Here is a 72,089-nt window from a genome sequence, read left to right as displayed (position 1 = left end):
CAAGCATGTATCCAAACACCACATGGTATCCCATAAGTATGTATAATTTTATATATTTATGTATCACTTAAATTTTAAAAGATTAAAAACAGATGTATTTTTCTTACTTATTGGAATTGAATGCATCAGGAAAACTTAGAAGAGTTAGCAAGACTCTCCATATTCGTACTCTGGTCGCTCACTACAGTTCAATTGTTCTCTTGGCCCATTCTTTTTTTTTTTTTAATTTATCTTTTAATTTTTACAAACTGCATTTTGATTCATTATACACAAATGGTGTACATCATTTTGTTTCTATGGTTGTACATGATGTAGATTCATACCATTCATGCAATCATACATGTACATAGAGTAATGATGTCTGTCTCACTCCACCATTTTTCATACCACCCTCCCTCTCATTTCCCTCTACATAATCCAAAGTTCCCCCATTCTTCTCTCACTCCCCACCCCAATCCCATTATATATCATTTTCCACTTATCAGGGAAAACATTTGGCCTTTGGTTTTTTGGGCTTGGCTTATTTCACTTAGCATGATATTCTCCAATTCCACCCATTTATTTGCAAATGTCTTGGCCCATTCTTAAGTAACTATTGGAATCCAAGACTCACTAGACATTTGTGGTAAACTGGCAAAATAAAAGATAATAACCAGGGCACGTAAACAGTTGCCCTATCCCCTTACTTTCTCCTGCCTCTAGTAATGAACATTCTCCTACAAGAGACAGGGAGAGCCTTGCACTGTCTGAGAAATCCTCCACCCTTGGCTCATTGCTCTCTTACATTTCCCAACTTCCGCTGCAGCTCTGAGTCCTGGCAGAAGTGATAGATGCCTCTTCTACAGTTTAACCCTAAAATCTCCTGTGAGATTGCCCACTGCTCTTGAATGCAGTATAGAGGGTATAGAGTGTGCAGTAAAATGACTCTGATGCTCTAAGGGCCACTATCTGGAGGAACCTGGGTCCCTGAGTTACGGATTGGCACAGGACCTCTGCTCTCCTGTAGCCCACAGTTTGTCTCCTTTGTCAAGCACATCAGTAAGAGCTAATTCCTTGTTGTAGTACATTACTAAGTTTTTGGAGTTTTTTGTTAGAGCATTTAGCCTATGCTGCTAAAACAACTACTGACGATTGAGAGTTCCAGAAAGAGAGGGCAGATAAAGAGGAAGAGAAAACTGTTAGGGAAGTAATAGGAGAGAATTTCCCAGAGCCTTTAAATGGAGAGAGCCCACTAAGACATCAACAACGTAAAAGAAAATATAACCAATGCCCAGAAATACTACTATAAAATCTGAGAATAAGCTATGTGAGCTGAACTTGCCCCACCTCATCTCATATATTGAAGTTCTAACTCCTTGTATAGCAAAATGTGACTGTATTTGGATAAAGGGCCTTTAAAGAGGTAATCAAGTTAAAGGAAGCTCACTAGGGTGGGCCCTGATCCAACATAACTGATCTCCTTAAAGAAGAGAAAATTAGGACCCAGAGAACACAGATGGAGACAAATGTGAGGACAAAGTGAGAAGGTGACCATCTGCTAAGGAGAGAGACCTCGGAAGAAAGTGTGAACCTGCTCACACCTTGAGCTTGAACTTCTGGTATCCAGAATGGTGAAAAATAAATTTTTACTGTTTTAATTGCCCAGTCTGTGGTACTGTGTTATGGCCATCCTAACAAATTAACACGACCAAGAATGAAGAGAAGTTTATAAATGTTTTCAGAAAACAAAACCAAAACAAAACATCTACAGAAGAATGAGAATCAGCATGACTTTGGATTTTTCATTGCTAATACTGGATACTAGTATTACAAAAGGGTAATGTTTTCAAAGTTCTCAGGGAAAATAATTTTTAATCCAGAATTCTATACTCCAATTAATTACCAGTTAAACGTGATGGCAGAGTAAACATCCGGCGAAACATGTAAGGACTGGGAATGTTTTACCTACCATACTTCATTAGTTATGGAAGTTATTTGAAAATGTATTTTGTCAAGGAAAGATATTATTCCAAAAAAGAGGAATAGATAAGCTTCAGGAAAAATAGGCCAACACAGAAGAGAGATGAAGGAGGACACAGCAGAGGGCAGGCAGTGACACTCAGCAGATTGCCTGCAGATGTTCAAGGGCTGAATTTGCAGTATAGGAACTAAACTCAGGCCCCTAAGTCTAGGGTTGCCATTTAGGGCAAAGAAAGACATAACCCATGAATGAAATGAGACACACTTATGCTAAAATATTATTTATTATTTATCTGAAATTCAAATTTAATTGCATGTCCTACATTTGTATCTCACAACTGTATCAGTCTGAAGGAGCTAATTTTTGTTCCTTACTGCTTTGTACAATGTCTGTCACATAAATTAAATAGTCAATAAAATATCACCTAGAAAGCTTCTGCACTAGAGGGCAAGCATCCCTACACCAAAACCCCAAATCCAAAATGCTCCAAATGCTGAAACCTGGTGAAGACCTATATAACATCACAATGGGAAAGTACCCACCTGACCTCTGTACAGGACCAGGGCCCGAGCACAGGCACACTGAGAAGACTATTAAAATTAACCTTTAGGCTTTGTGTACGAGGTGTATACGAAACATAACTGAATTTCTTGCATTGGCTTGGGTCCCAATCCCATGGTATCTTGTTACATAGAAGCAAACATTCCAAAAATCCAAAAATATGAAAAGTCAAACATTTTTTATCCCAAGCATTTGAGTCAAGGGATACTCAGCCTGGGTAAGGATGATATAGAATTAAGAAAAATTCAAAAAAGAAACCATAAAGGACTTTTGGCAGACTTAGAATTTCTCGCTATTTAATGCTTCTCTGTAATTTCAAAGAGGGAACATCATCTGACAGACACACCTCATAAAGTCCACATTTGTTTATTCATGAACTTTTGTGTCATCAGCAGATTCTTAACACATTCCGAGTCCATATGTATTGCATTTGTTATTTGCTCTAAACCTAATGTTCATGTTTTGTAACTTTGCAACATTGACTTGTTTTCAGAATTTCAATTAAAAATAAAATTTTTATATCAATTAGTTCTTTCAAAATAATTTAAGAGCTTTTGTGCTCTTTTACATGGTTTTGGAAGTTATGTATGAAATTCTATTCTACTGAAAAAGGCACAGAAATAACATTTATTGATCAGTAGGGGCTTGGTGGATTGTTTGAAATACTTACAGTTTTACATTTCAAAGATATGTGTAATAATAGAAACCTTATTGTGTTTTTCCTTCAGAAATAAATTTCTTGGCTCTTTTCTTATTTTGAAGATGTGATAAAATGATAAATTAAAATTCACAGCTTATCAGTGTGACAGAAAATTAAAAATAAAGGAATTTTAAAACAAGCCTTTATATTTCTAAAAATATAAGTGCTTCTTTATGAATTTTTCACAGTTTGTTTTTTCTTTGGCAAAAACCATAGTTGATCTGCATTTGATTGACTGCAAGACAAAGTCAAGTAGGTCTAATTTAAAGTGACTTGCTCTTATCATCCAATGTCATCTCCTATTTTCAGCAGAGATAGAAGAAATTGAGTGAGAAAATTGAAAAATCATTTTAATGCTCCCCAAAGAAATTGTAACATGAGCTGGAACATATGGGTAATTTGTGAGGTAAAGTCAGCTATGGTGTCTAATCATTTTCAATATAATTTTTGTGACTGAAATGTTCTAAACCAAGAAAAGCTTTTTTTTTTTTTTCTTTTTTGAGACAAAACTCTGATTACATGTCCTCAAACTTTCTTTTCATTTGCAATTGGGGTATTGAACAGGCATGACTCATGAGATACGATAAAATGCAACTTTGCTTTTGTCCCCTATTGCTCCTTTAAAATTTATTTAGAGGAAAAATCTCTTCTTTCCCCCATGGATGGAGTGCTATTTCTATTACTCTTTGCTCATATTTAGATAATACACTGTACTTTAGTCACTTTAGGTCAAAACTAGCCTCTATTCAAACATTAAAATGTCCACTTCCCAACAATTATCAAAACATTAATGATGAATGTTTCTGTTCTTCCTCGGCAGGGCCCATCATATTAGGATGGGGAGGAACTTGTCCTCTCCCCGCTGCTGATCATTCTCCTTTCCCAGCTTGCTACTGCATTTCAACCCTCCAGTGTTAGGATCTCCCTGTCAGGGGGAGAAGGGATTAGTGGAAAGCGGTTTTCTGTGGTGGTACAGTCGGAATTGGCTACATAATATTTAGTACAAAATTAAAGGGATGGTCCCTTGTTCAAAAAGCAAGGGAAAGAGCCTTTAAAAGTACTATAATACAAAGCTTTTTCCTCTCAGTCTGTTTCTTAACTTGTCATGGTGTTTTTATTTTCTACTCAATGTCATTTCAAGGAAAAAAGTTAAATTAATATGATTTTATTGTTCATCTTTGTATTTTGCAATGCCAGTTTTCAAAGCACATGTAAAAGCATTAAACTTGCATATGCAGTTCCTGAAAGGGCACAGTTGGTATTTTGTTGCTGGGACATAATATACACAAAATAGTGGAAATGGTGTACAACACCAACTTGCCTGTTTTCTCTCGCTTCTTGATACATGCACGGTCTACTAACACTCCCTTGAGCTTAGTAACGAGTAAGGAAAGTTTGTAAGGAAAAGGAACTATGAGTTGCCTATCTTTCCCTTCCCTTCTGTGTTACCATTTTTAGTGTAGATGATTTACTAATTGAGAGAAATAAAAGGAGTAAAAATGAATTCGATGAGTTCTTTAGCTGTGTTTCTTAGAATGTCTTTTGTGTATGTCTATTTAAAGTGAGTCTGATTCAGAGGCAAAGCCTGGCCCCTGTGGGCTCTTGGTAACCTCTGCTTACTAGGTTATGATTTAACACATTTGCTTTGTACTCCCCTTGAGCCTCGCTGCACTTCCAGGCATCGTGGGTCCATTGCAATTCTGTCACAGTGTGTTACAAACGTGTGTGAGTGGAACATCAGGGAATGGCAGATACCCATTGTACATATCATCTCATTTGGATTTACAACAGGCAAGTTCAAATACAAAATTGTCCTATAGCTTGAATCTGGAATGTCACCCAAAGGCCCATATATATCAAAGACTTGGTCCTTAGCTTAGCACAATTGGGGTTGGAGGAAACTTTAAGAGATGGGGCCTCAAGGGAGGCGTGAGGTACTCTGTTGAGTGTGTGGCCTTGGGGATGTGCTCTTGAAGGGGACTGTGGGACCCCATCTCTTTCTCCCCCTTTTTATATTCCAGCCATAAGGTGAATGGTTTTGATCCTTTACATGCTCCTACCATGATGTGCTGGCCCACCACCAGAAACTTCAAAGCCAAAGGTCCAAACAGATCATGGACTGGAATCTCCCAAACTGTGAGCCAAAATAAACCTCTTTCTCTTTTAAAGTTGATTATCTCAGTAGTAGAAAACTGACTAACACACGAATTACTGAGAATTTTAATATACAGAACATTAAACCAAGCATTGGAGGTGGCTGGAGAAGGCTTCTGAAAAAAGGATCCTGTGCGTCTGCACAGGTTACAACTGTGAAGTTGATCCTGGGTACAGTTGTCCTTTTCACACAGTCTCTTGCTTTGAGTCTCATCCACCCATCCAGGTGACTGGATTAGGCAGATTTTCAGCTGGTTCTGTGAGGTCCACATCTGGTCCACAGTCAACTCTCATACCTGATTTGAATGCAAATGAAGTTACTGACCATATTCATGACAACACACCTTTGCTTCCACACCAAAGCACTTCCCTTGTTTCCTGGCTTTTTAGGTGGCCCAATGAAGCACTCATCCTCTTAGGCTGGAGGTGAAGGAGCAGAAACCTCTTAATACTTTTGTGAACTGAGGGGTTGAAGCTCACAGCACAGCATCTTCATCTTCTTGACAAATTCCTCTCCTCAACCATCCTCCTATCTTTTATACCTCCCTATGGGTACAAACTAATTTCAGACTTTGATCTGATCTTGAAAATCTGCATTTTTTTCTCAAAAATCACTTGGTATGTGATATCAATCCTATCTTAGTGCCTCGGCTGAAACTTCCAAATTAGACATTCTGTTTCATGTAAATTATCTGACTGAGTGCTAAGCATGCCACAGGGCACAGGGACTGAGTGTGTTAATTGTTTTTTTTTTTTAGTTCTTTGAGGTGACACAGAATTTGGATGCCTATGAGTCTGCTTCCTGAGAACAGTATGCTCATAGCTTTCAGTTATCTTGAAACACATAAAATAAGGGTACTGATTAAAAACACATTCATTTTATGTTTTCTGAGTTCAAGCATTTTCTAATGCTTCACCCAAGCCAAACTGTCTTCTATGGAGTAAATATTCTGTGGGGGGATGCATCTCAGTGGTACAGTATTTACCTGGCGTGCGTGAGGCCCCATGTACCACAAAAAGTAAGAAAATAAAAGACACTTCAAGATAATAATCTGTAAGGAGAAAAGCAGGGCTCTGGTATCAGGGATACCTGGATATCATTTCTTTGTTTTCTCTTCTTACCTTGTGGAACATATTTGACTTTCCCAAACAATGATTCCTCATCTTTAAAATGGGACAAAAGTACACTTTGTGGGGTTATTTGATGACACCATACATGTGAAAATTCCAGGGACTTAGTAAAAGCTGCTTGCCTTGATGAACAATTGTAATTTGGTAGAGGGTTTTAAGTTTATTGGAGAGAGGGGGAAATTGTTATTTAAACTGTAATTGATAGGACCCCCTTTTTATAGGAGTAGCATATATTGCCTTTAATGTAGTAAAAATCTTTATGAAGAGACTATTTGGAAATATAGGCCTCAGGGTATTGGCAAGAATCAGGAAAAATGAGAGGAGGAGAACTAAAGTAGCTGTATGATAAATTAAAGCATTTGGAGTTTAACCCAAACATGGTCACAGTGTTTTCTGTTCCTATCTTCCAGCAAAGGAAATGTATGTCACTAGAAAGCAGTGAGCAGTGCAGTTTTTACTGAAGATCATAAAGAAAAGTGTGGGGCTATGTTACACCTCAGGGAACAGCATTTCTTTCCAGAGAAGTCAACTGCAAAGCTGCTTTCCTCAGTCTCTAGGAAGCCTCCGACTCCCAACTCCCAATTTTTTCCATATCCCTTTCATTTCTCCTAAGTTTTAACAACTCCACATAACATTAAATTTACCATCTTAACAATTTTTAAGCACATAGTTCCATAGTGTTAAGTACATTCACATTGTTATGCAATAGATCTTTAGAACATTTTTTGTCTTTTAATACTGAATTTTTGTACCCACTGAACACTGCTAATTTGGCCTCTTCTCTTCCCCCTGCCTTTGGGAACTTTCTTTTTTCTCTTTTTGTGATTTTGATGACTTTAGATGCTTCATATGAGGGCAATCATACATTACTTGTTCTTTTATGATTGATTTAATTTCCTTAGCATAATGTTAGTGTTGCAACACCTGGCAGAATTTTCTTTTTTAAGGATGCATAATATTTCATTGCACACTACATTTCCTTATTTATTCATCTATTCATAGACATTTGGATTGCTTCTACCTCTTGGCTATTGTGAATAATTCATAAAGAGCTTAGGCATCTAGATACCTTTTAGATTTTTCTTTGAATTATATTGAATATGTACCCAGAGGTGGAATTGCTGGATAACATGTGATGGGTAATTTCTATTTTTAACTTGATTGGATTAAGAGATGTGTAGGATTAAGAGATTTCTGTGTGTTGATGAGGGTGTTTCCAAGGCTAATTGGCACTTGGAACAGCAAATTAAGGAGGGAGACTCGCCCTGAATGTGGGTGGCACTGCCTGATGGGCAGGGAGACCTAAATGAAAAAAAACGTGGAAGAAGCCCAATTCTTCTTGGATGGATGTGGCCATTACTGATGCCATTGCCCAAGGCATGGGACTCTAGCATCTTCACTCTTCCAACATGAACTCTTGCCAGAGATTCTCCAGGGAGTTCCCAGGCCCTCAGTCTTGAACGGGGGCTACATCATTGGTCCTTCTTGTTCTGAGGCTCCAACTTCTTGAACTGTGCAGTTACTGGTTCCTCTACCATGCAGATAGCCATTGTGAGAATACCCAGCCTCTGACTGTGAAAGTCAATCTAATAAATCCCCTGTATAATTACACATATACATAACCTATTTGTTCCGTTTCTCTAGAGATCCCTGTCTAATATAATATGGTAATTCTATTTTCAATTTTTTGAGGAATACTCTTTTCCATAATGACTGTTCCATTTTACATTCCCACCAACAGTATACAGGGTTCCAATTTCTCTACATTCTTATGAAAATTTATTTTGTGTTCTTTTTATTGTGGTCATCACTTTCATCTTTTTATTGTGGTCATCATCTTGATATAATTTCTGATTGTAGTTTTGATTGAATTTTCCTGATAATTAGTGATGTTGACCATCTTATGTTTTTTGGCTATTCATCTACCTTCTTGGGAGAATGCAAGTACTTTGTCTATTTATGAATTGGATTTTTAATTGTTGAGTTATAAATGTATTATGTTATAAATGTATTCTTATGTGTTCTGGATATTGACCCATTTGTCAGACATGTGATTTGCAAATATTTTCTCTTTTCTGAAGGTTGACTCTTGATTGTTGATTGTTTCCTTTGATGTTCAGAAGTTTTAAAATTTGACAAGATCTCATTTGTCTACTTTTGCTTTTGTTACCTTTACTTTGGTATCATATTCAAGAAGTCATTGCCAAATCTAATGTTCTGAAATTTTCTGCATAATATTTTATTCTAGGATATTTATCATTTAAGGTTTTAGCCTGAGGTACTTAGTATATTTTGAATAAATTTTTTTGTATATAATATATAGTAAATGTTCAACTTCATTATTTTGAATGTGGTTATGCAGTTTTTCTAAGACCTTTTGCTGAAGGGATTGTCTTTTTCCCATTGCATAATTGTGGCATTCTCACTAAAAATTATTTAAAGGTTTATTTGGGGGCTCATTTTCTGATCAATTGGTTTGTATGTCCATCTTTATGTCCATTCTGCACTGTCTTGAAGTACAAAGCCTCCAACCCTGTCATTTTTTAAGATTGTTCTGTCTATTTCAGGGTCTCCCGAGGACCATATGAATTTTAGCATAGCCTTTTCCATCTCTGAAAATTATGCTATTGGGATTTTGATAGGGATTACACTAAATTTGTGGATTGCTTTGGTTAGTATATGTAGTTCAATGGTATTGTTTTCCAATCCATGAACATAAGATTTCTTTCAATTTATATGTGTTTTCTTCAATTTCCTTTCTCATTTTTTTTATAGTTTTCAGTGCACAAGTCTTCTAGGTTACATTTGCTTCTAAATGTTTATTCTTTTTGATGCTAGAGTAAGTGGGAGTATTTTTCAATTTCCCTTTTAGATTGGTTATTAGTGTAAAGAAATTATTCTATAGCCTATAACTTTGCCAAAATCATGTCATTTTTGACATTTGTTTCTATGTTAGCCTTTTTGTAATCTTTAAAATTTGTAACATTTAAGATTATATCATTTGAAAACAGAGATTATGGTGTTTTTTTCATTCCCAATTTGGAATTTCCCCCACTTTTTTTTGTCAAATTGCTCTGGTTAGGACTTTCAGTACTATGTTGAATAGTTGTGGTGAAAATAGTCATCCTTGTTCTGTTCCTGATATTAGGTGAAAAGTTTAGTCTTTCACCATTAAGTATGATACTACCTGTGGAATTTTCATGTATCCCTATTTCCTTTATGTAGATTTCTTTTTTTTTTATTGTAAAACAAATGGGATACATGTTGTTTCTCTGTTTGTCTTTATGTAGATTTCAAAGAGATAAATCTCTACATTTAGTCCTTTAAATGAACCAAATTTCCTGGTTTCTTCAAGTGTCTTTTATCTTCTGTTGAGATTTCAGCATTTGAAAAATTAGCTACACTTCCCAGACTTTGTGGTTTAGTTTTGTACTTGAAGAACTTTCTCTATTCAAGGTGGCTAGATTCTGGAGACCTGGCAGGCCTTTTCTGAGGAAGCATCCTCTCTGGGCTTGTGTGTGTATCTAAATTAAATAGGATTGCCAGTTACTCAGGACCACCCCATTGGGACTGTCTGTTATACTGCAGTGGCCCTGGAGCTGAATTAAGGGAGGGTACTAGAACTCCACCCCAGTGTCTATTTCTGGTACTGTAATGACTCATGCATGTCAGGTTTCTTGTTAGAGGCTTTGAACCTGGTGCCCTGTTCCTATTCTTGTCAATACTCAAATTTAGGCAATACCCATCCCTTGGGCATACCTCAAAAGTCAGGATGTTGGACGTACATTCTATTCCTTCCTTCTCAGGGAGGAGACAAGGGTTGGGGACTTTGTAAGAACTCAGGATTTTTTTTTTTTTTTTTTTTTTGATGTTGCAAAAAGGCTGTTGGCCTGTGTATTGTTAATTTTCTGTCCTCATCAGGGGAGAAATGTATAGGGCTTCCTATCTGCTATCTCGATGATGTCACCTCCTCCAGATCCCTTTTCTTAAGCTAAGCAATGTAACTTTACCTGTTTTTCTAATTTTACAGCTTCATACTCCTCACTGAACTCTGTATTCAAGTATATGAAGGGTCGGTACATTAGAAATGAGATCCTCAAAAAACAATACGTTCTTTGACTTCTAGGACCTACTTTCTTTAGAATTTGTAAATTATGAATAATAATAGGGTTTTCTTCCTTTTATTTTTTTGTCATAGGAGTTTCTAGGAATAGCTTAGAAATGAGAGAGGGGTGCCTGGAAAGCAGTGTGAGAAACAAAGAAGTTTGACTACTGTGTATAGTGCCCTGTGCACCTTCAGGTAAATGCAGCCCTGCCCCAGGACGTGCACATGTCTCAGACTGTGGAGAAGAGCAACAACTGAATTTTAGCCCCTTGCTAATTGCTTTAGCCAAGCACCTTTGTGCAGCACACAACCTGCATGACTATATGGCAGCCTTGAAAAGAGAGGAATAAAGTCGTAAGTGGGGTCTTTGGGAAAGGCAACCCATGAGAAGTTGCTGACCCATGAGAAGTGGCTGATTCCTAGGGAGCTTGAATTTTTTTTTTTTTTTGATTCTTCAACTAAAACAGCAGAAGAGATGATTTATTGTACATACATTGCACTGACCACAGTTGAGAAAAGAACTAGTCCAGAATGCCAATGGTCCTGGGCAAAGGACCAACAGGGACTGTTATGAGCAAGGTAGTCTTCTCTTAGTGATGGTCTTGTTGATGGGATGGCAATATAAATTCTAAATCCACTGAAACAAAATCGGGACAGTAGCAGGCAGTCCAACAACTTGTATGAATGTCCCCAGCCTCTGGCATTCCTTATTTATGCTTGTTTGGCCTCCACAGTATATAAGCTATTTTACTTGGACCCCTGCCTCATCTTTCTTTTTTTGCTCTTCAATCTTCAAATTTGCTTCTTTCTTCACTTGGCTCTCACGGTGCAGAGGTTTCCAAGAAGATGGTACTAAAGCCAAAAGAGCCCAAATAATTTTAAAGACAGGAATGGCTAGTGTTCAATTAAAAAATTATCTGCTGAGAGATAATATAATAATTTCATTTATCCTGGAGCCATCTGAAAAGTTGTCTATGAATAAGGCCTTGAGTTGGTGGTATTTTGAAAGGTAGTGGGACTGTGTCTCAGTATAGCTGATTAAACAATGGCTTAAGGTGTAAATATGATTGGGCAGTAGAAGCAGCTGTAGCATGGGAGTGACTCTGATGATCTTAAAGCTAACTGTCCCAGATATCCTGAAGGGTGTGCTTTGATTTAGGGAAGACTGATGCTTGGGTCATATTTCTAAAAAGGGATCCGTGACTTAAGGGGGTATGTTCAAGGGTGGCATAAGAGTATAATGATGAAGGACGTTGACTCAAACCAGGGGATCATATCCAGTGTTCTATAGAGTATTAAATGATCCCCACTGCCTGGTATTCACACTTGCACATCGCCTCCTCTGATTGTGGGCTGGATTTAGTGACTGACTTCTAGGAAATAGAACATGGCATATTTGATGTAGTGTCACTTTGAGATTAGGTTACAGAAAGACTATGGCTTTCTTCTTGGACACTCCTCTTTGCTCTCACTCACTTACTCTAAGGGAAATCAGCTAGCTGCTGTGTTTTGGGCTGCTCTGTGGAGAGGCTCACCTGTCAAAGGAACTGAAGGAATTTTTTTTTTTTAAAAGGGTAAGACCCCCACCTTGTTCTGCAGCAGGTGGTCTGCTCTTTTTTTTTAATTTTTTTTTTTAGATGTTGACAGATCTTTATTTTATTCACTTATTTATATGTGGTGCTGAGAATCAAACCCAGTGCCTTGCACATGCTAGGTGAGTGCTCTATCACTGAGCCACAACCTCAGCCCGGAACTGAAGGAATTCTTTAACCAATAACCAGCAAAAAACTGAATCCTTTCAATAGGCATGTGAGTGAGCTGAGAAGCAAATCCTTTCTCAGATAAGCCTTGAGATGAAACGTCAGCCTTGGCCAACTTTTTGACTATAGTCTTGAGAGAACTTAAAGCCAAGGCACCCAGTTTTGCTGCTGTATCAGTTATATATTGTTGAGCAATAAACTATATCAAAACTCAGTGACTTGAACAAAACAACATTTATTATCTTACAGTTTCTGTGGGTTAGGAATCGGTAATAGCTTACCTGGATGATTCTGGCTTGGATCTATCATGAAGTCACTATAAAGATGCTAGTTGGGGCTGATGTCACATCAGGAATTGATTGGAGTTGGAGTATTCACTTCCAAAATGGTGCACTGACATTGCTGGCATGTGTATAGTAGCTGTTTAGAAGGTCTCAATTATTTGTCTTATGACCCTCTTCCTGTGACTATGAGTGTTCTCACAGTATGGCTCCTGGCTTCCTTCATAATAAGTGATCCAAGAGAAGCTGAAATGTTTACTACGATTAAGCACTAGAGTTCACAAACCATCCCTTTTTTTTATTGTAAACAAATGGGATACATGTTGTTTCTCTGTACATGGCATAAAGGCATACCATTTCTGTAATCATAAATTTACATAGGGTAATGTTTGATTCATTCTGTTATTTTTTCCCTTCCCCCCCACCCCTCCCACCCCTCTTTTCTCTCTATACAGTCCTTCCTTCCTCCATTCTTACCCCCCAACCCTAACTCTAACCCTAACACTAACTCCTCCCACCCCCCATTATGTGTCATCATCCACTTATCAGCGATATCATTCGTCCTTTGGTTTTTTGAGATTGGCTTATCTCACTTAGCATGATATTCTCCAATTTCATCCATTTGCCTGCAAATGCCATAATTTTATCATTCTTTATGGCTGAGTAATATTCCATTATATATATATATACCACAGTTTCTTTATTCATTCATCAATTGAAGGACATCTAGGTTGCACAAACCATCACTTTTACCATGAAAATTGACCCCATGGACTATCCCCACCCAGTATAATGCAAGAAGGGACTACCCAAGGGGGTGACTATGGGAAGCAAGCTACTGGACCTTGGACTAGTTGCCTAACGTTCCTACCTTCAGTTTCCTTGGTTTTGAAATGTGGATAATGATGGCAGCTGCCTTTTAGGGTTGTGATGATGAAAGTATTTCAGATATTAGCACTTATTAACCAACGTAAGCAAGTTCTCTTTTCTCAATGTTAGTTTTCTAAAAAGGTTATGTGAAGAGTAGAAGGTGATGAACAATTCTAGTGTAGCCATCTTGAGTTTTAAATGAACCTTCTGTGTACTCAATAAATATTAGCTATTTTCATCATTATTATTATTAGTTATGAGGATGTTATTACTTATATTGCTGCTGGCCTATTTTTCTTAAAACTGGATTCTATAAATGGTTTGTCATACAATCATCTTACATATGAAGTTCATTGGGAACTTATCTAATGGTACCTCTTGATTAAACCACATTTAACACATTATGACTTAATGAAATATTCTGGTGAGTGAGATTGCCTCATTATGTGTCACAGAAATTAAAAGCATAGCTTCTAATATAAACGTGCTATCCTTAATGTGCTGGAAGAGAGCCTTTGCTGATAGGATCAGCAGAACACAGAACATGCCTGCTGTACAGTATTTGCAGGTCAGCTGGGGAATTCTGACGTTTGATTAGGTTGCAGAGGAGTGCACATACTTGCTTTCAGTCTTATGAAGGTGGAGTACAGATTCTTCAAGGAGATGGGAGGTAGTTTTAGGAGTAATTTGGTTTTAAGGAGCAGAAATTCAATCAAGGTTGCTTGAGAGCAGATGCATTTATTTCAAGTGTTCAGAGAATTCTCACAGTTTCACAGAATGCAACTATTGTTAATGAGGTCTCATGAAACTGAAATTTCATCATGTGATCTTTCTGTCTTGCCACATGGTCTTTACCTGATCTTGAACTCTATGCAGAAGGCACCTTCTAAGATGGTCTGCAATGACCACCCTCTCCTGGTATTCATGACCTTGTATAATGTTTTCCCTTTGCACGTGGGCTGGACTTGACTTATTTCTAGAGATGGAAATAATTGGATGCCACTTTTGAGGTTAAGTGAAAACGGAAGGTGGCTTCAGTATTGACTGCTCTCTCTCTCTCTCTCTCTCTCTCTCTCTCTCTCACTCTCAGAACAATGTGCTGTGGGAAACAAAGTGCTTGGAACAAAATGGAGAGGTCCCCCTATGATGGGCGAGGAACCAAGGTCCTTAGGCCAACAGTTTCTAAGACGCTGAGGTCCTCAGTCTGAAAGTTCATGAGTAACTAAAGCCTACTATGTTATCTTGGAAGTGAATCCCTTATTCCCAGTTGAGCTCTTGAGTCTTGAGATGACTGAAACCCCAGTTGATATCCTGACTTCAACCTCCTGAGATACTCTGAGCCAAAATTACCCAGTCAAACTACTACCCCTTGCTCACTATAGAAACAGTGGCATAATACATGCTTCTTGATTTAAGCTGCTGATTTTTGTCACAGTTTGTCACATAGCAATATAAAGTAAATGCGGATTGTGATCCCTGGAAGTTAGATCACAAACCTAAAATGTGGCGGTGGCTTCAGAACTGCGTGTGGAGTTTTGATCAAAGTGTTAGTGAAATTCTAAGGGCCTTCAGGAAACTGTCAATGGAAGCCTCTTGGCCTTTTAAAAGGCTGAGGGCGAATGCTAGCAATAAATTAAAGGAAGGAGCAATCCTTGCTATGTAGTAGAGTACAACATGATTATATAAACTAGTGACATTATTGCTTCCAGGATTGTGGCAAGTAGAAAATGTGCCTAGTGAACTGGATGGTCTAGTTTAGGAAATTCCCAGCTAAGAGTTAAAGGTAGAGCTTTGTTTTTTCTTGCTGCTTGTAGTAAAACAGAGGAAGGAATTAAATTGAGGTAAGGACTTTTAAAAAAGAAACCAAGATTTAGCAGTTTTGAAATTTGTCAGTCTTTTCAGATGGCAAATGGTGTCAAAATTAAGAAATGGCTTTTGGTTAAAGATAAAATCCAGAACACTGTCAGGAGAATGGAAGTCTAAAGATGAAATAAAGAATGTGACTCTCAAAACTTCTGTTCATATTTCAGAAAGATCAAAGGTTATGTCCCGTGGTACTATTCAGCCGCATAGAGAGATGAATGGTGTGTCTTCCAGAGTTTCTGTATGAAGTAATACTGCTTCAAGAAAGCTTAGAGCATTGCCCTTCAGCTGTCTTAACCAAGGCTCATCGAAGAGGAGCTTATTTCTAGATTTGTGAGTGTAATTTTTGTCTAGCAGAGTGAACCCCAGTATGATTTATAAAAGATCTACAAAGTTCTTGAAGGAGTTATATATGCAAAAATATCACCATTGAAGAGCTATACTTAAGGAAATACACCTGAGACCTGAGAAGAATCATTGATGCTGGAACCTAATTTAGATGACAGGGTTTTGGACTTCGACATGATATTATAATGGAATGAAATCTTGGGGGGCTCTGGGATGGGATGAAGAAATTTTTCATATGAATTATTGGGGGCAGACTATGTTTGGCAACCTTTGAGATGATTCTCACCCATCCCTGCTCCTAAGATTCATGTTCCTAGATAATCTCCCTCCCCTGAGTGTGGGCTAGAGATGACTCCCTTCTAATGAGTTTAACATGGAAAAATGGGTGATCTTCTGAGTCTAGATTATAAAAGACTTTGGCTTCTACTGTAGTGTGTGCTCTCTCCCTTTCTTGGAAACTGGTACCAGGGGAAGCAGGTTGTCATTAGTGGGCATACTATGGGGAGGTGCATGCTGTGTCATGAGGGATTGGACCCTTAGGAGGTTCAGCCTATGAAGAACTGAAGCTTGCCAATGACACACGTGTGAACTTGGAAGAAGATCCTTCAGCCCCTGGCGAGTCTTGAGATGCCTGCAGTACCATTCAACAGTTTGACTACAAACTTTTGAAAGATCCTGAACAGGGATCACATGCTCTCAGATTCCTGATCCCAGGAACTATGAGATGATAAATGTTTATTGTTCTAAGTCACTGAGTTTTGGGGTAATTTCATATGTAGCAATAGATAACTTGGGCTGTTCAGTTTCTATTTTTGTGGATTGGCTTCTCTGCCAACTCATCTGCATTTACATGAGATTACTTCACTTGCTTACCATAATGGACTGACTCACTCCTTGGGTCTCAATCTTAAATTTTTGGAGAGAGAATTTAATGGCCCAACTTGGGTCAGGTGTCTATTTCCAACACCTGGAAATGGTGGGGTAAGAGGTATGCAGAGCTCTTTCCCTTTGATGGGGTATATTTCTTTAAAAACAATTGAGAGGAAACACTGGGCCTCTCCAGATTGCTGCTTTGAGAAAAGAAGCCCAAAACTGTCTTTGTATCTGGAGAAGTGAACTGGATTATTCATAACAGTGAATCTAGGGGCTGTATCATAGTCAAAAGATTCAGAAAAAGTGCCATAGCTGCTGTGGTATTAACAGTGATATTTTAAAACAACTTATGCATACAAAATGGAAATTAACCCTGGTTGTAACTTGGTAGTAATAAATAAAGCTATTTCCACAGTATTTTCACTAAAGGAGTAGAGGTGACCATACTTTTTTCAGGGTGTAACAACACAGGTAATAACTGGAGCTGTCAGGTGAATACACTGGGTGACCCCTCCAGGGAGATAGTCTCATTCATCAGGGCTGATTCAGGAGTCTGTTAGGAATGAATTGGCTCATGCCACTGTTATGGGGCAGGAGGACTGTTATGTGTGCCTAGGGGAACTGTGAATTACTGTTAACATTTTATGTTTCATTGGTGCTTTCTAGTGGCAAATTGCAGTGATGTTTTTTAGAGCAGGTTGAGTTCAGAATTGTATTACAGTAATAAAGGACTGTCTTGTTGAAGGTCTTTCCCCCTTCTTTTCTGTTATTTTTAAAAAACTACCCTATGTAGCACAGTAACTTGAATGTTCTAGAGGGAATTGTAAATTGTTCCCTGAAGATGAAAACAAAAAACAAAAACCCAAAACAAACCCCCCCCCTACATTTATGTTTTAGCTTCAGGAAAGTTAAGGTGTAAGACAACTTGGGCAAGATATTTAGAACAAACTATGTGCATCATAATATCAAAATGGTTTTAAATGTGTGTGTACAATAATATTCACCTATACTTGGCAAACTAATTTGTATAATTTTGACACTGAAGCTTATGTAGCGAGGTTAAGGTACCAGTGGGTTTGTGTCTCTTGTCTCTGGGATATTGGGTCAGGCACAAGGAGTCCGGGGTCCTTGAGAGCTCCTTTGAATCCAAAGAGGTGACTGAGAGGACTTGGAACCCAAATATTAGATTTATAACTTTTAAAGAGGAAAGAGAAAAAGAGACTGTTCAAAATATTGATGGAGGGTTCTGGGGAGCAAAGAAATTACTCTGAGATGGGAGAGAGTTGAAGGAATTAGTCTCTTTACAAGTACAGGAAGGCTGAGGGTGTGAATTTGAGAGCACCAATCCCTGGCCCAGCCTCCTGGGAGCTTGGTGTGTGTTCTGCACATGGAGGGTTTCATAAAACTCAAAGTGCGGGACTGTCTTTTAGGGACCAAAGGAACAATAATCATGTAGATCAAAGGCCATTTACAATTGGTTGAAAATAAAAGGTAATCATTTTTTGTCATCCTTGTGAAATAGAAGAGACAGACAGTAAGCCCCTACAAATCAGGTGCCGCTGGCAGCATTAGAAAGGGGTTTGCCAGACAGTACTGCCTGGACTTCCCAGCACCACAGGAAAGGCTGGAGGTGAGGGACTAACCAAGCAGATTCCTTCTTACTGACCATGGTGGTGTGCGTGATTTCATTCCTTTCCAAAAAGCATGTGTGTCAGTTCCACTGCAGAGTAGTGTGAAGGATGAATGGGTGAGTGGAATGAAAAATGAAACCAAACCAACAAACAAAAAATCAAAACTGGGACTAAATAGTCATCATCCAATCCTTTAAGTTTGTCCCTTTGAGAGCTACCACAGTCTGGGAAAAAATGCTTAGTCTCGGCCTATGGATACTTGCTATTTTTTTTGTAATGATAAACTACAGATTTTCATCCAGAGTACTGAGATCTTGTTTTCCTATGTAGTTTTAGTGGAATTTACCTGCTACTCTGAAGTTCATATTGGCAATGTGGGCACGAAGCACTAACAGGGGCAACCAAGGCTTGATCTGTGTGGAGCAGGCAGCTCTGGGCTGTGCTGAGCAGGCCATTTTTTTTTTTTTTGAATGGAAAAAGATTTAGTCAGATTTGCTTTCATTCTTGCCTTATTACCTCATATTACATTTTTTTTTTTTTTTTTTTTTTATTGTAAACAAATGGGAAACACGTTGTTTCTCTGTTTGTACATGGCGTAAAGGCATACCAGGCCATTTTTACAGGCTGGGGCAGGTTGGCCCTCTGCATCCAATCAGTTGGCTTCCTTGTGAGTTTCCTCCCATTGCAAGCCACTGGGGCTCTAACCGTTTTCTCCCAGCGGCAGTAAACCTCTCAGTTCTCATCTTGCCGTTGTTACAAAGGAATTCCACTTTGGGGAGAAGAGTAAGGGAGGATGGCTAGTTTGCACAGTCCTGCGCAGGGCCAGCTCAGTCTCTCCCCTTCTCCCTCTCCTTACTCTCTCAGGACTTCTGCCTGGTGTCAAACTGTCAGCATTTAAGGCTCCCCTTGGATTTTTTTTCGGACCAACTTGGAGTGAGATAGAGTTCTTTGTTTCTTAGTGTGTTTTAAAACAACTACCCACACTCTTGACACTTCTACTTTTATTGAATGTCTACAGTCTTTTTCACCAGCAAGGATCTGGGCATGATTCTTTTCAATCTTTATGCAGCCCCATATCAATTTCCATTACAGTTATCTATTATGATAATAATGCTGTGAAAACCATCCAAAGGTCAGTGATTAAAAACAATATGTTGGAATGGAAAGAGGAAACACTGGGGAATGACATTGGCCAAATTATTTTGGTATATTGTGCACATAAATGAATATGAACAATTAATTCCACCATTCTGTATAGTTACAGTGCACCAACAAAAATATAAAACAAAACCCAGAAAAACTCCCCCAATCAAAAAAAAAAAACAATATATTTATTTAGCTCATGAATTTTCAGGTGAGCTGGGTAGTTCTTTTGGTTTGACTGGGGCAGTTCATACATTCACTGACCATGATTGGGTTCTCTCAACTATTTGGGTGTTGGACCCCCTGTCGTCCTGTCTAGAAAGGCTATAGCAGGGACAATTGAGGTCTGTTGGCTAGTTCCACATCTTGTCCCCCAGTAAGTTAGCCTGGGCTTGTTCTCATGGCAAAGGTTGAAGTGGAAAGGTCAAGTGGAAATGTGCAAATGTTTTTTTCATGCTTTTGACTGCGACAAACCCAATGGCGACAGCAAGTTGCTTGGTTGAGCCCAGACACCAGGGTAGGGTAGAGTGCCTGGGGTGGGAGAGCACTGCAAAATAAAGGAGAACGGCAAGCAGAGGAGAAAGGGGTGAGGAATTAATGTGATACGTCCTTCACAGTCTCTTATTTCTTTAAGTGCGGGGCCCTCTTAAATGTGGGGATCACCTTCAGGGCTTGTTCACAACCAGTCCTCACAAAACAACCCCAGGGAAGATTCTATTAAATCAAGATTTGATTCCTACCTTGATTGTTGATCAGGGTGTTTTAGCCTAAATTTCTAATTGCTTAATAATGACATAGTAAATCTGACAATAGTAATGATAATTATTAAACTCTGTAAACAGATATCTTTCAGATTCCTTTACTAGCAGTATGGCTTTATGTAGTCCTTATCACTCTTTTAGGAATTGCTGTCCCTATGTAAGAGCTTGGGAACTAAAGATAAAGGAATATAACATTAAAAAAATGATATGTGGAAAATTAGTTTTATTGAGAATATCAACTTCATATGAATAATAACAGCCCGCATTAACAGACTACATTTATATATAGCCAAAAGTAATAAAATGCTCATAGATCTGCCCCAAACTGCAACCCTATCTAGTACCATAAAATTTGCCCATTATAGACTTGATGTTCATATTATTTTCTTATTTTGATAAAAATTTTAAATTTATTATGATATACAGAACTTATCAGGGTATAAAATCACATAGAAGGAGATAATTGCAATTAGAAAATTATGCGATTTGTTCCTATATCATCTTGTAAAAATGTTTACAAGTGAGTAAAAATAAGTCCAGCTTCAGAAACATATATTATACAATCACAAGAAAATGATCAGTAGTATCCTGAAATATTTCAACTCAGCATCTCTTAGAATTAGAAATAAGATAGGGATTCATGTAAAAATACTTTATTACCACAATTCTCCAGATTCTCTTCCTATGTGGGATTTTCTTCCTATGGGAGTCTTGATACAATTTAGTTCAAATGTCCGCTGTATACTAATGGAACTTCTCTGAGAACCAACCTGATAATGATGATAATCTCAAAAGGCTTATGTGCCACTTCAGTGAACGTTCCAGACTCTTAAATCTTATAATTTCTATTTTTATATTTTTAATTTTATTATTTAAAAGTTGAATTAATTACTTATATTTTAACCATTTTTAGAAGGAAACTGCACATAAATATACAACCTATTTTTCTATTTTGTTGAATAGACTCCGGTTAACATTATGAATATTTTTTGTTTTATATGTTAATAGAGTTTCCTTCAGGGGCAGTTGAGTTTTGTAGGACTGTGTGATTAATTACCTTGGATATTTAAATAAGTTCTGATGATTCTCTTCCTTGTATTGTCTCTTCCTAACTCTAGGCTGTTTTTAATATGACAATTCCCTTCCTTGATAATTTTAATCTATTTTTTTGTTCTATAACCTCTATTTCAACATATATCAGATAAACATTCAAAGTAAGTAGATTAAATTATATATTAAATTATAATTCAGTAGCTTTTTGTCCAAGAACCTGAGCTCCATACTTCTGTCAAAAATGCAATAAATGAAGTTTATTATTTATTCAAAATATTTTGAATGCCAATTACCATATTTCATTGAATCTCAAATGTCAATTAAAATACAGACCACTGTTTTATGGGATATACAGAAAGGAAAATATCACGTTACAAGATAATGCCCCAAATGAGAGTTATTAAAATGTATAAAATGTAAGTTTCGGAAGAGCTGATAAATGTGTGAGATAATATTTTGGGTGAAGGAGGTATCCCAGTGATCAAAGCAGATATACTCTCCTGGAGCTCACATTCTAATGGATGAGGGCAAATTGTTATATCAGACGATCATTAGTGCTCTGAAGGAGAAAGAAAGCCAGGTGAGGGGAAGAAGAGTGGCAGGTGAGGTGAGGAATGTTCTTTTTATACAGAGTAGTCAAGGTGTCAGGGCAGCATCTCTGCTAATGGGATGTTTGAGCAGAGACCAGAAAGAAGGAGAGAGTCAAAGGAGATGAGAGAAAAGAAATGATTCAAGCTCAGACTAGGATAGCAGTGACTGAGGTGGGGAGCAGCGATCCAATTTGGGATGCATTTTAAAGGTTACTCTTACAGAATTTGTTAATGGATTTCTAATGGAGTATGAGAGAAAGAAGGGAACCAAGGATTTTGCCCGTGAAAGAATTGACATTTATTGAGATAGGGAAAACGGAGGGAAACAGAACAAGGTCAAGTAAGAAGAAATGAAGACCTTCATTTTTTGAACATGGTGTGTTGAAAACACCTTAGTTATCAAGTGGAGAAGTGAAGTAGTCACTTAAATATATGGAGTTCAGGGGAGAGGTTCAGATAAGAAAAATTTCAAATAAGAGCAAAAATAAAAAAGGGAATGAACACAGTTGTCAATTGTTGTTCATAGGTTGAGTAAAATAAGGACTAAGAATGACATTGGATTATTCAAAATAGAATTTGTGAGACAGAACAGATTGGAGTGGATTCAGAAAAGAATGAGAGGAGAAAAAGTTGAGGGAGCTCTTTCTGATTCACTGTTGTCAAATGGGGCAGAAAAAAGGGATGAATGCTACCTCACATATGCATGAAACCTTTTCTTTAAACACACCCAGTTGGAAGACATAGTAACAAAATATTTGGGCTGCAGGGTCCTTAATTCCCTGATATCACATCCCAAAAGTCTATATCAAGAAATGATGTAAGATCAAATATACTTTTTATTCAAAGCAAAACTAAGTGTTCTTTATACTTTGCTTGCCTTTTGAAAATTTAGGGTAGCACTGAAGACAAAAAGACAAGATTTGTATGAGTCCAAAAATGTTGACCACTTTGCATGCTGGATAGCTCCACATTACTCCAAATGCAGATGTTTGTGTTAATAGGTGCCTAGGCAGATATCAACCTGGGCTTCAGGTACTGTTTGTATGTATTGATACTTCCGTTACAACTTGTCTGAAAGGAAGTCTGGGAATTCTGTAAGAGCTCAGGACAGCTGACAGGGAGGCTCCCATGTGAAGTTCATACTGGGAATTCAAGAAGCTGTTACATTTCTGGAGTGGACAGTGATAACCTTTTAAAAAACTCTGAGGATTGAAGAGTTGTGATTCAGTAACCAGCAACATCCAGAAGGTATTAAATATAATCCATTAAAAGGCAGTTCCAGATTTTTGCTAGCTGGATAACCCCTAACAAGGTGACCTCAAGGGAGGATGACAACCTTGTTTCTCTGTTTCCTCAAACTTGAGTCCTGAGTGCGTCTCTCAGAGTGCTTCACAAATGTCCGTGGGTCAGTGGCTGCTGTCACTGCTCTAATGGGCATGACACCATCCACTCTGTCCGGGTGGCTGTGATGTGTCCAGACTGCAAGTCCAGGCTGCTGAGTCCCACCTTTCTTCTGGGTAGGGGCAGGGTCAAGTAGTCACCTTCCATACCCATGATTGACAGTTTCCTCTAAGCTTTAGGGTTTCTTGCTGAGTCTTGTTCATCCTGTCAGATCCCTTTATAACTTGAAATGACTTCTTTCCCAGGGACTCTGCATTGTTCTCAGGTAATTTATCTCATCCTTTTCCTCACCTATTTGCCCCCCTCCCCTTCCTGCTCTTCCTCCTTCTTCTTTTTATTTTTGGTACCTTGGATTGAACCTAGTGGCACTTAACCACTGAGCCACATGCCCAGGCCTCTTTAAATTTTTTTTTTTTTTTTATTTTGAGACAGGGTCTCACTAAGTTGCTCAGGGCCTCATTAAGTTGCTGAAGCTGGCTTTGAACTTGTGATCCTCCTGCCTTAGCCTCCTGAGCTGGTGGGATTACAGGTATGTGCCACTGTGCCTAGCTCCTAACCCTTTTTTTGTGAGACATGCCATCTGAGTTTGAACTCTAATCCTTGGCCACATTTGAGTTCTTTGCCTTTGGGACTCCTCACCCCTTATGTAAATCAGTAGATGTAAAGAGAGAATAAGGGCTATGGCCCAGTTCCATATGTCAGACAAATCCATAACTCATCTGTTTCCAGGATATCTGGGAGTCCCTCAGTATCCAAATTTTCCAGAGGGGAGAAATACTGTGTGTACAAGATCTGTTTTCTCCCAATTACCTATGCTATAGTGGCTCAGGTTTTGGAGAAGCAGAGAGAAGAATGCTATTCTCTTTCTCTACTTGCCATAAAAAACCTATTTTAGGGGCTTAAATTGATGATTGGGTGTTGCCAAAACATGGGAAAAAAATCATGTCTATCTTTGTGTGTGTGTGTGTGTGTGTGTGTGTGTGTGTGTGTGTTCATGCATGCCCATGTGTATGACTATCAGAATCTGGAAGTTTCTTTTTCTTCTGTTGTGTGTAGGACATGCCTTCAAAATAAATCTCCTGATTGGTTTTGCTCTTGGAACTTGAGGAGTTCAGAAGAGTGGGATGCATTGGATTTTCATTTCCAGTTGCTATCTAAAAGCCTTTGTGTATAGATGATGTGCTTCTGACATGTACTGTTGGCAAACAATGTTTAGTGACTGTTTTTGTTCTTTCCAGCAGCAGGGGTGAGTTTGAGCTGAGATGTCCCTGCTGCTCTCTAGGTCCCTACTTGTGAAATGGTTGGCTGCTTTCAGAGGGGGAAGGAGGTGGCTGGGAACATTTTCTCCACGCAGCGTTAAGTGCTCTCTGAGGACAGTGCTGCCAAAGGGATGACGAAAACCTGGCAAATTATTGTTCATCTCAGGTAGTTCCTGATGTGCTTTCCTACTGAGGGAAAGTCAACAAAGAAAAGGAGGTTGCAGCAGGCAGGTGCCCATGCCTTCCTGTCTTTGGCCTGTCTCCAGCTGCTGGGTCTTGCTCTGTGGGCAGTGTCCATGCGGGCAGTGCAATCCATGGTTGCAGGACAGCTGCTCCCAGACCAGCAGAGGTGGCAGGCAGGTGAAACACCAAAATGGTATGCTATAAAATATTTAGAGGAAGCTGTGAATTTAGTTTCCTTTTGATTAGTTCTCCCGACCTACACTTTAGAAGCTTTGCTGAAGGGCCAGAATCAAACCAGAGATAGCCCTAGAGCCCATTTAAGTACTTTGCAGTGTTTACTTAATATTTTAAAGATAAGAAACACTTTGGAACATTGAGAGAACAGAAAGAACAAAACCTATTTATGGACCCTGAGGGCATTTCACCTTTAAGACAGCAAAGCAGTCAGGAAACCAAAGAAGTCTTTCATTTTTATAGCACCGGATAGATTATGGGATAAACCGGCTTCAGTAGTGTCTTTTAACTCTTTCTGCTCTGTCTTCTTGTGTGTGCATCGTGACCATGAGAGAAAATGCCTCCTTTTATGATGATGTCTTTCAACACTTTTTATTTGAAATGTTTGAACAAAAGAAGACAATGAAATGTGTTTTGCCATGATACAGGACTTGAAGTGGAAATGAAAGAATTGTAATAGATTTGTCCCTGATTCAGAATCAGAAAACCTAGGTTCTAGTGCTGGTTCTGGTGTTGGGGGTTGTATAATGGCAGCAGAATCTTGGATGCTCATTACCAGCAGCTGGATAATTGTGGGCAGGTTATTTAAACACTCCAGAGCTTGTGTTTCACTTCTAAAACTCAGGGAGAATGAAAAACACCTCACATGGCTGCTGAGAATGAAGAAACAGCACAGATACAGTGCCAAGCACATTCTCACTCATTACGTGCTCAATAAATGTTGGAAGTTGCTGGGACCGAAAAGGCGTGGCTTGATTTATTTTAGCCCCATTTCTTTCCTTGAAAATTGTGACATGAATATGTATTGTGTAGAATTATTCTAAGATTTAAATGAATATGTGAGTACTTGGTATACAAATGTAAGGTATACGTGAGCTGACTGAGGAGGATAGGGAAATAAAAAGAAAGAAAATGTAGCAAGAACGCTGGGAGCAAACTTATGTAAGGAGAAGAACTGAATGAAAACTGACACCCAAACCAAATTAAAGTGAAGCAAAATCCTAAGTCAAAACCCCCGATAACACCCAGCTCAATCATGTTAGCTGGTCCTCTCCATCTTGAGAAGACATTCACATAGCTTTCTTCTTGGACGAATCTTTTGGTCAATGTTTCTGGTTTTAATATAATTATGAAAAGAATGTCATGAATATGGAGTGAACTTAGCCCCAGGAGAACACCCCACAGACCTTCCTATTTTAGTCCCAGAGCTCCTTCTCTAGTCTGGTGTGGCTTTTCCTGCCCTGGGCACGTTCCAGGTATTCCTAGTAACAGTATTTACTACTATACTATAAAGTGCAATATAGTATTCCTACTATATTATAAAGAAGGAATAGATTTAGGGAGTTAAATTTGAGTCAGGTCCTAAAGTCTTTGTCTAAAGAAAGTGAATATTCTTCCTTGTATGCTGCATACCTTAGCATTTTGGACCGCACATATAAGCTCGCACATGTAGCCAGGACCTCCTCATGAATGAGCAGATGTTACCTTGGTCTGTCTTGGGATCATTTTTCTTTCCTTTGGTCATGCACAGAAATCTATAAAGAAATCCAAAGGAATGCTTGTGCAAATAGAGAAGTTCATGTGAGCTGGTGCGGAGTAAACTATCAGGAGGCAGGGCTACATTTTTTAAATCAATGAGGAGATGAATGATGAATTAATCACTATAAATTAGCTCAGGCTCACAGACCAGGACTTCAATAAATCAAGCTGATGCAAGTAAGAAATTTAATAACATGTAAGATATGGCCCACAATGGTAGTTCATGTGGTATTTGTTCAGGCTTCTTATTTTTCACTGCTATGAGATAAAAAGGCCTGAAGTGCTGGGTAAAAGAATTTCATATCCCTGTGTATTTTTGCAGAGTGGAAGTTTCTGGACTAATTTATGATGGCTTTTAACTATGACATTTTTTTCTTGACTATAACTATGTTTGCAGATAGGTACTGTTTCTCTTTGTATGCGTGGATGCTGGCGAGCCGGACAAGTGGGTTACTTATTTTGGTGCCTATCACAGTATATGAATTGTTATTCCAGAAATCCTGGGCGCTCTGCGAAAGCCTCTGTCTTTCAGAGTGTCAGGGGACTCTGTGAGGGCTTAACTGAACCAAGCACAAGAACTAAAGACAGATACTTGATACTAAAATTAAAAGATAAACACTGAGGACCACTTCTCCTTTATTAATTCTCAACATTATATTCCTTGTGCTCCCAGGGAAGCCAAACACATCACTCACAGGACCTGGTACCTTTCTGAAAGGTGAGCATGGAGGGAGAATCTCTACAGGTTGGAGAATACAGCCCGGTGAATACAAGTGGGATGTGGGTAGAGGTGGTACACTTTTATTTTCTTGTGTGTTTTGTTAGCAACAAGTTGTCAATGGGAGTTTTCAAGACACATTAGTCTGAAAAAGAACAAATTAGACAAAAAGATCTATTGTTGAATGGAAATTAAAAACTGTTTCTGTGAATTGCAAGTTTCTCTTACACACACAGGGAAGACTGTAGATTATTTTTTAAAAGCCAAAAATCTGAGGTTTGGCATTTGTGTCTCCCAATTCTCAGATCATTTATTATAAGTTTTCTTTTTTGAGGTGTTAGAATAATGCTCTGAAGGATGGTGATAATGCAGATGCTTTCTAAGCCTCTGGAGACTGAGCAGAGTGTGGAGTGATTTAGGGGCATCCAGACAATGCTTCATTACCCAGGAAACTGACCCTTCTCCGATCTGCTGTAAATGAGATCTGAAAACTTTCTCCATCCTATTATCTTGTCAATTCCTAGCATCAGTTTCTAACAAGAGAGTTGAAATGCAATATCGCTTTGGCTGGAAAAAAAAAAGTACTTAGGATTTAGTGGACTGTAACTTGGCTTCAAATCCAAATGGGTAATATTTAGCTTGTAATATGATTTTCTTCATGCAGATAGCAATGTTTACATCTTGTAATAAAGCCCACGTTTCTTTGTGTCAGTGGTTCTCAATTGGAAAAACACTGGAGAATGGCAAGATGGGCCTAACAAGGGGTATCTTCTTCACAATGATGTATGAACACCAACCCTTACCAGAGTAAGAGTTGAATACTTTCTTGCATGAAAATTACATCCTTTGGGTGTACCATGTTCTTTTTAAACTTGTGCTAACAAACTCTGGCTTTTCTCAAAATTCATTCATTGTATTAAAAGAAGACGCCCCCACCCCACGCCCAGCTCTTGGGAGACTGTTGGGTGAGTAGGTGGATGGGATAGTTCTATGTAGAAAGAAGGAAAAGAAGACTGCATCCATATTTCTCATAAACTGATCTGGTTAGACTTTGATTGTAAAAAAAAACTCATACTGAGGTTTATTGTAGGATTATGTATGAGATTGAAAGGTGGGGAGGAACTAGAAGATGCCTGTATAAAGGTGATTGGTATGGGGTGGTCATCATCCTTTAGACTTCAGCTCTCACTCAGGCTCCTTGTGCTTCTTCATCCTTCAGATTCCTGAGTAAAAATGGATCATCTTAGCTTGTCTTTGTATTTCATATCATGCCCTAAGCCATCAGCCATCCAGTAGATGGTGTGGTAGATTGCAAAAAGAGCTCTGATACCACATCCCTTCTGGTAGCCACATCCTTGCAACGTAACTTTGTAGTTCTTCCCTTGAAGAGAGGATGGGTCTGTTTCTCTGTCTTTGAATCTGGGCTGCCTTTATTACTTACTTTGCTCAGTAGAATAAAATAGAATGCTGTGCAGTTGTTTGCTGGGTCCTCTAGAAGCTTTGAGTATTTCTGTATCATGCTTGGAAACTTGCTTTGTAAATATGCTAGGCTTTTGGAAGTTGAGAGACCAAGTGAGCAGAGACCTGCAGTCCCTACTGAGCCTCTTAGACCAGCTAGCCCCAGACACCTGACAGCTGAGTGCAAATGCACGAGTGAGCCCAATGAAGATCAGCCAACCCTGGCCAAATCAGCCAGATTGACCAACTAATCCACAGCACAAATTGCTGCCCCACCTAATCATGAACTCAATTAATGATTGTTGTTTTGAAGTGCTAAGTTTTAACCCACTAATCTATTACTTTTGGTTTAATCAGCTATTCTAGGTATTATGCTGGCATTGTGTTGGAGTGTGGTTGCCTACCTCTCTCAGCAGCTGTGAGAAAGGCAGTTTTATTTAGAAAGGGATGTAGACTTTCATTTGTTCAAATATTAAGTGCCTAAAATGTACCAGGTGCTATGCTTGGCAAAAGAAATCAGAGATAGAAAATATACATAGTCCCTGATGTCAAGGAATTAATAGTGATGAATACATGGGGTTTTCACTGATTCAGGAGGCAGATATTAATCACATAATCACCCAGAAGAATATCTAATTACAAAATTGAGATAGGACTCTTATGTGAGGGCACATTTTCTTTTCACAAGAGCAATAGCAAAGACCCTCAGATGGGATCTTGAGGGCTTACCAAGTGCCTAGTGTTTGAGCTAAGATCCAAAAAATGAGTAGGGTTGGTTAGTCTGCAATATTTCATGATGGGCAGCCGCTGCACACAAACACGGCCCCCGACGTCAGTCAGAGCAGGTAAACATGCACAGTGGGTGGGAGGAAGTCATCGTCAGAGATTATTTGGAGACATTTAAGTGTGTGGGAGTGGTACAATTTCTTGTGATGACAAGACACAGGGTACAACTGTGAGTTGTGTTGGTTTGATTACTTTTCTTAAGTTTAGTAGAATAAAATATCACGACTCTTATCATTAAAGACTTTCCTCCTCTGTTTAACTTCATGTCTTGGTTCTGTCTTCTTTGGCTCTGATCTGAGGCAGTAGGTCACAAACTTGGTTGTTTATCAGAACCATGTTAACGAAGATAAACTTCTCATGTCCCAACTCTGGAAAATCTGATTCATTAAATCTGTTTGAATATAGGAATTCATATTTAATTGCCACACGTGAGACCTTGGGTACATAGTGATTGCTTATTTACATGGTGGAATTAATGGAGTTTGGTGGGCATAGATTGTATTTAGGGTATCTTTACTGAGAAATTCCAAGGATGCTTTCTTCTATAATCACCTGCAGTATGCCTCTTAAGCGTGTCTCCAATCTTGGCTTGCCCTTTCCCTATTAGACAATGACAGTATTTATTGCGAACTTACTTTATGTAAGACATCCATTAAACTTTGATAGTGAGGATCAGTGAGGATAGAAATTGCCTTGGCAAATGTAGGTAGTGATTGAGCTGAACCCAAATCAGTGAGACCAGGCTCTTGAACATTGTTGTATGAAATCTCAGCTCTATTGCCTTTTCTGGAAAGACTGCATGCTGTTTTTCCTTGGCTTATATTATTCATGCAGTTTGGAATTCATTACCCAATTTTCTTAACTCATTTAATCCCTTTTTAAAATTTTGATTCTTTGTGCACAAATGGGGTACAACTTTCATTTCTCTGGTTGTACACAAAGTAGAGTCACATCACTGAGATGAAATCTTGAGATGAAATCTTGGGGTAGTTTTGATTTGCATTTATCTTATTACTAGAGAAGTTGAACATCTGTTGATTGCTTGTAGATCTTCTTCTGTGAAGTGTCTGCTCATTTCCTTAGTCCATTTATTGATTGGGTTATTTGTATTCTTGGTACAAAGTTTTTTGAGTTCTTTATAAATTCTGAAGATTAGTGCTGTATCTGAAGTGCCTGTGGGAAAGATTTTCCCCTACTCTGTAGGCTCTCTCTTCACATTGTTTTTTCCTTTGCTGAGAAATTTTTTTTTTAGTTTGAATCTATCCTATTTATTGATTCCTGCTTTTATTTCTTGTGCTTTGGGAGTCATGTTAAGGAAGTCTGGTCCTAAGATGACATGATGAAGATTTGGACCTATTTTTTTCTTCTATTAGGTGCAGGGTCTCTGCTGTAATTCTGAGGTCTTTGATCCACCTTGAGTTGAGTTTTGTGCAGGGTAAGAGATAGGCATTTAATTTCATTTTGCTGCATATGGATTTCCAATTTTCCCAGCACCCTTTGTTGAACAGGTTATCTTTTCTCCATTGTATGTTTTAGGCACTATTGTCTAATATGAGAAAACTGTATTTATGTGGGTTTGTCCCTGTGTCCTCTATTCTGTACTATTGGTCTACCTGTCTATTTTGGTGCCAATACCATGCTGTTTTTGTTACTATTGCTCTGTAGTGTAGTTGAAGGTCTGGTATTGTGATACTACCTGCTTCGCTCTTCCTGCTCAGGATTGCTTATTCTAGGTCTTTTGTTCTTCCAGATGAATTTCATGATTGCTTTCTCTATTTCTATGAGGAACGTCATTGGAATTTTAATTGGAATTGCATTGAATTTGTATAGCACTTTTGGTGGTATGGCCATTTTGACAATATTAGTTCTGCCTATCCAAGAACATGGGAGGTCTTTCCATCTTTCAGGGATCATTTCTATAGTTTGTTACTTATTTAAATCTTAAACTCCAAGGGCCCTCTTTCACAAAGTAACCCAAATACCCCAGCTCATAATGATCTATTCTTCTACTGAAATCTTATGATAGCTCATTTAGATGCCATGACTCAGAGCTTTCTGAGCAGTAATAGTATCTCCTCAGTGAGATTATTATTATTTTTTAATTCCCAAAGACTGAACAGCCTTTTGCACAAAGGTGCTCTGAAAATGTGAGGAGCGAGTGATGAGGATCATAAGAATGGAGGTTTATGAGAGAAAGAACTGCTGTATCTGGTCAACTATTCATCTTCACCTCCCCCTATTTTCTTTTTCCTTTATGTGTGTGCAACTCCCCCCTCCCACACAACACACATAAATTCTGTGGAATCAATCACAATAGCACGTGGATCTTTTTTTTCACTTTTATTACTTTGATGAATTTGTACACATCTCATATAAAATTTAAAATTACCATTCTGGATATCATATTAACAGTTTAAATCTGAATAAGTCCTTTGGTATATAGATTTGTAACAGGTACAGTTTTTAAATCAGTCTTCTCTTCTTAGCATGTGAATCTTCAGTCAGTAGAACATATTTAGGGATACGGCAACTTTCTTCTTAACAGAACACTCACATTACCCCTGTTCTTCAAGGATATGCTTGAGATGGAAACAATGAAGCTGGAAAAGACCCATGTGAGTTCAGTGAAAATATTGGCAAGTTGAAGTGTCTATTTCAAAAGAAATGAATCAAAATCCATTGTATATTAAGGAAAAGTGGTTTGTATTTTTTATTTTGTGGCATAAAGTTCATTGAATTTGTGACCTCTGAATTTTTGTCACCTGTGTTTGGCTGCCATGGAAATCTCTTGGCTTGTTTAATCTACTGTATTTCTACTTCCACGTTTGTATTGATTTTCATAGCATTTTTCAGTTGACTCATCTTGACATGGGCCATAGATGGTATTTGAATTCTCAGTGCATTTTATTAGATCTTTAAATCAATTACTACTAATATGATGAGAAATTCAGAGTTTTCAACCACAGGCACTATACTCAGAACTTCAACTTGACAGCATATGAGATTGGAGAAGAGATGAATTGAACTGAACCCAATTTTCTGACTCCTAAATCAGGTTTCTTTCCAGTTAACTGCTCTACTTAATAGATGATAATTTACTTTGATCCCTACAAGTTAAGTGAATTGGAGATTATAGCATGACAACTTTACCTTAAATTCACATGCTTATTTGAGAAGGAAATCTGAGCTGAGGAAATGGCTGATGTGGTTAGGGTTAGGGTTAGGGTACAGTAGTGGAGAGAGAAGATTCCAGCAGGGTTGACATTAATCACATAATCAGCCCTGGTGGCCAAGGGATAGTTCCTACCACTCATTTCCCATCCTTTGGCATCACAGCTATCCATGAGCCGGGGCTTTCAGGTGTAACCTCTAGACCTGCCCTGGCACCAGGCAGAGGCCTGCATCCCAGATTGTCAGACTGGTGCTTTGGCCTGCATCACTGCCAGCTGTGACAGGGGCCTCAGCACACCCCTGAGGCTGTGCAGGTCCTTGCAGCTGTGAGGTTCAGGCATGACCCAGTTTAGCATCAGACTATAGTTCAGTGACTGAGAGAACGTGCTTTGGAGTTAGAAAGGCCTGGATTCAAGACTTCCTTCTTTAATTTACATGCTTGTAACTTGGGGCAAAGCACTCAATCTCTAAAACTTTAGTTATCTCTTTTATATTATGGGAATTATAATAGTATCTGACTCAGGTTTGTTATGAGGATGAAATGAGCTAAGGAACATAAAGTATTTAGCAGAGTGTCTAATGTTCCTGTAGTAACATTTAACAAATGTAACCTGTTAGTATCACTATTATCCAACTGCACAACTTCTAAAAACAATCAGGATACTGTTAACACTATATCTTTCTACACTTTGCTGAATTATCTTCTTTTCAATTCTGTTCTGGGGAATTGTGTTTATTTATTTCTATCATTCTTAATATTCTTCTTCTTTGGGTATCCTGTTCTCCATCTGTTTTAGTCAGCTTTCTTGCCTCTGTGACTAAAAGATCTGACCAGAACAATTGTAGAGGAGGAAAGGTTTATTTAGGGGCTCACAGTTTCAGAAGTCTCAGTCAGTCCAAAGAGGCTGGCTCCATTCCTTAGGGCTCAAGGTGAGGCAGGACATCATGGTGGAAGAGTGTGGCAGAGGGAAGCAGCTTACTTGATGATCAGAAAGCAGAAAGAAAGGGAGACTCCACTCTCCAGATGCAAAATATATACCCCATAGCCACGTCCCCAATGAACCACTTCCTCCAGCCACACCCCACCTGCCTCCAGTTATCACTCAGTTAATCCCATCAGGAATCAACTCTCTGATTAGGTTAAGGCTATAGACCAATCATTTCTCCTCCAAATCTTCTTGCATTGTCTCACACATGGACTTTTGGAGGAGACCACATCTAAACCGTAACACCATCCCACACTTAAGCAATAAATGAATTAAAAAACAAAGTGGCTTGTGCTGGTAGCATTGCCTATATTCCTACTTAATTTTGCCATTGCTTTAGAATGGGAAGAATATTAATTATTAGATACATCCTGTTTGAATTGTTTGATATTTTAAATGAAGTTAAAGAAGATTATTTGATATTTTATTTGTTCTTTCCATGCTCTTCCTAGGCAATGTCATTCACTAACATGATTACAAGTGTCATCTATTTGACAAGTGTTCTACAATATTTATTTCCAACTAAACTCCTTCCACCCTCCTAACCATGTACCTCTTTCTTCTGAACTTACAATTCTCTTTATGAATACCCTGGCCTTTTCTCAACTCTATTGGCAAATTTCATCTCTCAAAATGTACTTCTTTTTAAATTTGGCTAATCCTCATCTCAGAGATAGTTAATCCACTTAGTCATTTAAGTCAGAAATCAAAGTATCACTTTCTCTCTCACCATTTGCTTTGATTTGGACAAATGTCCCCCCAGAGGTCCATGTGTAAAAGGCTTGGTCCCAGGGTAGCATCATTGGTAGGTCATGGAAACTTTAGGAGGCAGAGTCTAAGTGGAAAGTTCTTAGGTCATTGGAGGCATGTCCTCAAAGAGGATTGTGGGACCTTGGTCTTTTCCTCTTCCCTATTGCTTCCTGGCTTATGATGTGAGCAGAAAAAGAGTTTTTTTGTTTTGTTTTGTTTTTTTTACCACATACTTCTCTGCCATGGCCACCCTAGCACAACTACTGGAGACCCAAAGAAATAGGTTAACTCAATCTTGGACTGAATCCTCCTAAACTGTGAGCCAAAATAAACATTTTTTTCTTTATAAATTAATTATCTCAGGCATTTAGTTACAGTGATGAAAACTGACTAACATACCATCTATGCCCAGTTCCTCACTCACTAACTCATTACTACTGTACTTTGAAGTCTATATCAAAATATGTTTTAATTTGTACATAACTGTCCTCCTCAGCTACCTTGGCAACAACTGCTGTTTTTTTTTTTTTTTATTAGTTCTAATTAGCTATACATGACAGGTGAATGCTTTTAAACTCATTGTACATAAATGGAGCACAATTTCTCTTATCTCTGGCTACACATGATGCAGAGTCACATCATTTGGGCAATCATATAAGTACATAGGGGTAATCATGTCCATCTCATTCCACAATCATTCCCACCTCCATACTGCCTCCACTCCCTTTACTCCTGTCTGCCCAGTCTGAAGTTCCTCCATTCTTCCCTACCACCCCCACCCCCATTATGGATCAGCATCTGCATTTCAAAGAAAACATCTGGCCTTTGGTTTTTTGGGATTGGCTTATTTCGCTTAGCATGATATTCTCCAACTCCATCATTTACCTACAAATGCCATAATTTCATTCTACTTTAAGACTGAGTAATATTCCATTGTGTATATATACCACAGTTTCTTTATCCATTCGTGTATTTAAGGGCACCTAGGTTGGTTCCATAGTTTAGCTATTGTGAGTTGAGTTACTATAAACATTGATGTGGCAGAATCACTGTAATATGCTGATTTTAAGTCCTTTGGGTATAAACCAAGGAGTGGGATAGTTGGATCAAATGGTGGTTCCATTCCAAGTTTTCTGAGGAATCTCCATACTGCTTTACATAATGGTCGTACCTATTAGCAATGTATAAGTGTACCTTTTTCTCCACCTCCTCACCAACATTTATTGTTGTTTGTATTCTTGATGATTGCCATTCTGACTAGATAAAATCTTAAGGTAGTTTTGATTTGCATTTCTCTAATTACTAGAGATGTTGAACATTTTTTCATTTATTTGTTGATTGATTGTATATCTTCTTCTGTGAAATGTCGGCTCAGTTCCTTAGCCTATTTATTGATTGGGTTATTTGCTTTTTTGGTGCAAAGTTTTTTGAGTTCTTTATAAATTCTAGAGATTAATGGTCTATCTGAGGTACAGGTGGTAACAATTTTCTCCCATTCTGCAGGCTCTGCGTTCACATTCTTATTTCCTTTGCTGAGAAAAAAACTTTTTAGTTTGAATCCATCCCGTTTATTGATTCTTGTTTTTATTTCTTTTGTTTTAGGTGTCATGTTAAGGAAGTCAGTACCCAGTCCAACATCATGAAGATTTCTTCTATTAGCTGCAGGTTCCCTGGTGTAATTCCTAGGTCCTTGATTCAATTTGAGTTGAGTTTTGTGCAGGGTGAGAGATAGGGGTCTAATATCATTTTGTTACATGTGGATTTCCAATTTTCCCAGCACCATTTGTTGAAGAGGGTATCTTTTCTCCATTGTATGTTTTTGGCACCTTTGTCTAGTATGAAATAACTGTATTTATGCGGATTTGTTTCCATGATTTCTATTCTGTACTATTGGTCTACATGTCTAAGGATTGCTTTGGCTATTCTGGGTCTTTTAGTTGTCCAAATGAATTTCACGATTGCTTTCTCTATTTCTATGAGTAAAGGTGTTGGGATTTTAATTGGAATTGCATTGAATCTGTTTAACACTTTTGGTAGTATGGCCATTTTGACAATATTAATTCGGCCTATCCAAGAGCATGGGAGACCTTTCCATCTTCTAAGATTTTCTTTCTTTAGTTTCTGTAGTTTTCATTGTAAAGGTATTTCATCTCTTTTGTTAGATTGATTCCTAAGTATTTTTTTTTTTTGAGGCTATAGTGAATGGGGTAGTTTTTGTAATTTCTTTTTCAGAAGATTCCTTACTGATGTATAGAAATGCATTAGATTTATTGGTGTTAATTTTATATCCTGCTACTTTGCCGAATTCATATTATGAGTTCTAGAAGTTTTCTGGTGGAGTTCTGTGGATCCTCTAAATATAGAATCATGTCATTGGCAAATAGTGATAGTTTGAGTTCTTTTCCTATTCATGTACCTTTAATTTCTTAGGTTTGTCTAATTGCTCTGGCTAGAGCTTCCATCACTATATTGACTAGAAATGGTGAAAGAGGGCATCCCTGACTTGGTCCAGATTTTAGAGGGAATGTTTTCAATTTTTTTCCATTTAGAATGATGTTGGCCTTAGACATAGCATAAATAACCTTTAAAATGTTGAGGTATGTTCCTACTATTCCTGTTTTTTTCTAGTGTTTTGAACATGAAGGGGTGCCATATTTTGTCAAATGCTTTTTCTACATCTATTGAGATGATCATAAAATTCTTATCTTCATGTCTACTGATGTGATGAATTATTGATGCAAGGTGGAACCAACCTTGCATCCCTGGGATGAACCCCACTTGATCATGGTGTACTCTCTTTTTAATATGTTTTTGTATGTAATTTGCCAGAATTTTTAAAAGAATTTTTGCATCTATGTTCACCAGGGATATTGTTCTAAAGTTTTTTTTTCCTTGACATGTCTTTGTCTGATTTTGGTGTTGGGATGATACTAGTTTCATAAAATGAGTTTGGAAGGGTTCCCTCCTTTTATATTTTGTGGAATACTTTGAGGAGTATTGGTGGTAATTCTTCTTTGAAGGTCTTGTAGAACTCGGCTGGGAATCCCTCTGGTCCTGGGTTTTTCTTGTTTGGTAGCTTTTGATGGCGTCTTTATTTCATGCTTGAAATTGATTTGTTTAAATTGTGTGTGTCCTCCTGATTCAGTTTGGGCAGATCATATGTCTCTATGAATTTGTCAATGTCTTCAAGATTTTCTGTTTTGTTGGAGTATAGATTTTCAAAATAGCTTCTAATTATGTTTTGAATTTCAATAGTGTCCTTTGTTTTATATATTTTTTTCATCACAAATTTTAGAAATTTGAGTTTTCTCTCTCCTTCTCTTTGTTAGTGTGGCTAGGGGTTTATCAATTTTGTCTACTTTTTCAAAGAACCAACTTTTTGTTTTGTCAATTTTGTCAATTGTTTCATTTCAATTTCATTGATTTCAGCTCTGATTTTAACTATTTCCTGTCTACTACTACTTTTGGTGTTGGTCTGTTCTTTTTCTAGGGCTTTGAGATGTAATGTTAGGTCATTTATTTGTTGACTTTTTATTCTTTTAATGAATGAGCTCAATGCAATGAACTTTCCTCTTATCCCTGCCTTCATGGTGTCCCAGAGATTTTGATGTGTTGCATTGCTATTTTCATTTACCTCTAAATATTTTTTAGTTTATTCCCTGATATCTTCTGCTATCCATTGGTCATTCAGTAGTGTATCATTTAGTCTCCAGGTATTGGACTAGCTTCTATTTTTAACTTTATCATTGATTATAATTTCATTCCATTATGATCTGATAGAATTCAGGGTAGTACCTCTGTTTTTTTGTATTTGCTAAGAGATATTTTGTGGCTTAACCTGTGGTCTATTTTAGAGAAGGATCCATGTGCTGCTGAGAAGAAAGTGTATTCGCTCATTGATGGATGATTGTATATATGTCTGTTAAATCTAAATTATTGATTATATTATTGAGTTCTATAGTTCCTTTGTTCAGTTTTTGTTTGGAAGTTCTATCCAGTGGTGAGAGAGATGTGTTAAAGTTGCCCAGTATTATTGTGTTGTGGTCTATTTGATTCCTGAAATTGAGAAATGTTTTGTTTCACATACATAGACGCCTTATTGTTTGGGGCATAAATATTTATGATTGTTATGTCTTTTTGATTTCCTCAAGCAGTATGAAATGTCCTTTCTTATTCCTTCTGACTAACATTGGCCAGAAGTCCACTTTATCTGATATGAGGATGGAAACCCTGCTTTTTTACACAGTCTGTGTGCATGATATATTTTTTCCCATCCTTTCACCTTCAGTCTGTGGATGACTTTTCCTATGAGATGAGTCTCTTGAAGGCAGTATATTGTTGGATCTTTTTTTTTTAAATCCAATCTGCCAGTCTATGTCTTTTGATTGATGATTGTAGGTCATAAACCTTCAGGGTTATTATTGAGATATTATTTGTATTCCTGGTCATTTTGGCTTACCTTTGGTTTTTACCTTGACTTGGTTTCTCCTTGATCAACTTTTCTTTAGTGTAGTTCCTCCCTTTGCTGACTTTCATTGTTGTTTTTCATTTCCTCCTTATGGAATATTTTGCTGAGGTTGTTTTTTAGTGCTGGCTTTCTATTTGTAAATTCTTTTAACTTCTGTTTATCATGGAATGTTTTTATTTCACCATCAAATCTGAAGGTTAGTTTTACTGGATATAAGATTCTTGGTTGGCATTAACTTTCTTTCATAACTTGGTATATGTTGTTTCATAACCTCCTAGCTTTGAGGGTCTGGATTGAGGAATTTGATATCTGAATTGTTTTCCCCCTATATGTAATCTGATCCTTCTCTCTTGTGGCCTTTAAAATTCTATCCTTATTCTGTTTGCAAGGCTTTCATTATAACATGTCTTGGTGTGGATCTGTTATAATTTTGTACATTTGATGTCCAGTAAGTCTCTTGTATTTGATTTTCCATTTCATTCTTCAGGTTTGGGAAATTTTCTGATATTATTTAATTGAAAAAATTGTGCATTCCTTTGGTTTGTATTTCTGTGCCTTCCTCTATCCTGATAAATCTTAAATTTGGTCTTTTCATGATACCCCATGATTTTTGGAGGTTCTGTTCATGGTTTCTTACCATCTTTGCTATGTGTCCAACTTTATTTTCAAGCTTATATATTTTGTCTTCATTGCCTTAGGTTCTGTCTTCCATGTGATCTTTCAGTTGGCAATGCTTTCTATTGAGTTTTGAATTTGGCTTATTGTTTCCTTCATTTCAAGGATTCTTGTTTGTTTTTTTGAATCTATATCTCTTTATTAAAGTAAACTTTTGCTTCCTGCATTTGCTCTTTTATATCTTTATCGAAGTATTTTGTTGCCTGCATTTACTCTGTTATATCATCCTTTATTTCATAGATTATTTTAATTATGTACATTCTGAACTCCTTCTCAGTCAGTGGATTCTATTAATATAGCATCTTTGTTTGGGGTGCTTTCTTCCCTTGTTTTTTCATGTTGTTCATGTGTTTTCCCCTCTAGCAGCATGGATCCAAGGTATTATAGTTTCCACTCTAGAGATTTATGATGTCCCTGCAGATTTCCAATACCTCACCTTTAAAGGGGAGACCGATATTAACAGTACCCAATGCAAATAACATGCAACCTTAAACCAAATAGCCCCTATTAAGATGTTAACAGTTTTGTTGCAATAAACAGAGATGATGTGTTCACTTATTATCTACAACATAAACATTAGATTTGCAAACAAGTTATGGTTTTTCATGGTGAACAGAGAAAGAATGGGGGAAGGGTGTAGGATGTGATGTTAATGAGGTAGGAGTTGAGAATACAGAGGTGTTAGATCATAGGACAAACAAAAGAGGAATCAAAAGAAGTTGGTTTTTAGCAGGAGAAAAGCAAGAAAGAGACTCTGAGGAAACAGATAAATCAGAGGAAAATGGAACAAGTGAAAAAGAAGAAAAGAAAAGGAAATATATATATATATATATATATATATATATATATATATAAAGAATCTATGACCAAACTGTAATACACTGTTTGAACCTCACACATGAACAGTACTTGATTTAAAAAATGTTGGGGATGTGAGAGAGGGCAATGAAAAATTAAAAATGAAAAAGTGGGGGGTGGGGAAAGAGAAGGAATTTGAAGGAAAATTGAACAATTATTTCTATTGGAGATCAATAATTTCTCTGTTTCCCTTCTCATTTGATGCAGGGTTGTCTGGAGTTTGCTGGTAACTTCACCCTTAGAATAGTGAAAGTGACTACGGTGGGAAGATTAGACTTCTAGGTGGGAATCCTGGAGGTGGGGTATAGCAATTGCCAGTCCCTCCTGAAGACTGCACCCCAGGACTGTCCTTTGGTGTCCACTTGTGTGACACAGGAGTCTGGTCTTAGCCCCTTACCTCACTTGTGGACCCCACGATACTGGGTCTCTAATTTAGTCTCTAAAAATTGCATCTCTCCTTCCCCCGCCCTTTTGACTTCACAGACCTCTCTCCCGGAGGTCTTGGGGACTGAGCACTGGGAATTGAGCACCAGTCGTGGACAATTATTCTATATTAGGCAGAGCAGTACCAGGCATTGAGAACTCGGGTCAGTCACATAGCTGCAATGCTGGGCCACGTTGGTGGCTAAGGGGTTGTTAGGAGACTGGGGATTGAGGACATGGAGGGCCCTGTTGATTGCCTAACTGGCAGGACCAGGTAATAGGTGGATGCTGTATTGGGGGGAAGAAGTCAAGGATCAGGCTGATGTCAGGTCCCAGTAAGTGCTGCCTGAGTTGTCTCTGGGATCTCAGTGAGTACTGGACTGGTTGGCTAGGTGAGCTGGATCATGATGCCTTCATATCCTCTTCCAACCTACTGACCCCTTGCTAGTCTCTCTCCTGCCCCTGCAGCAAGATGGTGGCTATTACCACACCTAGCAGGGATACCTCAGATGTAACCAAGCCTTCAGGGACCTTACTGATGTTCTTTCAGGCCCTGTCCTTAGGTGGTGGTGGCAGCAGTTAGCCAACTTAGTGGTGGGCTAACCTTGATATTGGGCTTCTAGTCTCCAGTGGTGGCTTACCTTGATATTGGGCTTCTAGACTCTAACCAATGTCCCAAGATGGATACTGCCCCAACTAAATATGGTGGTGGCGGCAGTGGAGGTAACCCAAGATGGCGGTGGTGGTGTCCCAAGATGGAGGCTGCCATGTGTTGGTAGATGGGAGCTGCAGTGCTGCATCTCAATACTCATCTTTCTATAACACATTTTCCCTGCTTAGAAATTTGAGTACCTGGGTAAAGCCAAAACCTCCAAACCCTTTGCGTTGCATGTAAAGGCTTACAAAATCTGGGCCAGATTGTTTTTTATCCCCTCTGCACCCTGAATCTCTGAATAAGTTTTATCTTTGCCTTTAGAAGAAAGAGGGATGAAGTGTTGCATAGCATGTCATGTGCTCCACCTGAATTGATTGTTATTTTCAGAACATGTGATAATTTTTCATGCTGCTGTATCTAGCATGCTACTTTCACCATTTGAAGTCTTTTGTATTTTGTGTGCAGAAGTGTTTTCCTGATTTTATTCTCCCAAGACATCTAACTCTATCCATATATCTTAGAGCCTACTACAGCAACTTTTAAAAAAATATAAGTCTGACTTATTTCCTAGATGGTGGGACTCATCAGAACAAGGTTTTAGTCTTACTTCTGTTCCTCTAGACTCCAGCAGTGTGGTGCCTGGAATGCTGACATATTAATAAATATTTATTGAATAAATGAATAAATGAGTGAACATAAACCACAGGGTCCACCTAACAATTTATATTCTGCTGATTACATTGTGATAATACTTTTCATGGATTTAAGTAAAATGGACCAGGGGTTTTTAAGCTTCAAAAGACTGTTACATGTATTCTTGTGATAGTTGACATGTTAATCTTGTGGAAATGGATTAATTACAAGTGCTATTTCAAAGGGCTTAATTTCTTATCATAAGGTCATTGCTAAAGGATAAGGTTGATGAGATTGTGCTGAATAATAATGTGCAAGTAACATTTCTCTGGATGATCAAGCCGTGAATTGCAATGAAAAGGAGACAGATTTGATATTATGGTTTTGAGATTCTGCTATTGGTAATGCCAGCTCTGATAGCACGTGGAAGAACCTGTTCAGTACTGCAGATTAGATTTTTTTAAGCATTTCAAGGTTTAAGGCTGTTCATGATGATCATTACTTAAAAAAATGTACATTTCAAGATTGAGTCAAATGATATGCATCACAATTAAGACGTGCACATAAATCATATTTCCATTTGATATTAGTGAATGATGTTACATAGATAAAATATACTTTATCAATGTAGTAGCTACTCTTTGTGTAACATGGAAGACAACATTATATCCATGTTTAGTTCATAGCATATTCATAATCATGGAATACACTGTAAAAATAAATAATGCTGGGTGGTAGTATGTTGGGAATGGCCAATTTTGTGTGAAGAACAGAACATAACTATTGAAATAGTGTGAACTCCAAAAATATAAATTACATCTAGACAAAAAAGTAAAAGGAATTTAGCACAAATTTAAGTATCAACAATGAAAGCAGATTGTTTTCTCTTGCAGATAGAAATTATTCTGATGTGTATATTTTGGAAACTTACAGAAAGTACGTGTCCTCAAGTTTATAAAATATTTCAAATTCTCCATATTTTGATTCATACTAGACTTCCCCCTTCCTTTGTCTGAGAAGGAGAAGAAGCGTAGTACACATTTACTATCCTAAAAACTTATAGAGAAGGTCCATAACGATATAGAAAGAGAACTCAATGAGAGATCAGAAGATACTAACATTGGCTCTGACAGGAACATTCTAGCTCTGGGTTACTTTCTTCATCTCTGATTTTTCCCTACTGCATACTCTTCATTCCTCTTTCTCTCTTTCCCTCCAAGTTCTATTGTTGAAATCAAATGAGATAATGAAAATTTGCTTCATCCCTTCCTATACCTTTTCTCTACAGTGTTCAATAAGCATAGATGCCATGGCAACCAGTGTCACATGATGAGGAAAACAGGAAGACGGCTGGGAGAGGAGAGGTGGGACCTCCCTGAAGAATTCAACGGTCCAAAACTTAAAAACCACTTTTCTCCTAAGGCTTTGGGAACTATTGTGTCTTTTAAATCTAAGTACCATTTTGAAATAGTCTCTATTTTCTTCAGTTATACTCTTAAGGACACTTCAATTTTTTAAATGATAGGAGGATTTCTTACAGAACAGCCACAGAATCACAAATGGGAATCAATTCTATTATAATTCATTGATTTGGGAACTGCGAGAGAACAGCTCAAGCAGAAGATGAGAAATGGGGGGAACACATTGACAGCACTTTTCAAGAGTCAATGATGTGAAAATATTTCTTCTTCCCTGAGCAAAACTTTGCCTTTTAAAGCATTCTGTCATAGAACATTAATGCCCAAATTAAGCACTTATATCTCCTAAGTTACTAACTGGGGGCAAATTAGAGTTCCAGAGCACAAACATGGAACATTTTCAAAAGGAAATTATTAGGTAAATAAAATGGGTAAAAATCAAGACTGCTATTTTTTAACAAAATGTGTTGGTGACCCCTGAGGTTCCATTCCAAAATGACTATTCTAATCTGGCTCAGTGTCTTCAGATCTAATCACTGGAAGAGCCAAGGCATACTCTCCATGGAAAGTATGATTGTAATACTACCTTTACCCTGGAGAAACTGGGAAATTGGGCAACACCAAATTATACAGACATTAATACCCACTCATTATCAAAGACTTAGATAATTTATTTTCACTAAGTGCTTCTGTTTATCAGCATAAAATTGAATATTAATATTAAGGAAAAGAGTTTTATATTAAAAAAAGAGAGCCGCGGATATCTGATTGCTTTGTAAATGTCAAGGATCATAGACACTTAGATTCAGCTCTGCTCCTTGACACTTTAAATAGTTTCTAATTTTCTCCATGGTAGCATTCAAATTGATTTCTCTTTGAATTCTTTTATAATACTCTTTTTTCATATTTCAGAGAGAATTAAATAAGGATATTATAAACTTCAGTGACTTACTAAGAGAAAGGTAAAAGGAGGGAGAGTACCAGGGTCAAAGGAGAGTCTTAAATCTGTGATCCTGGGGATTGGAGTTGTGGCTCAGTGGTAGAGTGCTTGCCTAGCATGTGTGAGGCACTGGGTTTGATTTTCAGCACCACATATAAATAAATAAAAGATAAAGGTCCATTGAAACTAAAAATATATTTAAAAAAAGTTTGTGATCCCTTAATTGTGTGCTCAAATCCTAAAGGGTGGAGGGCCTGTGACTATCTGCTTATTGGGCTGCTTCCTCTCATAGCATTAAAAGCCAGAGGTTGGAAGATAAATAATAAATAAATGTACCCAGGAACAGTTTGGAATTTTCTTTTCCTTTACTTTCTTTTTTTGTGGTACTGGGAATTGAACCCAGTACCCCTTTTATATTTTACTTTGAGGCTGTGCCTTGCTAGGTTTTCCAGGCTAGCTTTGAACTTATGATCCTCCTGCCTCAGCCTCCCAAGCTATAGGGATTACAGGTGTGAACCACTGCACTGGGTCTTTTTGGAATATTTTGATGGTCCATTTTCTTTACTCATTTTTCTTTTTTCTTTAGCTTTTCCTTGTACCCAGTGTCATTAGAAAACATAATTGAAAAATGGAAATAAACTTGATTTTTTGGATTTGTTTTGGGAATGATGCATGTAACTAAACAGTGATGACTTTGTAAATAAAAATTTAAGGTACTGGTTAGTTAACATTTTCCCTTCCAATGAGGGAAGCTTATTTTTAGTCCAAAGACTACCTTTCCTATATGGGAACAAATACATTTTTGAAACTAGAATTCAACAATAGTTAAGCTACTCTTCATCCACTAAAATGCTGATGCAAATTCAGAAAAGATTTTAAATAAAAGCTTTGCCCCTTTCTTCTAAAAAAGCATATCTTTTATTAGTGCATTTTAATTGTATAAAATAGTGGGTTTCATTGTGACAGTTCTATATATGCATACAGTGTATTCGATTATATCCACTTTCCCTTTGTCCCTCTTTGCCCTTCTCCCTCCCTGCAGTACCTTCCCCCTCCCTAATAGTCTCTCTTCTATTGGATTACTCCTACTAACCTTTTCAGAAGATATAGAAAAAACTAGATCCTTTAATAATCCACTTTAACAGGTAGCCAAGCCTACCTATCCTACCTTCCCTAGACCCAAGAAGCAGCCAGGCATCCTAACTTATGTGACTCAGACCACCACGGCCCTGGAAAGTAGCCAGGTGGCCCACCTTGAGCAGCTTAGCCTGCCAAAGCCCTGGGAAGCATCAGGTGACCTTTCCTGATAAACTCAGTCCCTGAGGCCTTGAGAAATTATCTGTATAGTACTTGGACACAGATGAACACCTAACCCCAGTCCACCAGTGCAGCTGGGCTCTTGAATGACCCTCAGAAGCTGAGGTATCCTTTCTTTGCTTCCATGCCAGATGTGCCTCACCAGCTTGAATTTGACCTAGTGGTCCCACTCCCAAGTGACCCACAGAAACTGATGGACATTCTTGCACCCACAGCCAGCAACACAATCCCCAGAACCACTAGCAAATCTGCCCAACCTCAGAGAGCTACATCTCAGCTGGTGGAATAATCCTATAAATGCCTGAAACAGAGGCCACTGAGACATCCACAGGCAAAACTGGCATTGGTTACAGCTGATGAAACCACATAGATACTCACTGCTGTGCCCAGTTCAAATCAAAGTCAACTGACACCCTAGGACAAATTGCCAGGAGGAACTCTTACTATAAATGCCACCCAGTAATGTTATTAGAAGTGATTGATCCTCCCAATACAAAAGTCAATGTGGGGATACAAGAAGCATGAAAAAACAAGGTAATATGATACCTCCAAAGGAACATAGTAAGGCTGGAAAAAAAATAAAAGGAACATCCCAAAATATGAGCAAAAAGTCAAAAAGAAATAAAATGAGATTAAAAAAATTATGAGGCATGAAATATTACCCATGAGTGGTTCATTAAATTTATGAATAGCATTTTCAAAGGAAAAGAGCAAGATAACTTTTAAACCTTCAGACTGAAAAAAACGGGATTGTGTGAGATCTGGTGAGCTATGTCCTATTTGTCCTATTTGAAATTCTGGACACCAAAGAAATTAATAAGAGTCTAAGAAAGTACAATTTACCTACAAAGGATTAGCAATTCCAGTGGCATTATACTGGCCATTAAGCACAGTGGATGTTAGATGACAACAGGACAATCCTGCTTTGGAAGCTTTAATGCTGCACTATCATGCGTAAGTCATGCTAAAAATATTTCTAGGGACCTATAGGCTTAGCAGGGCCATCAACTCTTCATGGTGAAAACATTCAAAATGGTTTCTTCCAGTTTTTTGAAATATATTGTACCTTATTATTATCTGTAGTCATCATTCTGTGCAATAACATACCAGACCTTCTTGTTCCTAACTAAAACTAAGTATCCATTCATCAACATTTTCCCATCCCTCTTCCCCACTTGTTTAAGTCAGCTTTTTGATTGTTGTGACCAAAATACCTGACAAAAACAATTTATAGAAGGAAAAATTTTATTTGACTCATGATTTTGGAAGTTCAGACCATGGAGGGCAAATTCCATATCTCTGGACCTAAGGTGAGTCTGAACATCAGGGTGGAAGGACATGGTCAAGGGAAGCATAGAATGGTAAATAGGAAGCAGAGAGGATCCAGGCACCAGGGACAAAATATAGTCCCCAAAACCATACCCCAGGGACCCACCTCCTCTAGTCATACCCTAGGTGCTCAGTCACCTCGAAGTTAATCCATACCTTATAGTTAATCCTGATCTATAGATTAGGTTGAAACTCTCAAAACCCAGCCACTTGACCCCTGAACATGACTGCATTGTCTCACACATGAGCTTTTGAGGGACACCTCATATTCAAACCATAATGCCACTGCTCTTCCCAACCTCTGGTAACCACCAGTCTACTCTCAATTTATATGAGATCATAATTTTTTAATATTTCACAAATGAGGGAAGTCATACAGAATTTGTCTCTTAAGAGTGAGTTTTAGCTCAGTTAAAACAGTACAATAAAGAGAAAATTAAAAATCTAAGATTAGATCATAAATCTAATCCCAAATGTTAATTAAAAAAATCTTAGGCAGTTTGCTAGTAGACTTAGAAAACAATTGTACAAATTGGAGCAGGAAGTTGGGAAGGAGGTTTGTTTTCAATAAGTGGGTAGATGCTGTTTAACAGAGAATGGTGAAATCCAAGTGGTATTCTGCTGCTTCACCTGGATGTAATGTCCCTGGCAATGTCCAGAACTTCTTTTCAGCCTCAAAGTCCTTAGTTTCTTGATGATGTTCAACCACTGCTACTTCTGACTTATTCTTATTTTTCTGTTATTTCTTGCTACCTAGGAAGTAAATGGTAAATTAATTGTTATCATTATGTCTCTTATGTTGTAATACATGCTCATATTATAGTTTCAGAACAATCATGTTCAACAATGGTTTAATTGCATTGTAATTTTTTTATTCAAAATGTATTCTTCTAAGACATGAAGGTATTTACTTCTTGTTGAGATTGTTTGTTATAGAAAGCAAATGCCTTTCGAATGAACTAATTCAGTTATTAAGAGTAATATCTGTATATATCTGTTAAAACCACCAAACTTACGGTCTTTTCTATCATCATACTTATTTTGTTCAAACTGGTTTTGTGAATGTTCTTTTAAATTTCAGAGACATCTCATTAATGAGCACAACTAACAAATCTTATATAGCCCATTATATAAAAGGGAGGCATAAGAAATCCTTGTCAGGTCTAGGAAAGCATCACAACTAACTTGAAAAACTCAAGGAAGTTAGTTTATAAATCCTAGTCTTAACAATTTTAGATATTTTAGAGTACTTATATCCTAATATATATGTATGCTATTTTTTATTTGTTCTAATATACATGGCAATAGAGTATATTTTGACATATACACAAGGAGTATATCTTATTCTAATTAGGATCCCATTCTTGTGTTTGTACATCATGTGGAGTTTCACCAGTTCATATTCATATATGAACATAGGAAAGTTATGTCTGATTCATTCTACAACTTTCCTATTCCTAACCCCCACCCTTCTCTTCATTTCCCTTTGTCTAATCCACTGAACTTTTATTCTCCCTTTCCCCCAACCCTCGATGTGTGTTAGCATCCACATATCAGAAAGAACATTCGGCCTTTGGTTTTTTGGGATTGGCTTATTTCACTTAGCACAATAGTCTCCAGATCCATCCATTTACCAGCAAATGCAATAATCTCATTCTTATTTATGACTGAGTAATATTCCATTGTGTATATATACCAAATTATCTTTATCCATTCACCTGTTGATGTGGCTGTGTCACTGTAGTATACTGATTTTAACTCATTTGTAGATATACCTAGGAGTGGGATAACTGGGTCAAATGGTGGTTCTGTTCCTAGTTTTTTGAGGACTCTCTGAATGCTTTCCAGAGTAGGTGCAGCAATTTTCAGTCCCACCAACAATGTATGAGTGTACCCTTTCGCCCACATCCTTGCCAACATTTATTGTTGCTTGTATTTTTGATTGTTGCTATTCTGACTGGAATGAGTTGAAATCTTGGTGTAGTTTTAATTTGTATTTCTCTAATTTCTAGAGATGTTGAACGTTTTTTCATGTGTTTGTTGACCAATTATATTTCTTCTGCGAAGTGTCTGTTCAGTTCCTTTGTTCATTTATTTATTGGGTTTTATTTATTTATTGGTGTTACCTGTTTTGAGTTCTTTAAATATGCTGGAGATTAATGCTCTATCTGAGGTGCAGATGGCAAAGATTTTCTCCCATTCTGTAGGCTTCATGCTTTTGTTTCCTTTGCTGTGAAGAAGCTTTTTAGTTTGAATCCATCCCATTTATTGATTCTTAAATTTTACTTCTTGCACTTAGGAGTCTTGTTGAGGAAGTCATACCTAAGCCAACATGATGGAGAGTTGGGTCTACATTTTCTTCTAGTAGGTGCAGGGTCTCTGGTGTAATGCCTAGGTCCTTGATCCAACTTGAGTTGGGTTTTGTTCAGGGGGAGAGATAGGGATTAAATTTCATTTTAGTACATATGGATTTCCAGTTTTCCCAGCACCATTTGTTGAAGAGGCTATCTTTTCTCTATTGCATATTTTTGGCACCTTTGTCTACTATGAGATAACTGTATTATGTGGGCTTATCTCTGTCTCTGTATTTTTTATTCTGTTTCATTGATCTTCATGTCTGTTTTGGTGCCAATACCATACTATTTTTTGTTTCGATAGCTCTGTGGTATAATTTAAGATCTGATATTGTGATGCTTTCTTCTTCACTTTTCTTGCTAAGGATTGCTTTGGCTATTCTGGGTCTCTTAGTTTTCCAAATGAATTTCATGACTACCTTTTCTATTTCTAAGAAGAACAATATTGGAATTTTATTTGTTTCATTTTTATGTGGTGCTAAGGATCGAACCCAGGGCCTCACACATGCTAGGCAAGTGCTCTGCCTCTGAACTACAGCCCCAGTCCCTCAATGGAATTTTAATAGGAATTGCATTAAATCTGTGTAATGCTTTTGGCAGTGTGGCTATTTTGACAATGTCAATTCTGCCTAACCAAGAGCATGAGAGAACTTTCCATATTCTAAGGTCTTCTTCAATTTCTTTCTGTAATTTTCATTGTAGAGGTCTTTCACTTTTTTTGTAAGATTATTCCCAAGTATTTTATTTTATTTTTTTTTATGATTTTGTGAATGGGGTAGTTTTCCTAATTTCTCTTTCAGCTGATTTATCATTGGTGTGAAAAGAACACAATTGATTTATGGGTGTTAATTTTATATCCTGTTACTCTGCTGAATTTGTTTATGAGTTCTAGAAGTTTTTTGGGAGTTCTAAATATAGGATTATGTCATGGACAAATAGGGATATTTTGAGCTCTTCTTTTCCTATTCATATTTCTTTAATTTCTTTCTTTTGCCTAATTGCTTTGGCTAGAATTTCAAGGACTATTTTGAACAGAAGTGGTGAAAGAGGGCATCCCTGCCTTGTTCCAGTTTTTAAAGGGAATGTTTTAAATTTTTCTCCATTTTGAAAGATGTTGGCCTTGTGTTTGTTGTATATAACTTTTACAATGTTGAGGCATGTTCCCACTATCCCTATTTTTTGTAGCATTTTGAACATGAATGGATACTGCATTTTGTCAAATACTTTTTCTAAATCTATTGAGATAATTATGTGATTCTTATCTTTAAGTCTATTTATGTGATAAATTACATGTATTGATTTGTGTATGTTGAACTAGTCCAGAATTTGATTCAACTTAAATCGAACATTTTCCTAGCAGCGTAGTAGAAAATAAGAGCTGGTGTTTTCAAAGGCTCATGATTTCAACCATGACTTGAATAGGGAAGGTTTCAGAGGGAAATGAGATATAAACATTGCTGTGTTTGACCCTCCATTCTTGTGAAAAATGGCAGAAAAGAGTTATCATTGAGAACTGTTTTAATTTCACATCAACAAAAGGAGAGGAACATTTTCAGAATTTAAATTGGAATTTGGTAGGGCTGTAAACATTGTAACAGTTTATATACCATAAGATTTGTTCATTTTAAGTGTACAATTTAATGATCTTTATTAAATTTAATGAGTTGAATCTATCCCAGTTGTTGATTCTTGCTTTTATTTCTTGTGCTATGGGAGTCCTGTTAAGGAAGTCTGATACTAAGCCAACAAGTTGAAGATTTGGACCTACTTTTTCTTCTGTAAGATGCAGGGTCTCTGGTCTGATTCCGAGGTCCTTGATCCATTTTGAGTTGAGTTTTGTGTAGGGTGAGAGATAGGGGTTTAGTTTCATTCTATTGCATATGGTTTTCGAGTTTTCCCAGCACCATTTGTTGAAGAGGCTATCTTTTCTCCATTGCATATTTTTGGCCCCTTTGTCTAGTATGAGAAAATTGTATTTATTTGGGTTTGTGTCCATGTCCTCTATTCTGTACCATTGATCTACCTGTCTATTTTGGTACCAATACCATGCCGTTTTTGTTACTATTGCTTTGTAGTAGAGTTGAAGATCTGGTATTGCAATACCCCCTGCTTCGCTCTTGCTACTGAGGATTGCTTTAGCTATTCTAGGTTTTTTATTCTTCCAGATGAATTTCATAATTGCTTGCTCTATTTCTGCAAGGTACATCATTGGGATTTTAATTGGAATTGCATTGAATCTGTATAGCACTTTAGGTAGTATAGCCATTTTGACAATATTAATTCTGCCTATCCAGAAACAAGGGAGATCTTTCCATCTTCTAAGATTTTCTTTAATTTCTTTCTTTAGTGTTCTGTAGTTCTCATTGTAGAGGTCTTTGAGCTCTTTTGTGAGATTGATTCCCAAGTATTTTATTTTTTTCGATGCTATTGTGAGCAAAGGAAACTATCCGCAATGTGAAGAGAAAGCCTACAGAGTGGGAGAATATCTTTGCCAACCATACTTCAGATAGAGCGCTAATTTCCAGAATCTATAAAGAAGTCAAAAAACTCTACACGAAGAATACAAATAATCCAATCAACAAATGGGCAAATGAACAGACACTTCACAGAAGAAGATGTACAAGTAATCAACAGATATATGAAAAAATGTTCGACATCCCTAGTAATAAGGGAAATGCAAATCAAAACTACCCTAAGATTTCATCTCACCCCAATTAGAATGCCATTTATCAAGAACACAAGCAACAATAGGTGTTGGCGAGGATGTGGTGAAAAATGAACACTCATACATTGCTGGTGGGGTTGCAAATTAGTGCAGCCACTCTGGAAAGCAGTGTGGAGATTCCTCAGAAAGCTTGGAATGGAAACACCATTTGACCCAGCTATCCCACTCCTTGGCCTATACCCAGAGGACTTAAAATCAGCATACTACAGAGATACAGCCACATCAATGTTCATTGCTGCTCAATTCACCATAGCCAGATTGTGGAACCAACCTAGATGCCCTTCAGTTGATGATATGGATAAAGAAACTGTGGCATATATATACAATGGAATATTACTCCACAATGAGAATGATAAAATTATGGCATTTGCAGGCAAATGGATGAAATTGGAGAATATCATGCTAAGTGAGATAAGCCAATCTCAAAAAACTAAAGGACAATGATCTCGCTGATAAGCGGATGAGGACATACAATGGGGCGTGGGAGGGGTTAGCATTAGGTTTAGGGTTAGGTTTAGGGTTAGGGATAAGGAGAGCGGTAAGAATGAAGGAAAGAAGGACTGTATAGAGGGAAAAGAGGAGTAGGAGGGGTGGGGGGGAAGGGAAAAAAAATCAAACATCATTGCCCTATGTAAACGTATGATTACACAAATGGTATGCCTTGACTCCATGTACAAATAGAGAAACAACATGTATCCCATTTGTATACAATAATAAAAAAAAAAATTTAATGAGTTGTACAACCATCATTGTGATCTAATTTTAGAACATATATATTATCTTAAAAAGAAATCTTCTTTTGCTGGGCACAGTGGTCAATGCCTGTAATCCCAGTGGCTCTGAAAGCTGAGGTAGGAGAATTGCAAATTTGATGCCAGCCTCAGCAACTTACCAAGGCTCTTAGCTACTTAGTGAGACCCTGTCTCAAAATAAAAAAATAAACAGGGCTGGGGATGCGGCACTCTTGGGTTCAATCCCTGATCCCTGGTACCAAAAAAAAAGAAGAAAAGAAAAATTTTTGTCCATTTCCAGTCACTCTCTCCCCCACCCTTAGCCTAGGCAAACAATAATCTGTCTCTATAGACATGCTTTCTCTGGACATATAATGCAATTGAAATTGAAATTGCACAACACATGGTTTTGTTTTAGTTAGTTTTACTTGCTTTGACCAAAATACCTAACTTGAACAACTTAGAGGCAAAAAAATTTATTTGGGGCTCATGGTTTCAGAGATCTCCATCTACCGATGGCCAACTCCATTAGACGGGGCCCAAGATGAGAAAGCGCGTTATGGGGGAAGGTCTGAGAGAAGGAAAGCTTCTCTGTTTATGGTGGGGTTAGGAAACAGAGAGAGATGGAATGGGGACGGATCACAGGGAAGAGGAACCCTCCCGGGACATGCTTCCAGTGACCCACTTCCTCCAACCATGTCCCACCTGCCTACAGTTACCACCCAGTCAGTCCATTCAAACGAGGATGAACTGACTAGGTTTCAGCTCTCCTAATCTAATCACTTCACCTCTGAATATTCCTGCATTAACAGGAGTTTTGGGGGGACACCTTATATTCAAACTATAACGGGTCTTTTGGGTTTAGCTTCTCTTAATACAATATTATTGGGGTTTATCCTACTTATATCAGTACTTCAATTTTTCTGAAAGCAGAATAGGAATTTGGACTGATTTCCATATTCATTTTTATATGTGAAGAGTTCAGACTAACTACAAAGAGACAATTGTGTACCTAATATAAGCCTTTTGTTGAAATATCATATACAAATTATCTGAATGTTCAAAAATAGAGTTTTTGGTTTTTGCTTTCTTTTTCAGATTGCTATCTCATTTCCCCAATTATTATTATTATTATTTTTATGTATGGACATCATATGATTAACCTCCATGGAAAACAATAGTTGCTTGGCTATTAAAATTTTGTGATATTTTCCTGTCCCATAATTTGAGCATATTCATCAATTTTGCATTGATTAAATTTAATGCTTCTAGCACTTGTCTTATAGTGAAAAATTTTCAGTTTTAAAAAATATTTTTATTTCTTTCTCTGACTGCCTCCTCATTTTGCCAGAGTGATGAGCTGAGGTGAGGTGGAAAGAAAATGATACCAAAGCAAGACACTGTAAGAGAACAAGATCAGCAACAAAACAGCAACTCTTTTCTGCTCCAGTTTCCTTTGATTACTTCCTTGTTTCCCTTAAAATGTCAAAAAATTTTTTTTCAAGTATGAAAATACTTTGGTTGAAATCTTAGAAATGAGAAATGTTTTAGATAGGGATTACTAGCTCCTGTAATAAAATATATTTTTCTTCATTCAGTTATATGTTTATACTTGTTCATGTTAACCTGGGCTATCTCAACCCTTGTGTTAATGATTATTTATCGTCTGTTTCATTTTTCCATTTATTTGTGACATTAGTAGCTCTTAGTATCTTTCTTTACTTTATAGAAAATGTTCATTAAAAGTACTAAATGACCACCACTCTAACCTTTTTTTAATCTTTTTAAAGAATTTTTTATTTGTTCTTTTCAGATATACATGACAATAGAATGTATTTTGGCATATTATATATACATGGGGCATAACTTCCCATTCTTGTGGTTGTACATGATGTGGAGTTACACTGATCATGTATTCATATATGAACATAGGAAAGTGATGTCCAATTCATTTTACTGTCTTTCCTATTCCAATAACTCCTCCCTTCCTTCCCATTTTGTCTGATACAAAGTACTTCTATTCTTCCCTATACCACTCCCCCACCTTTATTGTGTGTTAGTATCTGCATATCAGAGAGAACATTTGGTTTTTGTTTTGGAGAGATTGGTTTATTTCACTTGGCACAATAGTTTCCAGTTCCATCTATTTACCAGCAAATGCCATAATTTTATTCTTCTTTATGACTGAGTAATATTCCATTGTGTATATATACCATATTTTTTTTTTTTACCCATTCATCTATTGATGGGCACCTAGGCTGGTTACATAGTTTAGTTATTGTGAATGGAGCTTCAACAAACATTGATGTGGACTTGTCACTATAGTATGCTGATTTTAAGTCCTTTGGGTCTATACTAAGGAGTGGGATAACTGGGTCAAATAGTGGTGCCATTCCAAGTTTTCTGAAGAATGTCCATACTGCCTTCCAGAGTGGTTGCTCCAATTCGCAGTCCCTACCAGCAATGTATGAGTGTACATTTCCCCCACATCCTTACCAACGTTTATTGTTGCTTGTATTCTTAATTGCTGCCTTTCTGACTGGAGTGAAGTGAAATCTCAGTGTAGTTTTGATTTGCATTTCTCTAATTGCTATAAAGGTTGAACATTTTTTCATGTATTTGTTGACTGATCATATTTCTTCTGTGAAGTGTCTGCTCAGTTCCTTAGCCCATTTATTGATCAACTTATTTAGCCTTTTCTTTATCCATAAGATACTCATATTACTCATTTTTCCAATTACTTCTAGAAAGACTAGTTAAGTATTTGCTACAAATACTTTCTAGCTTCTGTGGCTTTGGGTACCTTGTGCTGTAATTGTTTAACCAATTGTTCCACAATAAATAGAGTAAGAAACATTTTACATTATTAGAACGTTATTAAATTGAAAGAATTTTGGAGATAGAGTCAGTTTGAATGCTTCCTACCTAAATTTCTGCTGTGTAGCCATGAAAAATGTTTCTGAGCCTCAGTTTCTTCATTTTCAAGGTAGGGCTAATACACTCTTACAGTATGGAGAAGAAAATCAAAATACTACACTTAAAAAGTCAGCATGCAGCTTTAGGATATAAGAAGTATTTAGCAAATATTATTATTTGATTAATTTTGGGTTGAATATTTTTTTCCTGTTGTATTTTATCTTTCTTCTTCTCAATGCTTTATTTTGATTGCTTTCAAATTTATACCACACCATGTAAACTTGGAGCTCTATTTCAGTTTCACTGTAATTATTGACTAAAGCAGTAGGGATTGTTAGGATTTGTGTCCATTATTAGTCAAAAAGATGTTCCATTGATCTGCATTTGAAAGTAAATAAAACCATTTGGAAGCCATGATCAATATTCCTGATCAATTCTGTGCCACAGAACAAATTTAGTGACTCTTGACTGCCCAATTTAATAGCTGGTGTTCCTGGAGGAGGTGGTGGGGATTCAGAAGATTTTGGTCTTATTCTTTGAAGACCTATTTTGTTGCTTCATCGTACAAGCCATTTTCCAGAACAAATTCCTTAGTGTCTTTGATAAAACTACTGGAAATATTGGGACAACATGTAACACTGTGACATAATGCCAGTGCTGTTAGCTGCCTGTTTTCACTGGACTCTTCAATGTCCATTACTGTGTTAAACGCACTGTTAACAGTGGCTCTGACCAGGCGGGTTATTTTACAGATGCAGCTTCTACCTGCTTCCATATCAATAATTCTTTATAAACTCTCTCAAAATTCATTTTCTTCACATAGACCTTAGGTGCTCAGAGATTCTGCAGATTCAGTTAAAGATGTGCAGATAGAAGAAAGAGGAAAAAAGAAACAAGCAAAACTCCAAGAAATCTCCATATTGGCAGCACCAGGTAGGCTGAGAAATCAGAAACAGGCAGTATCCCTCTTTCCCATTCTTATTCTTCATATCACCCCCAAAGGAAGAAGAGAAAGGAATGAGAATGGCAGAGGAGGCATTATGCATTTATTCAAGGAAATATTTGGGTCATAAGGACTCTCAGGGGTTTATGTTTCGACAACCAAGCATGCATTCAGAAAAAGTTCCCTTATTTATTGCTAAAAATAAGAATCTGATCAGTGCAATGTATTTTACCTTTCTTTGTGCAATACTAATTCAAAATGCTTTTGCTTCCCTTTTTCTTGTTTGATCCTCGCTAAGCTCACGGTGGGCTGTGGTTGGAATATTTCCAGCATTTGGTATGTAAGGAAGCTGAGGCTCAGAGATGCAGGGCGACCCGCTCTACTACCTTTTTTCTGTCTTCTCAATGTTGAAACATCTTGAGAAACAGAATCTGTTATGGTCCCGGTTCCCACGGATCCCCTCATCCCCTGTGCCCTTTCTCCTTTGTCACCACTGGTGTCAAAGGAGCACGTGGTGTGACAGGGTACATCTGAGGGCTGGGTTCCCAGCCCCCTTGGGGAGTAGGGCAGCTCTTTTCACTGTTCTAGTTGTATTTGCTGTCTCCTCTCATCACTGGATCTTTGCTTTCAGGCCATGGTGCTTCAAATTGCAACAGGAGAATTATTTTTATTATTTTTTTTGATACCAGAGATTGAACCAAGGGGCACTTAACCCTGAGCCACATTCTCACATCCTCAGCCCTTTTAAATGTTTTATTAGAGACAGGGTCTCACTGAGTTGCTTAGTGCCTCACGAAGGTGCGCAGGCTGGGTTTGAACTCGTGAACCTCCTGCCTCAGCCTCCCACATCTCTGGGATTACAGGCATGTGCCACCATGCCTGGCACAACAGGAGAATTCTCTTCTGCTAAATAATGATCACTTTTGTATGGGACAATAAATACATAAACTTTGGGGGAATATTTTCCATTTATGAATGGGCTGGAGGATGAACTCCCAGATGTCGAATTTCAGGGATTGAGTCTGGAAGCTGGGAAGACAGTTTTTGCTACCAAAGATTTCCCGAAGCATCACAAAGCTCACCACTGAGGTGAGTGCCACTATTTACAAGGGAGCCTCGCTCATCCTTCAGCTGGCACGAGCTGGGATACCTGTGTCCATAAGCATCTCGTTTATTCAACTACATGTTCGAGGCCACCCATCTTATATTGGGGTACATCTTTGATGGTAGGATTGTTGGAGCCACAGGATATATCAACAGTGGGAGTACAATGGGACTCCCCCTCTTCTGCAGTCATATATTGTAGGTGCATACCTCTCGTAATTTAATGTAGCTTTTATGTTATAGTCAATCATTAATAATCACTGAAATGGGGATGCCTGTCTCTGTAAAACTGGATTCTGTACCTTCAGTTCTGTGTGGCAGTATTGGATAACAGTCATGTGAAAAGAAAAACTGAGACCAGTTAAATTGGACAGGAACAAAATTTCCTAGGACTGGGAAACATTCCGGATCAAAGATAGTTCAGAAGGACCCGTCCCATCACATGTACAGGTTATATTTATAACCTGAGAGAAAGCAGTGACAAACATGAATAACCCAATTGGCTATGTCAGTCCTTGAATTCTGTGAATGTGGTCTGATCAGTTGCCAGCCTATGACTTGCCGAAACTTGATTATCTTGATTGGTTGAGATTCAATTTTCTGAATTGTTTACTCATCAAACTAGTGTACAGTTCACTTTGGGTCAAGCATATCTTTCAAGTATAGAGGCTGGTTTAGGCCAAATTTATTCTAGTTCAATAGCCATATCTAAAAATCTCAAAACTTTGATGAATTGGTAATTAAAATCTTGGATAATAAAACTGAGATTTTATTTTGAAAATTTGGTGATTATGTTTTCTCTTCCCGTATGGGGTTTTCCACTTTATCATAAGTGTTGATCAGAGGGACACATCATGGGAGGCCAGGAGATATTCTTCTAATATACGTACAGTGTACTTTCTCTCCAGGATAAACTTTCAGAGCAGCAGAGAAGTGTCCTGGAATGGCAATACAGCATATGGGGCTGGCAGACTTTCCCACGTAATATAAAGTTACAGCCAACTAAAACAGATAAGGTGGAAGTGCTATAATGCCAGGCCCCAGAGACTCTTTAAAGCCCACTTTGACAAGTCTGCTGTTGCCAGGGTTTGGTGGCCAGGTACATCCTGCATGGGATCTGAGAGACGCTGAGGAACCAGCGCCAGTGTTACATATGCTCATTTATTGTCTAGATAAGCACAAGGAAATATTTGTTCCTCTGTGCTTTTTTTAAAATTAAAAAAAATTGTGTGTGTGTGTCTAACCTTATGAGTCAGTTCTATAGCACAATTGGGAAGAGTTGCATATTTTTTTTTTCTGTTAAAAAAAAAAAAAGAAGTTTTTCAAGAATTTAGACCAGTTTTTGTTTGTGAGCCCTGAAGTTTTATACCTTAAGGCATTAAAAATAAATGACTTCAACCTGAAGATATTCAAGGCCAAGTATTATTTTGCTATAACAGAACTTCAGTTTGAGATCTTTGTAGGAGACTGAATTTTTTATAAAAATCTATATTATCAGCAGTACCAGTATTAGTTAACTGCAGAAGATACTCTTGTAAGAGTGGTTTTATGGGATGGAAATATTTTGGTGATTTATCTAATTAGGTGATAACATACGACAGCCATAACAGATTTAAATTTAATATTATTTATTCTTTATGACAATAATTAGGCAAAAAAGATATCGCCTCCTTCTTTCCCTCAACTGAATACTTCTATGGGCACTTGTAGCTTGTGATCCTAAGGATATACCTGAACTGAGGAGAGGGCATATTGTTATAGTCTCAAGATATGCATAGGCTGGACTGATAGGAAGTGGGGAGTGAAGCACCTGGATTTGGAACCTGCTCTTTTCTATCACTGGTGACTGAAGCCTAGTAGATGCTCAGCACGAGTTACACCTGCTATTCCAGTTCCTTTCTCTTCCTTTAAAATGGCTCCTAAGTTAATTATGAGAATATGTCAGAAATATTTTGTTTGTACTACTGAGCCATTCCTTCTCATTGTTTCCTTGTCCTCAATTTAAAAAAGAAAAAAAAAAAAATCTGACTTCTTTTGATCTGTCCTCTGGCACTTGGGTAACCATAGCTGTTGAGCTTCCTTGCCTCCCATTGATATTCTGAAGTCTTTCAAGGGCCAGAATCAAATTTGTGTTCTCTAGCGTCCTGAGAATTGCAGAACCCACTCTCTACTCTGATAAGAGCAGGAAGAAAACATGTTCTTGCTTTTAACTTCACACTTCCACATGAATACCGAAGCAGAGTTGTTGGTGTCCCTCTACGGCTCCAACTACAGTGCAAGGCCGCAGCCTTGTCTGCCTGACCACTTCATTCCATCAGGCTTGTTGACCCCAGGAAGTACCCCACTTTTTCATCCTAACAGAGTTCTTGTACGTTGTTCTGCCTTGTATAGATGCATAACTCTCACCTATGAACTCAAGTTAATTCCACTACCAAGCTCTCTTGTCTTACTTCCTTCCCCCACATAAGTCATTGTAAATCAGATTTCCAAGAGTAGAAAGATCTACTGTGTGAAATCAGGGTTTTTCTTTTTTTGGTACTGGGGATTGAACCCAGGGGTGCTTAAGCACTGAGTCACATCCCCAGCACGTTTTGATTTTTATTTTGAGACAGGGTCTCACTAAGTTGCTGAGGCTGGCTGTGAACTTGCAATTCTCCTATCTCATCACCTAGAGCTGCTGGGATTATAGACATGTGCCACAGCACATGGCTGAATTCAGTTTCTTATTGTTAAGACCAGAGCTGTCTCAGTCAGTTGGGGGCAGCAGTGTCCATTTCATTTCAAAGATTCCAGGCACTCACTAAGAGGGCAGGTAAATGTCATTTAGTGCAGGAAGGCAGATGACTCAGGGTTGGTGTGGAGAAGGGGATGGGATGGTGGAGTTGGGAGGGGCCCAAGAAGTAGGAGAACTAGAGCATTAACTTGCTTTCTTGGGTAGTGATAGTTGACAGATCTTTTTCATCCAATACAAGCAGAAACCTAAAATAAACTTTTCAAAGAGGGAGGTAAAAAAATTTGAGAATTATAGGAAAAAAAATCATCATACCATGTATTAAGTTTTTTCCTTTATAGTCTACAAATACTAAGTGAAGTAAATGCAAAACTTCCAAGTATATACTAATTTTACTTAAAACATTTCATATTTAGGCTATGCTAGTAGAAAATATTAATCATGGGAATTAACAAACTGGGTCATATTTGTCTCATGGTAAAGATATTTTCAGTTTAAGGCAAAAATTTCAGGCTAACTGGGGCAGGTATGAAATGAAAATAAACTGGAGTTATTTTCCTTATCATCTTAAAAGGACTGTTTTTCTTGACCAAGAGAAAAAAACATCTGTTTGTGTGTAATTGTTCAAGAGAAAGAAGCCGGGCGGCAAAGCTCAACTGTTGAGAGGTTTTTCCTTGTGGCTTAAGCCTCTGTGGAGCTCAGGTACTGGGGTCTTCAAAACCTCCAAACATGGGCTCAGAGATTCTCAGGGGTTTCCTTGCACATTTGGGGGATTATAACTCTTCTGAGCCTATGTCTCCTTCCAAAAACGGAGGGAATAGGACTTAACCCTCAACTCTAACCTGTACCTGGAGCTTCTGTGAACTAAAACATATTCTGTTGACCAGGGACCCTTCTGGGGGGTCCAGGCTTTCAGTTCTCAGGTGTGGTCTTGGAGTTGGCATTATACCTGGTGATGTGTTGCCAAGGTCTGGGACCACTTGACTAAATCATCTTTCATCCTTTTAAAAAACAGCAGTGAGTTTGACCTGGGGAGAACAAGCCCTTGCTTCTTGTAGAGACTTCTCTAAATTTTTTGGAAGAATTTACCACTGAGAATAAGATTAGAAGAGTTTGTTTTTCTGACCAGGCAACTGTTACCCATTCAAAGCGTTTCACTTATTCCACCTCAATGACCTGGTCAGCATTGTCATTTCATGGCCCAAAACCTTTGATTTATACTTGATAAGTGAACAAAACAAGTGACCTCTACTTATAAGGGAGGAGTTTTCTATTAATATAAATTTATTTAGGGTTGCAAAGGGAGGGTTACCATTGCTCACGTTGAGATATGGATTCTCATCTCTCTTTTTATTTTTTTAAAATACTTTTTTAGTTGTCAGTGGACCTTTATTTTTACTTATTTATATGTGGCACTGAGAATTGAACCCAGTGTCTCACACATGCCAGGCAAGCGCTCCACTACAGAGCCACAACCCCAGCCCACCTCATCTCTCTCTTGATGCTCTCCCAGATTACAGATTAGAAATGGAGTTCTGATTAGGGTTAGGGGTTGAAGCCAGGAGAGCATGTGTCTTCCCTTCATCTCGCTTTCCCAGAACTGGTTTGTAAAAAACCCACACTTGCATTGGGTGAGTGTGTTCAATTGGTGGCAGCAAAGTTCTTTTACAGAAAATTCTACGAGGACTTGGTCTTAGACATTTTGAAGAGAAACAGAGGGAACAAAGCAGCATGTATAATAACATCCATGTTTTCCGTTAACCTGCAGAGTTATAAATTTATTGCATGTGCTCAGAAAAAAGAAAGAAAATGTGTAAAAGGAAGATTTCTTGCTGTCTCTGTCTAAATCTAGTCCCCTAAATATGTTCTTTGTTTCCAAATACAGAAGTAGTATATGCATCAGCTTCAGATGGGGATTTAGACAGGTTGTGATCCAAAAAGGTAGGCATATGAGGATTTATTGTTGGTTGTCATGTAAATTTATTAAAATGGGAGCTTTGATCTTGAAATACACCCAGACAAGATTAATGATTTAGCATCTGGGGAAATCAAGCATCTGATGCAATGAATGGATAAGGAAGGCTTTACAATTTCACAACGGCAAAGAGAAAAAATTCAGCATTTAAAAGGCTATTTTAGAATTTTAGTTTGAGAGGAACTGTAATAAGTGCCAAAGAACATTAGGTGGTATCTGACTAATATATAGACTAGAAGGGTTTGTAAGCAATAAACAGATGGAGATAAATGAACAAAAATGAAATGATAATTGGGAATTTAGCACTGGATAGATAGACATATTATAGTTTATATCCTCTGTTTTCTGCCCATGCCCTAGTGAATTAATCACTGTGTCTGTAAAATTGGGTGTTAATTTAGGGGCAAATGGATAATTGAACCCCAAACTGGCCCACTGATTGTCTTACAGTCCTGCTACTAACTTTAAGTGATTATTATCCAAAATGATTCACTCTCTTAGAGACACTATCAATACTGACACCATTATTGTGAGATGCGGGGGTAGAAGAGAAGAGATATGTAATTAATATGTAATGGATGTTCAAGGAGGCATTCTGGAAAAACTCTTAGATGTCAGGGGAATACTGATCTCCTAATGAAAACCATCACCTAGAAAAATGGTTAAAATGTGAAAACACCCAAAATTAGCAATTTAAGTAATGAATATAATGGCCATATATATGCCTTTATTATAATGCTAAGCATTAGGATATTTCTAAATTAAAATTAAGATTGTAATCCTTTTAAATCTTTTCTATACTGCTTTGATTACATAAAGGTTTTTGGAAACATTTTTCTATTAAAGCGATTTTTACTTAGATTGCTAATTAACTTATGGTAAAGTTGATTAAAAGCTTACAAATATTAAATGGTTATTTCTTAACTTCAAAATACTTCAGTGTTGAAATAGCAACTTATAAGTTATCCAGCAGCTTAAGTCAAATAGACACCATCAAAGTTGAACATTCTAGGTTAAGTTTTCAAAGGAGTTTGGAATGTAACCATGTAAATCCCTTTTAAAGTAATGGGATTTTCCGAACTTGAAATGTCATTCCATGTGTGCAATTTTGAGAATATGTCCTAAAAATACTGTCTGTCCCTGTCACCATATTGTTAGTCAGATCAAAGTTTGTTTCTTATTTTTCTTTCAATTTTGAAAATGTAGCCAGGCAATATATTGAACATTGTGAACATGAACATTTTGCTCATGAGAATTTATGACTAGAGATTAGAAAAATCTGGGATAAATTATGTAAATAAGATGTCTCTTTTAATTATAGTTGATTCTAGAAAGAATATGCTGCATACAATTATCAATTTAAATAGAGAAATGAATTATTTCAAATGCTTATTAAAACTGATATGGTAGTTACCTAGTTTGAAGATAAACTTTCAGAAATTGACTCCTTCCAATATGAACTTAAACCAAGTAGATGCCATTAAAATGTTGAGCATTGTAGGTTAAAATTTCAGAGTAGTTTGGAATGTAGAGTCATCAGAGGAGATTTTGATTTAGGTGACACTGAGATCTGTATTTTAAAAAATGAATCATAGGTTATTCTGATGGGTACCAGGATGGAAAACCAGTGGCCCATTGCTTATAGAGAAGGTGCCATGGCTGGAGACCAACATTTATTCTCAGTTGGTTGAATTCTACCTTTCTCTTGAGTGACCTGTGTGTGGGTTGCTATTATTTAACTAAAAAGTGGTAATATCTGAGAGTGAAGGTTGCAGGTAGATAAGGACATTTCTTTCCACATTTTTCTTCTGTATAGTCAGTCTCTCTTTTCCCACTCCTAACCTTCCCTCCCAGCATGGCTGCCTAAGTTGTCTATTTGTTTTGTATCTTTTCACTTGTACATTTGTAAGCAAATATATAAAAGTAGCTCTAACTGGTTTGAGAGAGTCAATAGTTAGATTTTCAAGTCAACAACTTAGCAGTTGTGAACCGGTATTATGGACATCATTATTAAAAATTAAACTTACAACTTATATTAAAAAAAAGTACTCAATACTAAAAGCTCATTACTTAAATTCCTTTAATACTTTATTATTTCTGCTGTTGAGATTATATACATCAGTTGACTGATAAAAGAGATACTACTTTGCATCTCTTCCACCACATGGTCCTTAGTGACTTCATGTTGGTTGTCTGAAATCAGCAAGGTGGAGGAAGTCTTTTTGGCAATTAGCAAATGGTACAAATTGGGACTGGATTTAATTTATTGATTGTCTAAATTTCAAAAGTTATGGAGACAATGTTGAATGTTGAATATATGTAAAGTATGTCTTTTCTGTAGCTATTGATTTGTGAATAGAATAAAAAACAGAAAATTTTCTTCCAGATTTTTAAACTATTTCATAATTTAGCAAAGAAGTTATTCGCATTGTTGATGAATAAATGAAATTCTGGCACATGTCTTCCTTATCTTGCTTTCATCTTCCTCCTTAACATAAGCAAAATTACCAGGCAACATTTATGTCACAAATACATTTATTAATAATGTGACTGACTTCTTTGCTGAATTGTGTAGTAATCAAGTACATATTCATAATCTGTCTTTGGACACTCTTATTGGGTTGTGTTAGGATCATAAAATATGATGGTAGATTTTCAAGAAATAGCAAATCATATTGAAATTATAGGTATATGGAATTTACAATAAAGAACATTGCATATTTTATAATTTGTGAATTGTATGCTATATATCTTTTATACCAGAAAATTCCTAATAAAAATGGAAGTATATTTATTGGGAGCACCAGTTAAATTATAGTTTTTTGGCCACATTGTCCTCTGAAAAGTGTTAAATCACAATCATATGTAATGGGAATCCAAAGAATCTGTATTTTTTTTTTTTTTTCGATGCTAGGGATAGAACCCAGGACCTCATATATGCTAGGCAAGCACTCTATCATTGACTTACACTTCCAGTCCTTTAAGAATCTGTCTTCTTACTGTTTTCCAGAACAAAATATGGGAGCTGTCTTAGTCTGTTTTTTGTTGGTATAACAGAATACCAGAGACCATCTAATTTATAAAGAAAATAAATATATTTCTCATAGTTCTGGAGGCTAGAAAGTCCAATATCAGGGTGTCAGGTCCTTCTTGCTGTATCATCCCATGGCAGAAGACATCATGTGAGAGAGGGAGGGTATAAGCTTGGGTATCTCCTTTTCATATAAGGCCGCTAATACCATTATGAAAACCCCACCCTCATGACCTCATCTAACCCTAATGATCTCCCAAAGGCTCCGCTTCTACATACTATCAACATATAAATTTGGGGACTAAGTTTCTATACAAGAACTTTTGGGGAACATATTCAAACCATAGCAGGAATCATTGATTGAATCTTAAATATAATTAGTCTCAGTGGAGCAATAATGCAACTCAGCCTCTGCTCTAGTTAGACATGATTGACAGATGGCAGAATCCAAGGCCATGTGGACACAACCCTTCTTCCTTTCCTCCCCCAGAAACCTAAGCTGAGTGGAATAATGAATCCTGGTAAGAAACATGTCAAGCAGAGCCAAACTAACTGTAAATGGAAATTCTCTTTATGCATTTAACTATCTGGAAAAATATTAGAACAGAGTCTTTCCCATTCCTTTGGCTTCATTGCTCAGGCAGGAAATATGCTGTGTCTTCAAGTGCCATGTTATGAAAATCAGGGATTGTTCATCCGTTTTGTGTGGGCCAGCTATATGGCTTCCCAGCATGCATGCCCATCTGTCCTGCAATAAAACCTTTAATTTTCTATGCCTGCAGTTTTTACAAAACTACTGGCAGAAAGTGAAATGGCCATGATCCTGTATATTGGGTTGGTCATTTTGAGCCCATATTTCTTTTTTCTGAAACTGATACGGGGTTGTCTAAAGGACTTACCAGGTGTCCAATCTAAATCAACGTGAACAATAATTCTCTTTCCAACCCAACACATCCAGTTTGCCTGGACATCAGCAGGTTTTCCTTCCAACCATTTGATTAACATCTAATTTCCTTTCTTCCAAGGAGAAAGGTGAAGGTTGCTAAAAGGACCAGTAGGAAGTTTACCTAATTTTTACTTTCTAGACATAATCTTGGAGTTGTAAAGAAAGGTTTTATACCCCTGAACTTACTAAGAAATGGGTAAATGGTGTAAATCCTTATTTTTACTTTCTCGAGTGACTGGGCGAATTGCAATTAAATTATTTCAAGGATATAAACTAGGACAAAACTGTATCATGTGAATATCTTTTCTCTTAAAGAAGAGAAAGATAAACTAGATGTATTTGCTGATACATACATCTTTCAAAATTTTAGTTGTGTTTAGTTTGATGTAAGTTATTTTATAACTCTTATTTTCTGAGATAAGTAGAATTTCCTGGAGGAATTGCCTTTTTGATGCCACTGTCAGGAAAACATAAGATTTCTGAGAGAAATAAATTGTCCCTTCATGTTGAGCCAAAGTAGGGCAGGAGGATTTGTGGAGAGAATAAAGAGTACCAGGGTCTGGTCGGGTATTAGGAGTACACAATGCAAGGAATGAGAAATGGACTTTTTGTTCTGAAAAAATAGAGAGTTAGAAAAAGAAAGTGACAAAGATAAAGAAAAGTGTGGAGCTTAAGTGAGCACATCAGAAGTTACTGTCAGCATAGAAAGAATCACGGTTATTCGATTGCAATATGTGAACACTTGGTAGGATGGTGTGCGGTCTCTGAATATGCAACTGTCTGAGGTTAAGATCCATAGCCAACTCAGGGGGACAGGACCCTTGGGACACTACACGACAGGCAATAAAAGCAGAACAGAGACGGATTGACATGTTGATCTAGACACTGGTGGCTAATGTAATTTGACCAGAGAAATTGGGAGTATAAATAAACTTGGACTTGCTTAGGTTTCTTATAAATAGAGATGTTTCTATATTTATAACTAGAGTGGAATGTTTTATTCAAGGGCTCAATAAACGTTTTACATCCTCACCTATGCTATAAACATTTTTAACTCCTGTCTTTCTTAGTGTTTTTATTCTTTACAAAGTAAAAAGAAATGGAGGAGAGACTATGGGTATATATATGGCCACTAATTTAGTGACCATACGATGAGGACATTTACCCTAATTTAGATATATTAAATGTAACAAGCAAAAGGAATGAACAATGCAAAATGAAGTCATGGAGAATTTTAATTAGAAGAGCAATGTCTTTTGATTTACCTTTTCAAAGTTCACTCTTCCTGCTATGTGAAGAATTTTGTGCAGAAGAGAAGTAAAAAGCAGGGTCAGGAAAGCAGTTAGGCCACAGAGACCAGGCTGGGTGCAGATGATGTGGCAAAGATCAAGGTGGACATGGTAGAGACAGAAGTAGATAGAGTGTTCTTCAGAGGTCGAATGAACTTCATAATATCAAAATTATACCTTTTTAAAAAATTTTTTTTCAGTTATAAAAATATACTTTAAAAATTATACAACAAATCTCTCAAAGTCATTATGAAGATTAACTGAGGTGGTGAGTAAAAACTGTCACGATAGATGAATAGGGTTTTAAATAAATATCAGAGAATCAGCATGAATAGTGGAAAGAGCATTTGCTTCAACAATCAGAAAATTCTGGTTTCTGACCCCCGTCTTACCACTATTCACCAAGGTCATTTTCTACCTTACGAATTACCCCAAATTTAGCAGCTTAAGCAACAAGTGTTTATTTTCTCACACAGTTTCAAAGAATAAACTTTAGGATCAGTTAAGGTAGGTGGCCCTGGCTCAGGTCTCTCATGAGGTTGCTATCAAAATATTGATCAGGGCTACCTGAAGGTTTGCATGGAGCTGGAAGAACTGCTTCCAAGCTGGGCTAACTCACATGGCCTGGGCAGGGCCTCAGTTCCTTGCCACACTTTTAAAATCAGACTGTGTTATAAATGTTTATGTCCTCCGACCCAGTTCATATGTTGAAGCCCCAGTGTGAATACATTTGGAGACCCTGTGAGGAGGTGAAAAGGTCAAACAAGATCATCGCAATGGGGCCCTAATCTGCTGGACTGGCGTTCTTGTAAGAGGAAGAAACACCAGAGTTGACCCTCTGCCATGTGAGGACGTGAGAGGCAGGCAACCATCTAGAAGCCAGAAAAGAATTCTGATTCAGTGTGGAGATTCCTCAAAAAATTTGGAATGGACCCACCATTTGACCTAGCTATCCCACTCCTTGGTTTATACCCAAAGGACTTAAAATCAGCAAACTACAGTGACACAGCCACATCAATGTTCATAGCTGCTCAATTCACAATAGCTGGATTGTGGAACCAACTAAGATGCCCTTCAATTGATGAATGGATAAAGAAACTGTGGTATATATACACAATGGAATATTACTCAGCCATAAAGAAGAATAAAATTATGGTATTTGTAGGTAAATGGATGGAGCTGGAGAATATCATGTTAAGTGAAATAGGCCAAGCCCAAAAAACCAGAGGCCGAATGTTTTCTCTGATAAGTGGATGACAATATGTAACAAGGGGGGATGGCTGTGGAGGAAGAGAAGAATGAAGGAACTTTGGATGGTGTAGAGGAAAATGGGACGGGAGGGGGTGGGGGATGAAAAGATAGTAGAATGAGATAGACAATATTATCCTATGTATATGTCTGATTACCTGAATGATATGAATCTACATTGTGTACAACCATAGAAATGAAAAGTTGCACCCCATTTGTGTACTATGAATCAAAATGCAATCTGTAAAAATAAAAATTTAAATTAAAAAATAAAAGAATTCCGATTCAGGAACTGGCCCCTTGATCCTGGATTTCCCATTCTTCAGAACTGTGAGAAATGAATTTCTATTGCTTAAGCCAGCCAGTCTCTGGTACTTTGTTATGGAAGCCTGAGCTTACTAATACAAACTGCTTGAGAGACTCAAAACATGGCAACGAGTGTGCTCCAGAGAGCGAGCCAGGAGGAAGTCTCAATGTCTGTTATCTAGTCTCAGAAGTCAGAACTGACATTTACTTGTGCAGAAGAACATTACACTGTACCTTGCCCACAGATTTGTGAACATATTTTAAAACCACCATAAGGACTTTATCCAGGTTTCATTTTTCCTTTATGAAATGGAAAGTAATAATAAAGAGTATTGAAAGGATTAAATTAGGTAAAGTGTATATAACTGGCTAGGTGGCTGTTCAATAAATATTAGTTTATTTCCTGGACAATTTAGAGATAATCTGGAAGCAAAGAAATGAAAAATAGGACAGTGAAGTTCTTTTGGGTGGCCTCTAAGTATGTCTGTCTTTCCTATGTTCATGATAACAATTTTTGGTCTATGTGAGCATATCTTAAACTCTACTTATCTAATTTAATTAAGCATAAGAATTTAATCATTACTATATATTCTTTTCTTTTTGAGATGAAAAAGTAGAGCTCTTAGGAATTTTCTGAATGTAGGAACTATTGCATATGTCAGTGATATACTTTCTAAATTTTATACACATGGGAATTTTAAAGAATGAACATTTAAATTAAAATAATGTCTCTCGAATACAAGTAAATAAAGATCAGTAGTACCTAAAGATAGAAAAGAAATTCATAATTAAAATGGCATTTCAAACTATTGCCTTATTATTTTGTATTTTTCCAGCTGTGGGTGACTTTACATATCTTCAGGCATAATCACATATTGGTATGCATGGAATGACTTCCTTCACATCCATTAATTCGCATACAAGCTCTTTGCATAAATCTGTACCAATCATGATGTGATTAGAACCTTATTGTGCTGCATAATCTAACAGTGTTGAAGTGAAGCTCAGGAATATGTTTTGACTTTTACCAAAATTTTTTTTTGTACTTGTTTTCTAAAGAATTCATTCTCTGAACTAAGGATTTGAATGAGATGATGATGAATACTTTATGAAGTAGGGAACTGACCATATCAGGAAGCCATTGTATTAATTTTAGGAGTCATGATTTATTGTTTGAAGGAAATATTTAGAATGATGGAATGACTGTAAGATTTGGATATCATTTCTCTCAAGTCTCAACATAATAACTTCAATTTTAATATGCAATTTTTAAAAAAATGGAGTAGAACAACACACATTAAACTGAAAAAACTTGCCTTATTTCTGAACAAAGTCTCTCTTGTCTAGAGATGTCAGAAGTAAGGTCAGGGCTAAACCTATAGGGCCACTGATACTTGGGTCATATTAATTAGTAAATATAATAAGTTTAATACATAAATGAATAAAATCCAAGAGAAGAGAGAGAATTTGGTTTTGATTAATGGCAAGATTAAGGATGATAACACAGCTTTAGTTGGAGGAATTATGTTGATTTGTCTTAGAAGACAGATCCAGAGTCTTAATGTTAATCTTCATTGGACAGAGTTTCTACATTAATTTCTAAGTTTATGCTTTTGGGTGTGGTTTCCATTTCAAATGATGATTTCAAGGGAAATTCTATTTAAAGTACCACTGTACCTATGTAAGTTTGACTCTAGTAAATTACTTCACTATGTATATCTGTATCAAAACAAGGTGTCACATTAAAGTTCAAAATGGGGAAATTTATATAGACAGAGAGTAGATTAGTGGTCCTTTATGCCAGAAAAGGGGGTATGAATGGGAGTTTGGGAGGACAAACTTAGATGATATAGTTTCCCTTTGAAGTGATTAAAATGTTCTAAAATTAAAAAAAAAAAGAAAAGAAAAAAAATCCCCCAAATTGTGTGTCATATGCCTTAAATTTATATAAGAAAAAGGAAAACAAATTAATAAAAACTTAAAAAGTTACTACCCATATGTCTTAGTTGGTCTTTTTCTTGAGATCTTGATTCACATGACAACCTTCTGATAATCTCCAACAAGATATTCAAACGCAACTTTTCCAAAACCATACTCTTCCTCTTACACTCCAAACCTTTTCCTCACCTCAAATCTTTTAACTCAGCTGAAGCCAAGGAAACCTGTGTATCAGGCTTGACTACTCTGTGACTTTCCCCTCTGCCCTTCCTTTTCCCTCCACATATAAATTAATCACTTGATCCTATTTATTTCACCTAAATGTCTCTTTAGTCTGTCCCTTCTACTACCAACCACCCTCTGGCCCCTGCTGGGATTATGCTCTTACTGCTTCTTCTCCTAGCTTGTCATAAGGTTTCTCATCTTACCTTTCTCCAATTTTCTATTATGGTCAGAGCGATTTTGTAGAGTGCAGGTCTGGTCACGCTACTCTCATGCATATAGTCCTTCAGTGACTCTCTGTTGAGGCTCTCAGTTTAAATGTCGGTCTCTAGCATGGTACACAATGCCATTCTAGGTTGTGAGCTTGCATTTTTCCTGAGCCTCATCTCCTCCACTCAGTTTTATGTGCCTTGCAATCCAGTTTATATTGTTCTGAAGTTCTTTCACACTGTGGCACATGTAGTTTCTTTACTTTCCAATTCCTGGGTTTTCATTCTGCCAAGCGTCTACTCATCCTTTAAGATGTGCTCAGATGTTATATTTCATCTGAGGAATTTTTGGATCCCACCAGGAAGAGTTCCCATTGTGCCTTGTGTTTGTTTCTGCTATGGTATTGACCGAATCACATAAAAATTATCTATGTAC

The sequence above is a fragment of the Sciurus carolinensis genome, chromosome 2 (genome assembly GCF_902686445.1).
Source record: "Sciurus carolinensis chromosome 2, mSciCar1.2, whole genome shotgun sequence".
Lineage (NCBI taxonomy): Eukaryota > Metazoa > Chordata > Mammalia > Rodentia > Sciuridae > Sciurus > Sciurus carolinensis.
This window is presented reverse-complemented; position numbering follows the sequence as displayed.